We start from the raw sequence: 72,089 nt of genomic DNA, 5'->3' as shown, positions 1-72,089 counted from the left end.
GGAATTGAATTTCGGAGCTGTGAGGTCATGTTGCAACTGTACAAAACTCTGGTGTGGCCGCACTTGGAGTATTGCGTACAGTTCTGGTCACCACATTATAAGAAAGATGTGGAAGCATTGGAAAGGGTGCAGAGGAGATTTACCAGGATGTTGCCTGGTATGGTGGGAAGGTCTTATGAGGAAAGGCTGAGGGACTTGAGGTTATTTTCATTGGAGAGAAGAAGGTTCAAAGGTGACCTAATTGAGGCATACAAGATGATCAGGGGATTAGATAGGGAGGACAGTGAGAGCATTTTTCCTCGGATGGTGATGGCTAACATGAGGGGGAGCTTTAAATTAAGGGGTGATAATTATAAGACGGATGTCAGAGGTAGGTTCTTTACTCAGAGGGTAGTAAGGGCGTGGAATGCCCTGCCTGCAGCAGTTGTGGACTCACCAACTTTAAGGGCGTTCAAATGGTCAGTGGATAGGCATATGGATAACATTGGAATAGTTTAGGTTAGAGGGTCATTAGATTGGTTCCACTGGTCGGCGCAACATCGAGGGCCGAAGGGCCTGTACTGCGCTGTAATGTTCTATGTTCTAATAAATAAAGTTAAAAAAAGATCGCTGACATTTGGTCTATAACAGACTGACAGTAAAAGTCTTCTGTCTTGTAAGATGATGGTTTGCACCGTGAGGGTTGACTCTGTGTTAGGTATGATTCAGGAATCCTAATCTGACCCGACAGTCTCTGTCCCATTTGCTACAGAGGACGTCAGTGGGCCGAGAAGGTGCCCCATTCCCCGGCCTCTGTTTTGTCTGGACCCTCTCTGAGGGCAGCTGAGCTTACCTCTTTCAATGCCCTTCCAAGCAGGCAACTTCCAGTGTTAACAACTGTCAGCAATTATCTCCAAGTTAACAGTGTCAAGTGAAGTTTTCCTCCAAAATTTATAACCATCGTCTGCCTACTCCACGCTAACATGCAAGCCATGGCCCTCATTGCAAGGTCCACTATAAAGACTACCTGAGGCAAAATTGGAGACAGACAAAGCTGTGCGAATGCACCGACCCTCATCATTTTCCACACTGCAACTCACCTCCAGCAAATTAGCCACAAGTGTGGAGATCATCTATAGAATCATAGAACCCTACAGTGCAGGGAGAGGCCCTTCGGCCCATCGAGTCTGCACCAAACACCATCACACCCAGGCCCTACCCCCATATTATACCCACTAATCCCTCTAACCTACACATCTCTGGATACTAAGGGTCAATTAGCATGTCCAATCAACATAACTCACACATCTTTGGACTGTGGGAGGAAACACGGAGTACCCGGGGGAAACCCACACAGACATGAGGAGAATGTGTAAGCTCCACACAGACAGTGACCCGAGCTGGGAATCGAACCCAGGACCCTGGAGCTGTGGAGTGGCAGTGCTAACCACTGTGCTACTGTAGGACAGATGGGGAACTGATCAATCTACACTCTGTTCAACATTAAAGCAGCATCACTCCACCTTCAGAGCTTCAGTAAGTAGATGATATTTAAGAGTGCATCCACTCAGAAACGGAGCTCCAGGATGTTGCCCACTCCCTGTCTGACGCATTTGAGAAAATGACCCTTCGCTAAACACCCAGAAGAACTAAAGACTCCTCCAACCACCTCTTCCTATTAACTGAGGTCAATGGCAAGATCCAGGAAAATCAGGACCACTTTCCATATTTTGGGACCTTCTCCTTGACCAAGGCAGACCATGGAATCATGGAGGGAGTGCAGCGAGGCTGATTCCAGGGATGACGGGACTGATCTATGAGGAGATATTGACAATCAGCCATGACCGTGACGAATGGTGGAGCAGGCACGAAGGACCGAATGGCCTCCTCCTGCTCCTATCTCCTACGTTTCCATGTTTCTATGAATTGTTACAATGCAGAAGAAGGCCATTCAGCCCATTGAGCCTGCACCAACTCACCAACACAGCATCCTATCCAGGCCCTTCCCCACACTATGCAGATGTTCATGTGAGGGAATTAGAATTTTGACCCCCATTTAGATGTATTCTATATTAATGTGTTGTTGGAGTTAACTCTAATTATAAATTTACGATCTGTTAATGTATAGCAGGAATTAACTCTATATTGTGTCAATACTGTGCAATTAAGAAATGCATTTTCTATCATGTTTATGGTGAAAATTGTGTTTAATCCTCTGATTATGGTGCTGATTGTCTATAACTGGCAGCCCACCTGCTGAGACTGCAGGAGGTTAATTGCTCCTAATTATTGGACAGTTTGTCTTAGTCTGGGCTAATGTGTTATTTTAATTCTTAGAGTTGTTGGCTGGAGTTTCAGAGTAGGATTTGATTAGATTGATTGACAAGAGGAGAATCATGTGAGTGGTGGGGCTCGGTTTACAGTGAGAAAAGAGATAGTCACAGTTTAAACTTGAATACAGCAGTGGCTCTCTCTTTCTCTCTTTCTTCCTCCCTCCCTCTCTCTCTCTCTGTGTCTCTATTCTCTTTCTCTCTATTCGCTCTATTCGCTCTCTCCCTCTCTGTTCTCTCTATTCTCTCTCTCCCTCTCTATTCTCTCTATTCTCTCTCTCTCTATTCTCTCTCTCTCTATTCTCTCTCTCTCTCTATTCTCTCTCTCTCTATTCTTTCTCTCTCTCTATTCTCTCTCTCTCTCTATTCTCTATCTCTCTATTCTCTCTCTCTCTCTATTCTCTCTCTCTCTATTCTCTCTCTCCCTCTCTATTCTCTCTCCCCCTCTCTATTCTCTCTATTCTCTCTCTCTATTCTCTCTCTCTCTCTATTCTCTATCTCTCTATTCTCTCTCTCTCTCTATTCTCTCTCTCTCTATTCTCTCTCTCCCTCTCTATTCTCTCTCCCCCTCTCTATTCTCTCTATTCTCTCTCTCTATTCTCTCTCTCTCTCTATTCTCTCTCTCTCTATTCTTTCTCTCTCTCTATTCTCTCTATTCTCTCTCTCTCTATTCTCTCTCTATTCTCTATCTCTATATTCTCTCTCTCTCTATTCTCTCTATTCTCTCTCTTTCTCTATTCTCTCTCTCTCTATTCTCTCTCTTTCTCTATTCTCTCTCTCTCTATTCTCTTTATTCTCTCTCTCTCTATTCTCTCTATTCACTCTTTCTCTCTATTCTCTCTATTCTCTCTCTCCCTCTCTATTCTCTATCTCTACCCTCTCGCTCTCGCTCTCATCTATGGATTGAGTATTTTAACCGGTAAAAGCCATTATCTTTTTATTATATTCTAACTGTTTTGTTATATTTTAACTTTGTTCTTAAATGAAGTTTGTACAACGAATGCTCCCTAGTGGGTCGATAGAATCATACCTGGAGTGAAACACCCTCTGCTCGTACTAATGCCAAAGTGAAAACATGTTGGGGTCTAGGCTAACTTCAATTATACCTTGCAGCTTCTGAACTTGTCAGACAGAATTGATGGGCCAAATGGTCTAACTGTGCTCCTGTATCTTATGGTCTAGTGATCTAACAATATACTATAGATCAACTATGTATTAGTGTTATTTCAAAGCTGTTCCTCTATCTTCAGATGTACTATGTAATGAATTAATGTATTGTAGGAGCTGATCAAGATGCACAAAATTGTGAGGGTCATAGATAGCGTGGATAAAAAGGGAGCTCTCCCCTTAGTAGAGGGTCAATAACTCAGGGGCAGAGATTTAAGATAAGGGGCAGGAGGATTAGAGGGGATTCGAGGAGAAACTTTTTCACCCAGAGGGTGGTGGGAGTCTGAAAGGGTGGTAGAGCCCTCACGATGTTTAAGAAACATTTAGAAGAGCACTTGAAACGCCATAATGTACAATGAGATGGGCCAAGTGCTGGAAAACGGGATTGGAAGAGGTAGGGGCTTGAAAGCTGGTGCAGTGATGATGGACCAAAGAGTCTCTTTTTAAGTGGACAATGCTGACTCTACCTCATGTTCCTTACAGTACAACAGTAATTATACATCATTGAAAAAAGTGTGAATGAACTGGAACGTGTATTGAGACGTCCAGTGACTGTGAGCAGTGCAATATAAATGCAAGTTATTCTTTTATTTTCTTGCTGAATAGCCAACGAAATGCATTTAAAGTCCATTACGTCACTCAGTTTGGATATCAGCTGTTTTGCACAGGAGTAGGCGGAGCTGTAGAACTGATACTTACTGTGTCGAAGTGAAATAGATTGAACCAAGAGCTGTTAAGATAGGAATGGCATTAGGCAGGTCCCCAGTTTGATGTCACACGCTTGGCTACGAGTTCTAATGCTTTTATTACCAGCCAGAGATTAATCGCTTTCTTTTTTCTGAATAGATCAGATTGGCACAGGTTATTTATATCCTGAGACTTAAGCATACAGATTACACGCCAGTTATCCTGGAGATACTGAACCATGCTTAGGCACAGACCCATTGACTCTGACAGTCCCCTATCGACCCTGTCCCACTGCTTCATGTTCAAACCATCTGGCTACCAGGGACCTCATTGCTGGATGTCTACGGAACTTCAGCTTTGACATTTTGGTGGCACTCCCACTTCTATGTTGTGAGACCTCTTACTATCTTTTCTCCCATATTGTCCTAGCTCTTTCCCCCTTTCTTCCTCCTGCTTTCATTTTTCTCCTCTTTCTCTCGGCCCAGCCTAACTCTCTCTCTCTCAATAGTTACTCGTCTCAGTAACGATGACTGCGAGTTCATCACCAAATGTTGTGAAAACCCATCTGGTTCACGTTATGGAAGGAAATCTGCCATCCTAACTTGGTCTGGCCTACATGTAACTCCAGACTCACAACAATATGGTTGACACAGGCAACTGGGGCCAGCTAGAAGGATACCATAGTTGGCATGGGTGGATTGGGCCAAAGGGCCTGATTCTGTGCCGTATTGCTCGATGACTCTTAATTGCCCCTCTGAAATGACCTAGCAAGTCACTCAGTTCAAGGGCAATTAGGGATGGGCAACAAATGCTGGCCTTGCCAGCGACATCCACACCCAATGAAAGAATAAATCATTCTCCTTTCCTTTCTCTTTTGCTCATTTGTCTTTCTATTTATTTTTTGTCCTTCTTCTTACTCTCTTTCTCCTTCTCTCCCTTTTCTCTTTCTTTCTATCTTTCTCGCTCTCTCATTTACTCTTTATTTCTCTTTCACGCTCTTTCTCACTCTTCTCTTTTACTCTTTATTTCTCTCTCTCTGTCTCTTTCTTTCCTCCTCTCTGTTTCTCTCTATTTTTCTTACTCTCCCTCTTTTACTCTTTATTTCAATCTCTCTCTTTTGTTCTTTTTCTCTCTCTCTCTCCTCTCTGTCTCTCTCTGTCTCTCTTTTCTCTCTCTCTACCTCTCTCTTTTCTCTCTCTCTCGGCACACATGTGTTTTTCCAGTAGAGTTAATGAAGTGCAGGAACCCCGTTTGATGATATTTATTTTCACTTCCTCACCTGTGAGCACTAAGCCCAGTTGTATTAACCTTCTAAAATGATGCCTTAGCTGAAATCATCCAGAGAAATCCATGGTAATTAGGCCTCAGGCCTAGGGGGACATTTTAACCAATGCACGACACCAATGAGTTCCTAATTCCAAGTGAACAGATGAGTGGTGAGAGGTTGGAAAGGTAATAGCTGGGTCATTATTGGGCATCCTCTCAAGCTGAAGGAGAATTCATGTCCTTACAGAATAATTTTTTTCATTATTAATATACATAGGAAGATCTCAGTGTCAATATATTGCATCACTGTATTGAAATCAACAAATGTTCTCCCAACAAGCTGTCTTGACTTCATTGGAAATTCCTGACCAAATTTGCAGAGCTGTGTGTGCCCAACTTACACCAACAATTCAACAGAAAGTTCAGACCCCCTAAAATCTTTGGAGCTCCTAGCTACACTTCCAACTCCCTCCAGACGTTTTTATCTTGTGCTTGATGTTTCAAAAAACTTGTTTTTGTAAGGAATAATTCCGGCCTCCTCGATTAGAATGCCTATGCTTCAGCTCTGGAATTCCCTCCTGTAACCTCTCCACCTCTTCAACTTGTCACTTTGACCAAGCTTTGGGTTCTCTTCCCAGCTAACTCCTTCATGGTGACAAATGGTGTTTTATAATGCCTTTTGGAAGCACCTTGGGGGTGTTTTGTTACGTTAAAGGTGCAATATTAACGCGAGTGGTTGTTGGGACAAAGCACCCACGATCCAAATCTTAGGCCCCGAAACCTACGCCACAGAGACAGAGATTCAGTAGTTTGTCCATCGTCATCGATGAGGACTTCAACACCATTTGTCATTTTGAGGGTGGATGCGGGTGTCCGGAGATGACTGATCAGGGCCAATTTGGGCACGGAATGTCCTGGCACATATTGGACAGACTTGTGGAGACACTGTAGTTGTTGCGCTGGTGGCTCTGGACTTGCGCAGCTCACGCTTAAGTTGTGTTTCAGCAACACACCTTGCTTCGTGAGCTTGGCAGCCTTTGTGGATGAGGCAGTGCCAGGTAGGGCGGTTTTGTGCCAGCGTTTCCCAGGTAGTCGGGTCTATGTCAAGCAACTTCAGGGAGGCCTTGAGTGTGTCTTTGAAATGTTTCTTCTGCCCTCCATGCGAGCACCTTCCAGCAGAGAGTTCCCCAAAAAGGAGCTGCTTGGGTATGCGCTCGCCTGGAATACGGATGACATGACCTGCCCACCGGGTCTGTGCTCTCATCAGCAGTGTGTGGACTGATGGTAGACTTGCTCCAGAGAGAACTTCAGTGTCTGGTACTTTGTCTTGCTATCAGGTGCATAATATTCTGCGAAGACAAGTCATGTGGAAATGATTGAGCTGTCTTGCATGCCTTCGATACACAGTCCACGTTTCACAGGCATACAGGAGGGTAGTGAGTACCACGGCGCTGTAGACCTTCAGTTTTGTTGCTGGGCTGATTCCTCGATGTTCCCGTTCAGTGGAGCGCAGTCTACCAAAAGCAGAACTTGCCTTTGCTATTCTGCAGTTAACTTCTGTATCAATAGTCACTGCTTGGGAGAGGGTGCTGCCAAGATAAGTGAACTGGTCCACTGCCCGTAGTTTCTGCCCTTTGATTGTGATTATGGGTTCTGTGTACGGTGCATGAGAAGCAGGCTGGTGCATGACTGCAGTCTTTTTAATGTTGATGGTGAGACAAAGTTGTCACAAGCCGTGGAAAATTTGTCCATACTGACTTGCATCTCTGGCTCTGAGCCAATATACAGGGTGCAGTCATCGGCATAGAGGAAATCTCTCAGAACAGCCTCCTTCACTTTGGTGATAGCTTGAAGTCTCCGCAGGTTGAAAAGCTTCCCATCCACTCTGTACTTGAGGCTGATTCCAGCAACACTGTCCTGGAAGGCATCATTCAGCATGGCAGTAAACATCATGCTGAACAGTGTGGGTGTGAGCACACAGCCCTGTTTGACGCCATTGGTGACTGGGAGTGTTTCAGAGGATTCTCTGCCATCCAGTACTCTGGCCACCATGGAACCGGCGTACCATCTGAATGAATTTGAGGGTGCAGCCGAACTTTGACACGATCCTCCACAGGCCTTGTTGGCTTACAGTGTCGAAGGCTTTCGCGAGGTCAACAAAGGTTGTGTAGAGCTCGTGATTCTGCTCCTGACACTTCTCCTGAAGTTGGCGTGCAGTAAAAATCATGTCAGTAGTCCCACGACCTTGCCACACTGTGACTCTGGAAGCAGACCCAGCTCCAGATGAGTGACCAGATGATTTAGCAGGACTCTTGCGAGGGTTTTTCCTGTGATGGAGAGCAGCGAGATTCCTCGATGGTTGTTGCATACTTGCCGATTGCCCTTCCTCTTGTAGAGGTGTACGATGGAAGCATCTTAAAGTCCCTGAGGAATGGATCCTTGCTTCCAAAAGGACTGGAACAACTCAGTGAGCTTCTCGATAAGTGCAGGACCAGCAGCTTTATAGATCTCTGCGGGTGTGGCATCTGCCCCTGGGGCTTTGCCACTGGATAGCTGGCTGACAGTTTTTGTGACTTCGGCTACTACCGGTGGGTCATCCATGGTGCTGTTGATATCGACCTGGGGAATCCTGTCTATTGCCTCATCATTAATAGATGATGGTTGGCTCAAAGTGGTCAGCCCATCTCTGCAGGAACGGAGAACTCTCTGTAATGAGAGTTGTACCATCTGTACTCAGGAGGGGGGAACTCCCGACAGATTGAGGTCTGTAGAGAGTGTTGAGGGCTTCAAGGAACTCTTTCAAGTCGTTTCTGTCAGCGTATCCCTGTATTTCATCTGCCTTGGCGCTCAGCCAGACATCCTGCATTTTACACAGTTTATTCTGGACTGTCCTGCGAGCACCGGTAAAAGCATTTTTCTTGGTAGCTGATGATGGGTCGTTCTGACAGGCCTGATGAAGACGGTGCTTTTCAACAAGTAGAGCCTGTGTCTCCTCATCATTCTCATCGAACTTGTGGGTGGAGGGCCCGAGCATCTTCAGTGCAGATGTGTGGACAGCATCCCTGAAGCGTTCCCAGTTATCCTCAGCGCTGCCTACGCAGTGTAGGTCAGCAAGCTTGATTTCTACGTCTTCAGCCAGTGCTGAAGCTATGCTGGGGTTCTTTAGCTTGGCCGCATTGATTCTTTTTATAACCTTGCTTCCTTGTGGTCGCCTCTTGGGTCTGACGCGGAGCCTTATTTTGGAGACATTTTCAGCACCACACATGGCCTTGGTCACTCTGACATCCTGCCTGTCCTTTCACCTACAATCCAAAACTTAGGCCCCGAAACCTACGCCACAAAGACAGAGATACCAGGATTAATAAAGGCCTGTTTGACCATGATATTAGTTAATGGCGGCTTTGGAGATCTCCCAATGTTCTCCTTATTCCTTTTGAAAGGTAGAAAACACCATACGGTCAGAACATGAAAGAAAAACTTGGATTTATGTGATGCCTTTTGACAAACTCATGATATTGCAAAGCACTTTCCCACCAATGAGGCACTTTTAATGTGTAACTACTGTTGTATTATAGGGAAATATGGCTGTCCATTTGTGCACTCCATCTCCCATAACAGGAAATTAGATAAAACAACCAAATAATTTGTTTTGTTTTATTTATTTGTGGGACATGGGCATTGCTGGCTGGCCAGCATTTATTGCCCATCCCCAATTGCCCGAGGGCAATTGAGAGTCAACCACATTGCTGTGGCCCTGGAGTCACATGTAGGCCAGACCAGGTAAGGACGGCAGATTTCCTTCCCTAAAGGACATTAGAGAACCAGATGGGTTTTTACGGCAATCGACAATGGTTTCATGGTCATCAGTAGGTTCCAGAACTTTTCTTATCGTGTTCAATTCCACCAGCTGCTGTGTCAGGATTCAAACCTCAGTCCCCAGGACATTAACTGAGTTTCTGGATTAATAGTCCAGTGGGAGTAGGCACTTTCGAGCCTGCTCCACTATTTAACACGGTCATGGCTGATCTTATCCTGATCTCAACTCCACTTTCCTGCCTCCTCCCCTTTGTCCTGCTTTTCAGCGGACACATATCTATCTCTTTCTTGAATCTGTTGGTTGATTCTGCCTCCAGCGCACCCTGGGGCAGTGAGTTCCACAGATCCACAACCCTCTGAGAGAAATAGTTTCTCCTCATCTCAGTTTTGAACCTATGCGCCCTCAGTCTATACCTATGACCTTTCGTTCTGGGCTGTCCCACAAGGGGGAGACGTGGGAGGACGTGCTGACCCCACACAGACAGTGACCCAAGCCGGGAATCGAACCCAGGTCCCTGACACTGTGAGGCAGCAGTGCCAACCACTGTGCCACCCCTCCTGCAGGACTGCACTCGGAGTGTGAGCTTAGATTAGGGGCTCAAGTCTCTGTGGTGGATTTTTGCCTGTCATGGGATATATGGTGCAGGGCAAGGCCATTCAGCCCAACCAGGCCATTCAGCCCCACCAGTCAGTGCCGCTATTTATGTCCCACTGGAACCTCTCTCCACCCTCCTTCAACACTGCTCCATCAGAGATCAGAAGTGAGGCTGAGCCAGGGGCTGACAACTTTGGAGAGCGCCAACTAACTCATAAAGAATCGAAACAGTTTAGCCTCCCTGGTGGAAGATGTCGCTGTCTCTACTGTTCCACTGTGAAGCCGCCCTCGCACCGTTCCTTCCCCTCTCTCAGCTAAACCGCCTGGCAAATCCAAGCAAGGAATGCCTTAAGTGGTATCGAGTCAGAGTCCAAGTCCGCAGACCCATTAATCTGCACTGTTATGACAAACTAACCCTTCCCAGACATAGCCGGTGAAAGCATTTCCTTATGACGTCAACAAAGCCTTGATAAGAGTCGCAGCCACTTTAAATCCGGAGGATTTGTCGAGTGAAAGACTCGTCACTAGATTCTGTCTCTAGGTCACACACCGCAGGCTTTGTGTGTCGACCTATCAATCATCTGGGGGGGTGCCCGTTCAGTGTTATGTAACGGCCTTTTAATGTCAAATGTGGGGAGTGTTGTAGGTGATTCGAGTTAATCAAAAGCCGACGATGTGTGGTACACGGGTGTTAGTCAAATATGTATCATGCTTTTCTGAAGGAAAGTATGGACCAAATGAGACAGGGTCTTGTATCTGTGATAAGGAAATTGTCTCGCAGAAGGTGCTGAAGCCCATCTCCCTTGTCACTGTGAAAGGGAGTGAACTTACGTCCAGCTTTGTTCAGTGTGAAACATTCCATAGTATCTGTTGTACGGGATGTGAGCCAAACTGATCAGAAGTTCAGAATAACCCAATCTTTTGTGTGGCTTCGTATCACAGATATCATAGCACCCTACAATGCAGGAGGAGGCCATTGGGCCCTTCAAGTCTGTACCGACCACAATCCCACCCATCCACATAACACCACGTATCTACCCTAGCTAGTCCCCCTGACACTAAGGGGCAATTTAGCACGGCCAATCCACTTAACCCACACACCTTTGGATTGTGGGGGGAAACCGGAGCACTCGGAGGAAACCCACGCAGACACGGGGAGAATGTGCAAATTTCACGCAGGCAGCGACCCAAGCCAGCAATCAGAGCCGGGTCCCTGGCACTGTGAGGCAGCAGCGCTAACCACTGTGCAACTGTACCGTCCATCTGTACATCTGGATATCTGTTCCATCCCAAATAAGTTTTGACAGTGGCTACACTTCAGAAAGCATTTAATCGGCTGCAAAATGTTGTGGGAAGCCTTGAATTTTTGGGTGGCACAGTGGCACAGTAGTTAGCTCTGCTGCCTCACAGCACCAGGGACCCAGGTTTGATTCCTGTTTTGGATCAATGTCAGTGTGGAGTTTGCATGTTCTCCCCGTGTCTGTGTGGGTTTCCTCCGGGTGCTCCAGTTTCCTCCCACAGTCCAAAGGTGCGCTGATACGTGGCCTTGCTAAACTGTCCCTTAGAGTCAGGGGGCAAGAGTAAATGTGTGGAGTTATAGGGATAGAGTCTGGGTGGGATGCAGCCTTGATGGACTGAATGGCCTCTTTCTGCACTGTATTCATGAGAAACACTTTGAAATGGAAGTCCTTGCTTTCCAATTAGCTTAGAATTTTTGGGTGGCACGGTAGCAGAGTGATTAGCACTGCTGCCTCACAGCGCCAGGGAGCTGGGTTCGATTCCCGGCTTGGGTCACAGTCTGTGAGGGATTTGCACATTCTTCCTGTGTCTGCGTGGGTTTTCTCCGGATGCTCCCGTTTCCTCTCACATTCTGAGAGACATGCTGGTTAGGCGCATTGACCTGAACAGGCGCTGGACTGTAGGGGGATTTCATAGTAACTCCATTGCAGTGTTCATGTTGGCCTTACTTGTGACTAATAAATAAACTTTAACTTAGGTTGGCCTTTTCCCTTGGACACTGTTTTTGTGCACAGCTGCTGGGTTAAGCTGTCAACCGCAGCACTCATCGGACAGGCAGGCAAGCAGGTATCCTGTCACTGATTCTCAACGGCAGCCTGACCCAGAGCACTGAGCTGAGGTGTATTTAGTCTCTGTCCTTTCTGCCTGTGCTCCCTGCCCCAGCCCTGTCACTCGAGGGAGATGAGTGACTTCAATCACACAGAGGAGTTGTAGAAGCTGGGACCAGGGCTTAGACCTATGGAAGTTAAGGGGAGAGTTAACCGAACTACTCAATGTTATGCAGTGTTTTGCGAGAGTTAAACAAAGAGAATCTCTTTCGTCGGGGGGGGTTGGGACAGTAATTGGCGGGACAGTCAGAGTGGGCAGAGAGGGGAAAAATCTCTTCAAGCTGCAAGTCCTTAAGGTCTGCAATGCGTTGTCCCAAAAATATGGTGGGAAAAAGGTTTAATAGTCACTTTCCAAAGGATTTGGAGGGAGTACAGAAAAGGTTTACCAGGATGTTGCCTGTTATGGAGGGTATTAGCTACGAGGAGAGATTGAATAAACTGGGATTGCTCTCCCTGGAAAGGCAGAGGCTGAGGGGCGACCCGATAGGAATTTATAAAATTATGGGGGGTATATACGGGGTGAATAATTGGAAGCTTTTTTCCCAGGGGCAAAAATGACAATTACAAGGGGGCACAAGTTCAAGATTAGGGGGGGAAAGGTTCAGTGGAGATGTGCGGGGGAAGTTTTTTACACAGAGGGTGGTGGGGGCCTGGAATGCACTGCCAAGTGAGGTGGTTGAGGTAGACACGTTAGCGACATTAAGACTTACCTGGACAGATACATGAACAGATGGGGAATAGAGAGATACAGGTCTAGATAGGACAATGCGATCAGTGCAGGCTTGGCTGTTCCTGTGCTGTACTGTTGTTTGGTCTTCAAAATCAGAGAAACACTTGGCAAGGAGAACTGTAAGTTCTCAAGTTTTTGACACAGAGAGTGATGGGGGAGGTAGTGGAAGCAGGTACAGTAGTGAGTTTTAATGGGTGTCTGGACAAATACATGAACGGGATGGGAGTAGAGGGATACGGTCCCCAGAAGGGTAAGGGGTTTTAGTTCAGTCGGTCAGCATGGTCAGTGCAGGATTGGAGGGCTGAAGGGCCTGTTCCTGTGTTGTAATTTTCTTTGTACTTTGCTCTTTGTACAGAGTGCCTGGGGGCGACAGCAGGGAATAACAGCAGGATAAGAGAGGCAACAATGTTCATCCGGCAGTAAAGATACTCCAGTGGCAAACAATAAAAGATCTAAAACAAAAACAGAAAATGTTGGAAACTCTCAGCAGATCTGACGGCACCTGTGGGGAGAGAATAGAGTCATAGCCCAGCATATCACCCACTCAACCATTACCATCAAACTAGGGGATTAGGAGGGTGGAAAAGCATGCCAGGGGCAGCATGAAATGAGGTGCTTGTTGAAGCTACAATGCATGGACTATACTCATGTTCAACAGCAGAAGCAGTATGGTATGGGCAGAGTGAAGCAAATCCAAGATCAACCCAGAAGCAATCCTGCCACCTTCAGTTGTCAACAATTAAACATCAAACAGCAAGAGGAACTTCCTTTACATTCCCACCCTCGAGTATCGCTGAAGCTCACATGTGAGTCTTCCTCCCTAAGGAGAAGGTTGTTAATGTCCCAAAAACATCATCTGTGACTTGTATAAAGGCACCATCCTACATGTTGAAAATTGGCCAATTTAATACAACTAGCACCTGAGTTTCTTGAGTTAAGAATATAAGAACATAAGAACTCGGAGCAGGAGTAGGCCACCTGGCCCCACAAGCCTGCCCCAACATTCAATAAGATCATGGAGTGGATTCAGCTCCACTTACCCACCCGCTCACCATAACCCTTAATTCCTTTACTGTTCAAAAATTTATCTATTCTTGCCTTATAAACATTCAATGAGGTAGCGTCAACTGCTTCACTGGGCAGGGAATTTCGCAGATTCACAACCCTTCGTGTGAAGAAGTTCCTCGTGAACTCTGTCCTAAATCTGCTTCTCCTTATTTTGAGGCCATGCCCCCTAGTTCTAGTTTCACCCGCCAGTGGAAACAACTTCTCTGCTTCTATCTTATCTCTTCCTTTCATAATCTTATATGTTTCTATAAGATCTCTCCTCATTCTTCTGAATTCTGATAAATAAAGCCCCAGTCTACTCAGTCTCTCCTCATAAGCCAACTTTCTCAACTCCAGAATCAACCTAGTGAATCTCCTCTGCACCCCCTCCAGTGCCAGTATATCCTTTCTCAAGTAAGGAGACCAAAACTGTACACAGTACTCCAGATGTGGCCTCACCAGCACCTTATACAGCTGCAACATAACCTCACTGTTTTTAAACTCCATCCCTCTAGCAATGAAGGATAAAATTCCATTTGCCTTCTTAATTACCTCTGAACCTGCAAACCAACTCCTTGAGATTCCTGCACTAGGACACCCAGGTCCCCTTACACAGCAGCATGCTGCAATTTTTTACCCATTTAAGTAATAGTCCATTTTGCTGTCATTTCTACTAAAATGGATGACCTCACATTTATCAACATTGTACTCCATCTGCCAGCCCCTCGCCCACTCAATTAGACTATCTGTATCCCTTTGCAGACTTTCAGTATCCTCTGCACACTTTGCTCTGGCACCCATCATAGTGTCATCTGCGAATTTTGACACACTACACTTGGTCCCCAACTCCAAATGATCTATGTAAATCGTAAACAATTGCGGTCCCAACACTGATTCCTAAGGTACGCCACTAGTCTCTGATCGCCAACCAAAAAAACGCCCATTTACCTCTATTCCTTGCTTTCTGTTAGTTAACCAATCCGTTATCCATGCTAATACATTACCCATAACACTGTGCACCTTTATCTTATGTAGCAGTCTTTGGTGCGGCATTTTGTCAAATGCCTTCTGGAAATCCAGATACACCACATCCACAGATTCTCCATTGTCCTGCACATGTAATGTTCTCAAAGAATTCCACCAAATTAGTCAAACATGATCTGCCCTTTATGAAACATGCAGCATCTTACCAATGGGACAATTTACATCCAGATGTTTTGCTATTTCTTCATTGATGATAGATTCAAGTATTTTCCCTACTACAGAAGTTAAGCTAACCAGCCTACAGTTTCCTGCCTTTTGTCTACCTCCTTTTTTAAACAGTGGTGTCACATTTGCTGCGTTCCAATCTGTGGGAACCACCCCAGAACCCAGCGAATTTTAGTAAATTACCACTAGTGCATTTGCTATTTCCCTTGCCATCACTTTTAGTATCCTAAGATACATTCCATCAGGACCTGGAGACTTGTCTACCTTTAAGAACATAAGAACATAAGAAATAGGAGCAGGAGTAGGCCATCTGGCCCTTCGAGCCTGCCCCGCCATTCAATAAGATCATGGCTGATCTGTCGTGGCTCAGTTCCACTTTCCCGCCCTCTCCCCATAACCCTTAATCCCCTCTCTTATCAAAAACCCATCAACCCGCTTCTTAAAAATATTTAGCGAGGCAGCCTCCACCACTTCAACGGGCAGAGAATTCCAGAGATTCACCACCCTTTGAGTGAAGAAGTTCCTCCTCAACTCCGTTCTGAACTGCCCCCCCTTTATCTTGAGGCTGTGCCCCCTAGTCCTACTGTCTTTTTTGAGCGGGAAGAGTCTTTCCACCTCTATCCTATCCATCCCATTCATCATCTTATACGTCTCAATGAGATCTCCCCTCATTCTTCTAAACTCTAACGAGTACAAGCCTAGTTTATTCAGCCTCTCCTCATAGCTCAACCCCCTCAACTCCGGTATCAGCCTAGTAAACCTCCTCTGCACTCCCTCCAAGGCCAAAATATCCTTGCGCAGGTGCGGCGCCCAAAACTGCACACAGTACTCCAGCTGCGGCCTCACCAATGCCCTATACAGCTGCAGCAAGACCTCCCTACTTTTATATTCAATCCCCCTCGCTATGAAGGCCAGCATCCCATTCGCCTTCCTGACCACCTGCTGCACCTGCAGGCTGGGTTTTTGCGACTCATGCACAAGGACCCCGAGGTCCCTCTGCACCGTCGCCTGCTGCAGTTTTTCGCCACGTAAGTAATAGTCCTTCCTACCATTCTTCCTACCAAAGTGGACCACCTCACACTTGCCAACATTAAATTCCATTTGCCATTTCCTGGCCCATTCGCCCAGCCTATCTAGATCCTTCTGCAGACTCTCCACACCCTCCGCACAATTTGCCTTTCCCCCAATCTTGGTGTCATCAGCAAATTTCGACACCCTACACTCGGTTCCCTCCTCCAGATCATCTATATAAATGGTAAATAGCTGAGGCCCCAGCACCGACCCCTGGGGCACTCCACTAGTCACCAACCGCCAATCCGAATAGCACCCATTGACCCCCACTCTCTGCCTCCTATTTGACAACCAATCCTCTATCCACGCTAACACCCTACCCCCAACTCCATGTCCTCTGACCTTCTGCAGTAACCTCTTGTGAGGTACCTTATCAAACGCCTTCTGAAAATCCAGAAAGACCACATCCACCGGCTCTCCTCTATCCACCGCCCTAGACACATCCTCATAGAACTCCAGTAAATTTGTCAGACACGACTTCCCTTTAATGAAACCGTGTTGCGTCTGCTCTATCAAGCAATTCCCTTCAAGATGCCTCGCAATTTCCTCCTTAATGACGGATTCTAACATTTTACCTACCACAGACGTTAAACTAACCGGCCTGTAATTCCCCGCCTTTTGCCTGGCACCCTTCTTAAACAACGGCGTAACATTAGCCGTTTTCCAATCCTCCGGCACTTCCCCGGAATCCAGCGACGTCTGGAAAATAACCACCAAGGCATCCACTATCACCTCCGCCCCCATTAACTTGCCCAACACTCCCTCTTTCATGATAATGATAGTTTCTAGGTTCTCACCTGCCATAGCCTTCCTGTCATCAATTTTTGGCATGTTATTTGTGTCTTCCACTGTGAAGACCGACACAAGATACCTGTTCAATGCCTCAGCCATTTTCTCATTTCCGGTTATTACACCCCTCTTCTCATTCTCTGAAGGACCAATTTTATTTTACCCACTCTGTTGTTTTATATATTTGTAGAAATTTGAGGAAGTATTCTTTGCCTCTGGAGGCTGTGAATACTCAGGCATCGAGTATCTTCAAAACTGAGATAGATTTTTGAACTCTAAGGGAATCGAGAGATATGGGAATTAGGCAGGAAAGTGAAGTCGGTGTGTCATGATTTTGCTGAATAACAGAGTAAGCTCAAGGGATCATGTCATCTATTCCTGCTCTTATTCATCATTAATCTTATTTCCATTTCCTCATATGTCATTTCATTGAGGACGCATCAAACATTGACTCATTTAAAAGTCTTGTCGATACTAGAACTGTACAAGTGATGTACATCCACGATAATACTGTGACCTCTTAATAACTGACATACAAATTGCATCATCTTTAGGTACATTGCTTCTGTGTATTCTTTTACTTTTAAATAAATCTAACTATTCAATTTAACCTGATTTCCAAAAAAATTTTTTAAAATTCATTTGTGGGCACCACTAGCTGGCCAGCATTTATTGCCATCCCTAGTTGCCCGAGATCAGTTGAGAGTCAACCACATTGCATTCCAGAGTCCCATGTAAGCCAGATCGGGTAAGGATGACAAATTTCCTTCCCTCAAGGACACTCATGAACCAGATGGGTTTTTCCAATAAGTGGCAATGGTTTCATGGTCATCCGTAGATTCTTAATTACAGATTTTTTTTTAATTGAATTCAAATCCACCACCTACTGTGGGCGGGCTTCGAACCCACTTCCCCAGAACTTTAGCTGAGTTTCTGGATTAGTAATCTAGTCTCCCCTTAAATATTATGGTTTGATGCTGTGTTACCACCTTTTAATAACTGGTGAAAGGGAATGAAGACAGAGTTATTGGTGTTGTGGTGTACTCCCCATTCCATAGCCTACAAAAAGGAGAGAATATTGACTCAACAAAGGCTTGGTTTTCCTTTAAAAAATCTTTGTGAGGTCAATAGAATTAGAGCTGTGAACTGTAACAATGAAAATATGAGTGATGGCATAAGTTCCATAATTGGAAACATCTAATACTTCCATGAATGAATCCCATCACATCTTAGCATAATCTTCTTATTTTTCTTCATTTCCCTTAGACCAAACATTCTTTGTTACCAATTTTACTCCTTTGCCAATAATAGACTGGTTCCTGTTTTTGTTACAAGTTAACATTAGAAACTCTTTGCCCGCACTTTGACACTATGAATATATGTGGTTAACAGGTACAGTTTCATGACTCATCAAAGTAGAACAAAATCGTTTAACTCACCAGCCTAAGGGTTGAATTACGATAAGCCATTTTCTGCTTCAGGTAGATAGAGCTTGCGTAACACTCTCAGTAAACAAAAAATATTGTTCAGAAGCACTCCCAATTCTGTCTCAAAAACAATTTTTTTTTTTATTTATCCGTGGGACATGGGCGTTGCTGGCTAGTCAGCTTTTATTGCCCATCCCTAGTTGCTCATGGTGCACAAGTTGAGAGTCAACCAACATTGCTGAGGCTCTGGAGTCATGTGTAGGCCAGACTGGGTAAGGACAGACAAATTTCATTAGTGAACCAGATGGGTTTTTCCCAGCAAGCGACAATGGTTTCATAGTCATCAGTAGATTCTTTATTTAACTTAAATTCCACCATCTGCCATGGCAGGATTTGAACCCGGGTCCCCAGAACATTCGCTAAGTTTCTGGATTAATAGGCCAGCGATAATACCACTGGGCCATCGTCTTCCCTGTATGTTAGGTTGTCAGAATTCAGGAAGGCAGGCTGCTTCACATCAGGCCAGTGGGAGGGGGAGAGAAGGTGAGGTGGAAGACAAGACTTACAAGATACCCCTCCTACTTTCCGAAACACCACCCCAGCCCAAGAAAATTCAGAGTGGTAAATTTTCCAGCCCCACCCGCTGCAGGATTGTTACTGGGGGAGACAGAAAATTTGGCGAACCGCTTAAAGGTCCTTTGACCTTATACAGGAATTTCTGATCTCAGTGCATGTGTGAACATAAAATCCTACCCATTTATTTACCTTCCACACCTCACATTTCCCAGATAGCGAAGTTACTTGAAATGTTACGTGAGAGATTACAATCAGCACTCATATTTGTACACAGAATGATCGCACAAACAATAATGAGGTGATCAGCCACTTACTTTAGAATCATAGAAGCATAGAAACATAAGAACATAAGAAATAGGAGCAGGAGTAGGCCATTTAGCCCCTCGAGCCTGTCCCGCCATTCAATAAGATCATGGTTGATCTGAAGTGGATCAGTTCCACTTTCCCGCTTTCTCCCCATAACCCTTAATTCCCTTGTCTATCAGAAATCTATCTACCCGTGACTTAAATATTTTCAGCGAGGTAGCCTCCACCACTTCAACGGGCAGAGAATTCCAGAGATTCACCACCCTTTGAGTGAAGAAGTTCCTCCTCAACTCCGTTCTAAGCTGCCCTCCCCTGATTTTGAGGCTGTGCCCTCTAGTCCTACTGTCCTTTCTGAGCAGGAAGAATCTCTCTACCTCTGCCCTATACATCCCCTTCATTATCTTGTAAGTCTCTATAAGATCCCCCCTCAGCCTCCTAAACTCTAACGAGTACAGGCCCAGTCTACTCAATCTATCTTCATAGTCCAACCCCCTCATCTCTGGTATCAGCCTAGTGAACCTTCTCTGCACTCCCTCCAGGCCAATATATCCTTTTGCAAATATGGGGCCCAAAACTGCACACAGTACTCCAGCTGCGGCCTCACCAGTGCCCTGTACAGTTGCAGCAAGACCTCCCTGCTTTTATATTCTATCCCCCTCGCTATAAAGGCCAGCATCCCATTCGCCTTCTTGATCACCTGCTGCACCTGCAGGCTGGGTTTTTGCGATTAGAGTGCAGAAGAGACTCTTTGGCCCACCAAGTCTGCAGCAACACTCGAGAAACACCTGAACTCCAACCTAATCCCATCTGCCAGCACTTGGCCCATAGCCCTGAATGTTATGACGTGCCAAGTGTACATCCAGGTACTTTTTAAAGGGTGTGGGGCATCCCGCCTCTACCACCCTCCCAGACAGCACATTCCAGACCGTCATCACCCTCTGTGTAAAAAAGTCTTTCCTCACCTTGGAGTTTAGGAAGTTCATTCCCCAGATATGGACACCCCTGACAAGGCCAAAATTTATTGTCAATCACCAGTTGCCCCTGACAAGACCAAAGATGCGCTGGTTACAGTGATTAGCCATGCTAAATTGCCCTTTAGTGTCAGGGAGATTAGCAGGGTAAATACACAGGGTACGGAGAAGAAATAAACCATCTCAGTGAATCAGTGCTGCTCATTTCCAAAGAATTTCTTGTTGATTGAGTGCAATGAACCTTTGTGAATCCTCAGAGAATCTACCTACGACTGTGGAATTGATTCTGGAACAGATTTCCATTTGGAAATGGTTAGAAATGTATGTTCTATTCCTAATTATTTTGATAGATAGTTCATAGAAAGCATACAATGCAGAAGCAGGCCATTCAGCCCATCAGGTCTGCACTGATTCCCCAATGGAGCATCCCAGACAGACCCTATCCCAGTCACCCCACTTATTTACCCTGCTAATTTCCCAAACCTACAAATCTTTGGACACTAAGGGGCAATTTAGCATAGCCAATCCGCCTAACCTGCACATCTAAAAAGTTAAAATTAAAGTTTATTTATTAGTCACAAGTAAGATTTACATTAACACCGTAATGAAGTTACTGTGAAATTTCCCTAGTCGCCACACTCCAGCACCTGTTCAGGTCAATGCACCCTAACCAGCACATTTTTCAGACTGTGGGAGGAAACTGGGGTACTTGGAGGGAACCCACACAGACACAGGGAGAATGTACAAACTCCATGCCAACAGTGACCCAAACCAGGAATTGAACCCAGGTCCCTGGTGCTGTGAGGCAGCAGTGCTAACCACTGTGCTACCGTGCCAGTCTCCCTCTTTGGCAATTATAGCCTGTAGATAAGGAGACAAAAACTGTGCTCAATATTCCAGAGCTGAGGTCTCACCAAAGCTCCACACATTGGAGCAAGACCTCTTTCCTCCTGTACTCAAATTCCCTCATGATGAAGGCCAACGTGTCATTAGGCTTCCTGCTTGCCTTCTGCACCTGCATGCTAATTTTTAGTGACCCATGAACAAGGACACCCAGATCCCTCTGCACATCAACACTTCCCAATCTTTCATTATTTAAGAAATACTCTGCCTTTCTGTTTTTTTTCTATCAAAGTGGATAACCTCACACTTATTCACATTATTATCCATCTGCCACATTCTAACTCATTTCTTTAGCCTGTCCAAGTCCTCTTATAGCCTCCTTGCATCCTCCTCACAACTCACATCCCCAAATGTGGAAATATTATGGTTGGTCCCCACATCCACGTCACGTGTAGCTTTTGAACAGCCATGGAGCTAGCATGGATCCTTGCGATACCCACGAAAAACAACCTGTTATCCTAAGAATGACCCATTTATTCCGACTCTGAGGATCATTTTTAGCCCTCGCCAGACACTTGCCTGAATAGAAGACTACGCAAGATGTCATCCTACTGACATGGAAGCCTGAATGGAGAGACCTCCCTATTTCTAGGGATTGCTGGTGTTTTCACAGGTAGGGAAAGGGAATAGTTTTGCTGCTAAGGTGGTCTAATGCTACCCATTCCACAAGATTCTGTGCAATTCCAAAAAAAAGAACCATTTCATTGAGGTTCCTATTTCTTATCATGATGATACTTAGAATCATAGAATTTGTACAGTGCAGAAGTAGACCATTTGGCCCATCAAGTCTTCACTGACCACAATCCCACCCAGGCCTTATCCCCCGACCCTATTTACCCTGCTAGTCCCCCTGACACTAAGGGGCAACTTAGCACAGTAAGAAGTCTCATAACACCAGGTTAAAGTCGAACAGGTTTATTTGGAATCACGAGCTTTCGGAGCGCTGCTCCTTCATCAGGTGAGTGTTGGACTTTAAGCTGGTTTGTAAGACTTCTTACTGTGTCCACCTCAATCCAACACCGACATTTCCCCATCAGGGCAATTTAATCATAGAGTTATAGAGTCACAGCATGGAAACAAGTCCTTTGATTCAATTGTCTATACCGCCCTTTTTTTTAAACCCTTAAGCTCGTCCCAATTGTCCACATTTGGCCTATATCCCTCTATATCCATCTTACAAATATAACTGTCTAAATGCTGTTTAAAGGACAAAATTGTTCCTGCCTCTACTATTACCTCTGGCAACTTGTTCCAGACACTCACCACTCACCCTGTGTGTGGAAAAAAATGCCCCTTTGGACAGTTGGAATCTCTTATAAGAACATAAGAACATAAGAAATAGGAGCAGGAGTAGGCCATCTAGCCCTTCGAGCCTGCCCCGCCATTCAATAAGATCATGGCTGATCTGTCGTGGCTCAGTTCCACTTTCCCGCCCTCTCCCCATAACCCTTAATCCCCTCTCTTATCAAGAACCCATCAACCCGCTTCTTAAAAATATTTAGCGAGGCAGCCTCCACCACTTCAACGGGCAGAGAATTCCAGAGATTCACCACCCTTTGAGTGAAGAAGTTCCTCCTCAACTCCGTTCTAAACTGCCTCCCCTTTATCTTGAGGCTGTGCCCCCTAGTCCTACTGTCTTTTTTGAGCGGGAAGAGTCTCTCCACCTCTATCCTATCCATCCCATTCATCATCTTATACGTCTCAATGAGATCTCCCCTCATTCTTCTAAACTCTAACGAGTACAAGCCTAGTTTATTCAGCCTCTCCTCATAGCTCAATCCCCTCAACTCCGGTATCAGCCTAGTAAACCTCCTCTGCACTCCCTCCAGGGCCAAAATATCCTTGCGCAGGTGCGGCGCCCAAAACTGCACACAGTACTCCAGCTGCGGCCTCACCAATGCCCTATACAGCTGCAGCAAGACCTCCCTACTTTTATATTCAATCCTATGCCCTCTAGTTTTCGACTCCCCTACCTTTGGGAAAAGATATTGACTATCTAGCTGATCTGTGTCCCTCATTATTTTATAGACCTTATAAGATCACCTTCTACGTTCCAGAGAAAAAAGTCTCAGTCTATTCAGCCTCTCCTTACAACTCAAACCATCAAGTCCTGATAGCATCCTAGTAAACCTTTTCTATACTTTTTCTAGTTTAATAATATCCTTTCTATAATAGGGTGACCAGAACTATACTCAGTATTCCAAGTGTGGTTTTACCAATGTCTTGTACAACTTCAACAAGGCGTACCAACTCCTGTATTCAATGTTCTGACCAATGAAACCAAGCATGCTGAATGCCTTCTTCACCACTCTGTCGACCTGTGACTCCACTTTCAAGGAGCTATGAACATGTACCCCTAGGTCTCTTCTGTAACTCTCCACAATGTCCTACCATTAACTGAGTAAGTCCTGCCCTGGTTCAATCTACCAAAATGCATCACCTTGCATTTGTCTAAATTAAACTCCATCTGCCATTCATCAGCCCACTGGCCCAATTGATCAAGATCCCTTTACAATCCTAGGTAACTTTCTTCACTATCCACTATGCTACTAATCTTGGTGTCAGCTGCAAACTTACTAACCATGCCTCTTATATTCTCATCCAAATCATTAATATAAATGACAAATTTGACATGGCCAATCAAGCTAACCTGCATATCTTTGGACTGTGGGAGAAAACTGGAGCCCCGGAAGAAACCCACGCAGACACAGGGAGAATGTACAAACTCCACACAGGCAATGACTTGAGCCAGGAATCAAACCCAGGTCCCTGGTAATGTGAGGCAGCAGTGCTAACCACTGTAGCGCCCCAGAAATACTTCAGTTTTAAGGAGCTCTGGGGACAACCTGAGAGAGTGTAAAACTGTATAGAGATGCAAGGTTTTTTCCTAATCACTCACCATTTAACCAGATGTGGAATTTAGAGCCAAAAATGTGACTGAACAGATACTGGTGTAGGTGCTAACTCACTCATGATATAGTCCAAATCACGACGTGTATGTAAGGTCTTGGAAATGTCACTTATCTGCTATGACTCACCATTTCCTTTGTAAACTTTGACTCTGACGATCATTAATGTTTTTTCTTGTGTGATTGTTCCAGGATGTTTTCTCGCAGCCCCGCTGCACTCACTCACTGAGTAGGGTAGCCTTCCTGTTTACCAGCGTCCCATCAATTAGAAGATTTTGTTTCGAATTCCAAGCTAATCTCCTGGGATTTTCACAGTAACTTCATTGCGGTGTTAATGTCAGCCTACTTGTGACACTAATAAATAAACTTTAACGTTAAATTTTAGGAGGATGGGCTGAGGAGGTTGAACCTTTCTTGTTATTGAGTAGGCGTGACATGGTAGCACAGTGGTTAGCACTGCTGCTTCATAGCTCCAGGGTCTTGGGTTCGATTCCCAGCTTGGGTCACTGTCTGTGTGGAGTTTGCACATTCTCCTTGTGTCTGTGTGGGTTCCCTCTAGGTACTCTGGTTTTGTCCCACAGTCCAAAGATGTGTGGTTAGGTTGATTGGCCATGCTAAGAAATTGCCTCTTAGTGCCCAGGGATAAGTAGGTTAGAAGGATTCATGGGTATGATATGGGGGTAGGGCTTGGGTGGGATTATGTTCAGTGCAGACGATGGGCCGAAGGGTCTCTTTCTGCACTGTGGGGTTCTATGATTCTAGGAGGTGACTGGGGAAATCCTGCTATTCAAGATTTTTTAAATTCATTCATGGGACATGGGGGCATCACTGGCTGTCCAGCATTTATTACCCATTCCTTGTTGCCCTTCAGAAGGTGGTACTGAGCTGTTTTCTTGAATTACTGCAGTCCACGTGCTGTAGGGTTGGCCCACAATGCCGTTAGGAAGGGAATTCCAGGATTTTGACCAAGCCACTGAGAAAGAACGGCAAAATATATCCAAGTCAGGTTGGTGAGTGGCTTGGAGAGGAACTTGCAAGTGATGTTCCCATGTATCTGTTGCCCTTGTCACCAGATCGGAGGGGTTATGATTGGTTGATTTCTTTGATGAGATAGTTCAGTTTTATGGTCAATGACATGCTGCTCTAAGTGTAGGCACTATTGCAGCCACTTGCATCCAAATCTCTCCATATCTCACCCCTCCCTGTCTCTGCAATCTCCACCAACCTGCAAGACCTCTACTCGTTTGATTCAGTTTTCTTGAGCATCTCAGATTTTAATCACTCCACCATTGCTGACTGTGGCTTCATAAGAACATAAGAAATAGGAGCAGGAGTAGGCCACCTAGCCCTTCGAGCCTGCCCCGCCATTCAATAAGATCATGGCTGATCTGAAGTGGATCGGTTCCACTTTCCCGCTTTCTCCCCATAACCCTTAATTCCCCTGTCTATCAGAAACCTATCTACCCGTGACTTAAATATATTCAACGGATGCTGTGACTCTGGAATTCCCTCCCTAAACTGCTCCACCTCTTGTTTTCCCTTTTAACCTGCTCTTTACACCTGTCTCTTTGACCAAGTTTCAAGTCTAATATTACCTTGTGTGATTCTCTATCAGAGTTTGTTTTGTAACCCTCCTGAGAAACATCTTGAGATGTTTTGCGACATTAAAAGGTACTATACAATGACAAGTTGTTGTAATATAAGAACTGCAGCAACCAATTTCAGCACAGCAAGATCCCACAGGCAGCAATGTAATAAATGGTGGGTGTCAGTTGATGGAGAATCATTAGCCAGAACACTGGAGAGAACTTCTGTTATCATTCTTTCATAGGATGTGGGCATCGCTGGCAAGACCAGCATTTATTGCCCATCTGTGACTGCCCTTGAACTGAGTGGCTCACTCAATCATTTCAGGGGGGCAGTTACGATTCAACCACATTGATTGTGTCTCTGGAGCCCCATGTAGACCAGACCAGGTAAGGACAGCAGATTTCCTTCCCTAATGACATTAGTGAACCAGAGGGGTTTTTACAACAATCGAGAATGGTTTCGTGGTCATCATTATTGAGACTATGGGCCAGATCTTATAGCATCGTTTGTCCTGAAACTGTAAAATCCCACCCGAGGTCAACAGACTGTTACATGTTCCACCCTTCGCCCGCTCCGATTCCCATGTCGGAGGGTTGAGGGGTGGTAACATTCTGGCCAATCTTTCAATTCCCATTTTGTTAGATTCCACCAGGTTCCATCGTGGGATTTGAATCCGTGTTCCTGGACTATTAGTCTCGGCCTCCTGGATTACGAGCCCAGTGACATTACCATTACGGCACTATCTCTTCCGATCTTTTACATTCCTCTGATAGGGCAATCAGGAGCCTTGATAACATCTCATCCAAAACACCAAATGGTAAGGCTAACTTTGCTGACAGCTCATTTCTGCTCCACAAACAAGGGGGAAAGAAAATCATAGAATCTCTACAGTGCAGGAGAAGGCCATTTGGCCCATTGAGTCCGCACCAATTATGAAGCCAGCAATCAGCGCGGATACAGAATCCCATCAAACGCAGCAGGACGCTGGTAGAATCTTCATGTTCTTCAGGTGGTCACGAGGGCAGGTGAGGACTCAAATCAACATCTCATCAAAAAGGTGGCAGCGCCTACAGTGCAGCACTCCATCGATATGGTTCCGGCATTCAAAACTAGAACCAGAGGGCACAACCTCAGGCTAAAGAGGCGCTCCTCAAAAACAGAGATGAGGGAGGAACTTCTTCAGCCAGAGGGTGGCAAATCTGTGGAACTCTTTGCTGCAAAAAGCCAGGTCATTTGAGTATCTTTAAGACAGAGATAGATAGGTTCTTGATTAATAAGGGGAGCAGGGGTTATGGGGAATAGGCAGGAGAATGGGGATGAGAAAAATATCAGCTACGATTGAACGGCGGAGCAGACTCGATGGGCCGAGTGGCCTAATTCTGCTCCTGTGTCTTATGTCAATTTTAGTTTTTGTGCTCAAGGCTTCAGAGTGGGGCTGGGAGGCACAAGATCTGAGTCAGGTGATAAAGCTACCCAGTACTATCTCACCTGGCAGTATTTTACAAGACTGGCACCTTCCCTACCAGTCATACTGCCAGCCGAGGGGATCCCCTTCATCACCGGCCATGCCATTCATTGTTTATGTTGGAATCTCAACATCTTACTGTTCCTGGAGTACTGTGTGCAGTTTTGGTCGCCGCACTTGCGGAAGGATATATTGGCCTTGGAGGGAGTGCAGAGAAGGTTCACTAGGCTGATACTGGAGATGAGGGGGTTAGCTTATGAAGAGAGATTGAATAGACTGGGTCTGTACTCGTTAGAGTTTAGAAGGATGAGGGGGGATCTTATAGAGACGTATAAGATAATGAAGGGAATGGATAGGGTTGAGATAGAGAGATTCTTCCCACTTAGAAAGGATAGCAGGACTAGAGGGCACAGCCTCAAGATAAGGGGGGGCAGTTTAGATCGGAGTTGAGGAGGAACTTCTTCACTCAAAGGGTGGTGAATCTCTGGAATTCTCTGCCCGTTGAAGTGGTGGAGGCTGCCTCGCTGAGTATATTTAAGTCACGGGTGGATAGGTTTCTGATAGTCAAGGGAATTAAGGGTTATGGGGAGAAAGCGGGAAAGTGGAACAGATCCACTTCAGATCAGCCATGATCTTATTGAATGGCGGGGCAGGCTCCAAGGGCTAGATGGCCTACTCCTGCTCCTATTTTTTAAGTTCTTATGTTCTTGAAAACCACTGTGTGGTCTTGCTCTAGCAAGGTTGTAACAATCGCATTTTAATGACTTCAGCAAGCAGCCGGTACAAAGAACAGAAGCGAGGGCACGGTATTTGGTTTTGCTTTTATTTCTTCATTAAATCACAGTTTAAATAAGGCATTAACCTTTACACTGCTAAATACACAGGAACTTCACAGAAGGCTAGAGATTACAGTTGATGTTATCATGCTTTAACGCTGAGTGTCAGATTACCCTCGCAGCGAGATGGATGTGGAAAAAATAACCTGTTACAAACTAATCACCCACAACCATACCCTGCTGCAAGCCAACCCCATTCTAATCTCGAAGCAACAAGTATTCACCTGACTAAGTCCAAATTAAACACGGTGGTTAGCACTGCTGCCTCACAGCGCCAGGGACCCGGGTTCAATTCCAACCCAGGTCACTGTCTGTGTGGAATTTATGTATTCTCCCTTACATAAGAAATAGGAGCAGGAGTAGGCCATCTAGCCCTTCGAGCCTGCCCCACTACTCAATAAGATCTGAAGTGGATCAGTTCCACTTTCCCGCTTTCTCCCCATAACCCTTAATTCCCTTGTCTATCGGAAATCTATCTACCTGTGACTTAAATATATTCAGCGAGGTAGCCTCCACCACTTCAATGGGCAGAGAATTCCAGAGATTCACCACCCTTTGAGTGAAGAAGTTCCTCCTCAACTCCGTTCTAAACTGCCCCCCTCCCCCTCTTATTTTGAGGCTGTGCCCTCTAGTTCTGGTTTCCTTTCTAAGCGGGAAGAATCTCTCTACCTCTACCCTATCTAGCCCCTTCATTATCTTGTAAGTCTCTATAAATACCCCCTCATCCTTCTAAACTCTAACGTGTACAGGCCCAGTCTATTTAATCTCTCCTCATTGGCTAACCCCCTCATCTCCGGTATCTCCCTTAGTCTGCATGGGTTTCCTCCGGGTGCTCCGGTTTCCTCCCACAGTACGAAAGGTGTATTGGTTAGGTTGATTGGCTATGCTAAATTGCCCCTAATGTCAGAGGGATTAGCGGGGTTATGGGAATAGTGCACACTTGATGGGCCGAATGGCCTCCTTCTGCACTGCAGGGATTCTATTCCATGGATTAGAATGGAGGAATTACTCAGTACACACAGGGCAAAGATCCATCCGGTTCTCCTAGTCTATAGGTAGTCAAGGATCCACCAACATTGCTCTCTGTCTATAACAGATCCAAACACAAGGTGAGGGAATCCTCCAGGTTGGAAATCAAAGTCGTTCTGGTCATCCCAAGCAATGCTATCTCCACTCACCAGTGCTCAAGTCACCATCAGCAACTGTCTTTCAAATGAGTTATATTTAAGTTTGAATCAAGTGGGATTTTGTATTCACTCTCCCAATTGGCCACCAGAATATTTGGCAGCAACCCATACGTCAGCCCTCACTCAACGATAGTGCTCACAGCCTCCGAGCCAGGCGCTTGGAAGGTCCATGCTTCTCAAAGCCCTTCAACAGCTCAGGGTTCCCCTCAGAGTCAGAAGTTCAAGGGTTCAAGTCCAACTTGCATAAACTGAAGCACAAAATCCAGGCTCACACTCACAAAACAGGACTGAGTGGGTGCTGCATTGCCACATCTTGGATGAGACATTAACTGAGGCCACATCTGTCCTTCAAGATGTGTAGAAAAGGTCCCACCCATTCCATCAAAGTAGCTCAAAGGAATTCTGCTGCTCTGTCTAATATTATTTATAGGATTTTCAATGTGATTTGGACAGGCTGAGTGAGTGGGAAAATGCACGGCAGATGCAGTATAACATGGATAAATGTGAGATTATCCACTTTAGTAATAAAAACAAGAAGGCAGATTATTATCTGAAAGGCTATAAATTGAGAGAGGGAGAATATGCAACGAGACCTGGATGTCCTTGTAGACCAGTCAATGGAGATACAACAGGCAGTCAAGAAGGGAAATGGTATGTTAGCCTTCATAACGAGAGGAGCAGGCATAACTTGCTACAATTAAACAAGAACGTTGTGCGGCTACACCTGGAATATTGTGTGCAGTTTTGACCTCCTTATCTGAGGAAAGATGTTCTTGCTATAGATGGAGTACAGAGAAGGTTTACCGGGCTGATTCCTGGGATGACAGGACTGACATACAAGGAAAGGTTGGCTGGAATTCTAGCGGCCTGCCCGCCCTGGGAATGAGGGATGAACCATGGAAAGGTCCATTGACCTCGGGAGGGATTTTACAGTTTCAGAATGAGCGAAGCTGTAAAATCCCACCCATTGAGTCGGTGAGGAACGTGGGAGCATCTTAACGGAACCTATAAGCTTCCAGCAGACCTAAACAGGCTAGATGGAGCAAGGATGTTCCTGATGGTGGGGTAAGTCCAGGACCAGGGGTCACAGTCTGAGGTAAAGCTGAGACGATGAGAAATCTCTTCACCCAGAGAGTGATGAGCCAATGGGATTCATTTCCACAGAAAGCAGTTGAGGCCAAAACATTGTATGTTTGCAGGAGGAGTTAGATATAGCTCTTGGGGTGAAGGGGTTCAAAGGATATTGGGGGACGGGGGAGGGAAATGTGGGATTGGGCTATTGAATTGGACGAGCAGCCATTGTATGATGGGGTAGGCTCAGAGGGACGAAAGGCCTCCTTCTGCTCCTTTTCTCTCTGTTCTTTTCCTCATATTGGTTGAGAAACAAACAGATAACCTAATCATCTACCACAGGCTGCCTGTGGAACTTACTGTGTGCAAATTAGCTGCCATGTTTCGCAAGTCACCCCACTTTTAGAAGGACTTCATTGAATGTTTGAAATGCTTAGGTGTGGCCTATGGTTGTGAATGATTATAGTGCAGGAGGCGGCTCTTTGGCCCATCTCATTCATGCTAGCTACTCACCCCAACCCATTCATCTGTTCCCTATAACCCTACAAAAAGAAATCTAAATATATTCATCTCTCTCACACTCATTTCAGTCTTAGTGGCTTCCTGCTCGCTGTGCGTACCCCTGCAGGTATGATGCGTTACAGTTGTAATAAAGAAACACACAGACACCATGGCATCCGGTCAAGGGTAGTATCGAGACAGGAATTGGTAAAATTATCTTCAGATAAACTCGACATTGTTGCTTGTTTATAGAATACATCGTAAAATATTTCTCATTCAAAACTTAGAAACATTCGCATGATCAAAACACCAGCCTACACAACGCACATCCCATCTTATTTAACATTCAGAATGATGTTGACAAGCTAATTACCAATCTTCCTGTAGCCAGTGCGACATAAGCACATTCACATTATCAACTCACATGATTGGGTACATCTGGATTACACTTGGCAGCTAGCTGGTTTGGGAAGGGGATTGATGGAATGTGGGCAAATGGGTATTGAGGCAAGATGCAACTCAGCTACAATCAAACGGAGGCAAAACAAGCCCGAAGGCTTGAATGGCCTCCTCCCATTCCTATGAATTTATACAAGGGGGAAATACTTATCCTTCTATTGTTTGCTGTTTTCCAAGGTCAAGTTTTAATACCTAATTCTTCTACCTCAGCCGTCTTCAGCACTTGTGAACGATGGTGTTCCCCATCTTTCTCACTCTTACCCTAAACCCAAAGCTGTAAATACGCTAACTGTTACTTTCTTGATTTATCTCCTCTTCATTGCTTCATTTTTCAAGGTGTGGAGATGCCAGCGTTGGACAGGGGTGGGCACAGTAAGGAATCTCACAACATCAGGTTAAATCCAACACTCACCTGATGAAGGAGCAGTGCTCCGAAAGCTCACGGTACCAGATAAACCTGTTGGACTTTAACCTGGTGTTTTGAGACACTTCTTAGTGTTCATTTTTCAATCTCGATCTGATATCTTCCCAGCCCCATTGCTTAAGAATTTTCAGTCAAGGGGTTTCTCCATCGAGATCCGCCCAAATGCTTCTCCGACTCAATTGTCTCACACCCTGTCTGTGTAACCAAATGGAAAAGACGCAGGAACGCAAGCAAGAGGTGACGATAAAACTATATTTATCCTGGCACAAGTTCATCAAGGCATTTTTAAAAAATTTGATTGCAAGCTTTGACAGGACCAGCATTTGATGTCCATCTATAATTACCCTTTAGGGGATGATGGTGAGTCACCTTCTCGGGGCATTTAAGAATTAAACACCATGAGTCTGGAGTCACATGTAGGCCAGACCAGGCCAAGACAGCAGATTTCCTTCTCTAAAGGACATCAGTGAACCACACTGGTTTTTTACAACAATCCACAGCTTCCAAGGTCACCATTACTGAGACTAGTTTTCACTCCATATTTATTTGATTAACTGGATTTAAAACCCCGAGCAGCCATGCTGGGATTTGAACCCTTGCCTCTGGATTCTTGAGTCCAGATTTCTGGATTGCTGGTTCAGCAACACAACCACGTATTTCAGGTGAGACATAATTTGATTCGCTTCACTCGACATTTTTCTTTCTGGAATGTTCTTTGCACTCATGAATGCTGGAGACACTAACAACACCCTCTATATCTCTGGCTTTGTGTCCCTAAGTATCGAATGGGTAGTTAATTTGACTATGAGGTCATTCACAGCTCATTATCTTGCAATAGACACTTCCCAGAAAGGTTCAATTGGTAGCACAGAAACAGGCCCAACAGTTCCATGGTTTACTCCCATACGAGAGTCCCTGCCACTCCAAATCTGCATACTCTATTCCCTCATCATCCTTGGATAATGATTAAAAATGATTTAAAGGATTTTCTTCCCCCCTCAGCCCTGTGGGCAACTGAATCCAAGATGGAGATTGATGAGTTGACCAAAGACTGCATTTTGGGCCCTCTGGTCTTCATGCCTTAGTCCCACATCAGTCACGCTCAGTGGCTCATCACAAACAGAAAAACAATTTTGATTAACACATTTTTAAAACCAGGATGGGTGAAATTGGTTAATGATAAAATGGTCATCATGCCTGTGCCAGCTCTTTGAAAGAGAGTACCAATTAGCTCTACTCTCATACTCTTTCCCCATAGCCTTGTAAACGTTTTTCCTTCATGTATTCATCTAAAAGAATAGAAACCCTACAGTGTAGAAGGAGGCCAATTGGCCGTTGAGTCTGCACTGACAACAATCCCACCCAGGCCCTATCCCCCCATATTTACCCTGTTAATCCCTCTAAGCTATGTATCCCAGGACACTAAGGGACAATTTAGCACGGCCAATCGATCTAACCTGCACATCTTTGGACTGTGGGAGGAAACCAGAGCACCCGGAGGAAACCCACACAGACACGGGGGAGAATGTGCAAACTCCACACAGACAGCAACCCGAGCCGGGAATCGAACCCAGGTCCCTGGAGCTATGAGGCGGCAGTGCTAACCGCTGTGTCACCGTGCTGGATATTTCCCTTTTGAAGATTTCTACTGAACCTGCTAGCTATGTGCCATTGGTCCTGGGGTAGTCCTGAATCTGGGGCAGAGTTGCGATCTTAAAGTGCTCGGCTGGATCCATGTCTAGCCTGGCTCCTACTGTGGGGAATGTAAATCGAGGAACAATGATCTGGGGAACAGTTTAGAGTCGGTTAAAGAGCAACTAAGCTTCTGTCAATTGGTCACTTCTGCAAATCTCTAGTTCTTGAGAAGAAGGTCCAGTTATCAAGGTCAGGAAATTCTGTACAAAATGGCTGGCTATCTTTACAAAACCCACGTGTCGTGATGGCCGTGGGATCTGAACTCGATTATATAAAACATTTGTTCCCCTCGTTCCACTTCATTTAAACACTGACAAGGAAAATAAAGAAGGTCCGTTGCCTAGGCTTTTACATGGTGCAGGAAAATCGCATTGATCTTCTGCCTCCGTGCCATACAACATCCCAGAACTGTGACAATGGCAAAGAAGGCGACAATCATTAATATTAGCAATAACAGACTCCACGTTGTCCAGTCTGGCGAGACCTCTTTGCAGAGGGCAGGCTGAGCACTGAACAGGTGTGTTTGTGACTGGCCATTTTTGGTTGGGTAACGGCACAGGACTGAGCCCTTGTCCACGATGTCGACCCAGGCCAGCCACCCGATCCAGGCGGACTGGCAGCAATCGAAGGGGTTGCCGGAGAGCAGCAAGGTCCGCAGGGTCCCGTTCAGCATCTCCAGGGTGACCTCCTGCAGGACAGTGAAACTGTTGTTACGCAGGTCCACGTTTTCTAAAGGCAAGTTCTTACTGGTGATGAGCAGCTCAGTCAACTGGTTCTCAGACAAGTCTAAGGTTCTGAGGTTGTAAAAGTGCGATAGGTTCACGCTTAGCGGTGAAGGAAGCCCGTTACCCTGCAAAGATAAGTTGGTCAATAGGGGCTCCAGGCCTGACAAGGCCTCCGGATGAACGTGTACCCCAGGATTCATGGAAATGTCCAACTGCACAAGGGGAGTCTGACGAAATGCTTGGGGAGGTAAATACTTAATATTGTTGTTCTGCAGATTTAAATGCCCAAGTGAAACGATTCCAGAGAAAGACACACACCCATCAGTGACTTGCTCACGCTTCCAAGTGCCTGGACAAACGCTGATATCATTGTTACAGAGATTCAGGATTTGGATTTTGCGAAGAGCCCTGAAAACGTTGGAAGGCAAATTCTGTAAGTCGTTGTCTTGGAAGTACAGTTTCTCCACAAGCTGAAGGCTGTTCGTGGCCAGCGAGAGGTTTTGCAATGCGTTAGAGCTCAGGTCGAGTTCCACCAGCGAGTTCAACACATTCATCTCAGCTATAACGAAACTCTGGAGGCAATTCCTGCTCAGGTTGAGGAACCTCAGCGAGTTCATGCTTCGGAAAAAATCCCACGGGATGGAAGTTATCTCGTTGTAGCTCAGATCCAAGTAAACCAATTCGGTCAAGTACTGCGACGCAGAGGACTTGGTCACTTTAGTCAAGTTCTGGTCTGGGGTCCCTCCCAGTAGCGAGGACGGTGGGGAAAAGCCTTGGATTGAATTCCGCGACAGATCGAGGTGCTGGAGGCGGTTCCTCTTGGGAAAAACCGGAAAGTAGAGCAAATTATTATCGCTGAGGTCCAGCCACTGCAGACGGAACTCATCTTCGGATTCAGCCGCGAGGAAGTGCTCGATGCTGTTCTTGCTCAAGTTCAAGACTTGGAGTTGCTGGAGGTCAAAGTCAGAGATGCAGGGTATGGAGTTCATGGCCAGATCCAGCACAGACAGGTTGGAGAGCGACCGAAAGGCCCCCGACTCGATCTCGATGATGACGTTGTGTTGCAGGTTGATGTGCTTCAGAGAGGGAGAGCCTTGGAAGGTGTCATCTGAAAGTTTGGTGATGCTGTTCCTAGCTAAGGAAAGCTCCTCAAGCAAGGGGGCCTCTTTTAAAAAATCCTCAATGGCGCCGTTGTACAAACTGTTGCCTGACAACTCCAGCTTTTTCAGATACGGTAGCTTGCCAAGCCCATGCTTGCTGAGATCTAAGAGGTTGTCTGCGAGGTTAAGCACCTCCAGGTGGGATAGTCTGGCAAAGGTGCCTGGCTGGATAAACGCCAAATGGTTGGACTGCAAATCCAGTTGCTGAATGGAGTTATAGAGAGTCAGGTTCTCCATCATCAGACTCTGGATGCGATTAACAGATAAATCCAGTTTCCATATGTTAAATGGGAGACCCGTAGGGATTATGTTCAGGCCTCTGTTTTGGCACAATGCTTCTGCCTCTATCTATAAAAAAAAAGGAAAAGGGAAAACAGGACAAGTTTAGTTTGCGTTGTACACAATTTGCAAATCCAAACAATGCCAGGAATATTTTGGCCGGTTTCCCTTTCCTCTATCGTCCCCCCGCCCCCGCTTCAGCCCACAGGCTTTTTAGAACAAGTCGTAGTGTCACTCAATGGCTGGTCTCTTGTTCTCTCTAACCTTGCCAATGTAGGGCCTTTCGCCCTTTCGTGCAAGTTTCTTTGCTTTAATTGCAAAGAAAACAAACACTGGCGACAATGCATTTGCGAACGTGAATCCGCTAGCAGCGCGTCTGCCAAGCCAAATATTAGTTTTCTTAACAAATGGGAGCTGTGGCCAAAGGCTCAGATCTAGACCCTGAAGATTAAAGCCTGTTTACGCAAAACAAACCTCGGGCCAGTCTCAACTGCATATTCTAATTTAGTATTTAAATAATTATTAATGGGCCTACCACATGGCTTTCAGTTGCCAGAGGACATCGGAGATGAATTTTCCCAGAGTATTTTATTCCCTTTATTAGCCCTGGGCCTTTTCTCCCCCCCCCTCTCTGTTGTTGCCTCTCCCAGTGGAGGAGGGTGGTGGGTTGAGGGGAGGCCAAGTGTCTAGTCGTGAGCTAACTCGTGTCAACAAGCCACAAATTAAGGGCGCTCCCACACAAAATAGGCCAACTAGTCTTTTCCTGCCTGTTAGCTGTGCACATTCATGTGAAAGTTCTCCTAATTTGTCACCAATTGGCCTTAGGTTGCCAGGCCTCACTCAACACCACAGGATACCTGGCTCAAAAGCAGGAAAAAGGAAATCACAATTTTCTAAGCTTGATGTAAAAACGCGTCTTGCAAACCAACGGTCGTGAGTTCACATTCCACCAGGGCAAGTTGCTGATTGTCGGATAAACCTATCCTATCTGGTTCACTAATGTCCTTCCGGGAAGGAAATCTGCCACCCTTACCTGGTCTGGCCTACATGTGACTCCAGAGCCACAGCAATGTAGTTCTGACCCTCAACTGCCCTCTGAAATGGCCGAGCAAGCCACTTAGTTCAAGGGCAACAAGGGATGGGCAATAAATGCTGGCCAGCCAGTGACACTCATGACCCACAAATGAATTTAAAAAAAGTGGTGAGGTTGGATGTTATAAATTTGGTCCTTTGAGAGGTGGCACCTTTAAAAAGGCCACAAAACCTTCTCAATGTAGTTCTAATAACACAACTTTTTTAAAAAATTCATTTGTGGGGCATGTTCATCACTGGCTGGCCATTATTCATTACCCATCCCTAGCTGCCCTTGTTCTGAGGGCAGTTGAGAGTCAACCACATTGCTGTGGCTCTGGAGTCACATGTAGGTACCTGATAAGGATGGCAGATTTCCTTCCCTGAAGGACATCAGTGAACCAGATGGGTTTTCCCAACAATTGACAATGGTTTCGTGGTCATCAGTAGATTCTTAACTCCAGATTTTTTTTTATTGAATTTAAATTCCACCATCAGCCATGATGGGATTCGAACCTGGGTCCCCAGAACATTCTGGATTAATAGTCTAGTCATGAGACCACTAGGCCATTGCTTCCCCAGTAGACTGGGGTCTTTTATAACCAACTTTAAATCAATCCCACCCTAGCTATGACTGTAACACTACATTCTACACTCTCTTCTTTCCTTCTCTATGAATGGCATGCTTTGTCTATATAGCGTGCAAGAGACAATACTTTTCACTGTATACCAATACATGTGACAATAATAAATCAAATCAAATCCAATCCAAAAGACTTGGAGCAATGCTCCAGTGCAAGACTGAGTTTTTAAGTCTGTGAGTTGGGACTTGGACACACACTTTGCATTATGAAGAACAAAGAACAACACAGCACGGGAAACAGGCCCTTCAGCCCAATAAGCCCGCGCCGCCAGTTTGACATTATGAACTCCCTCTCCACCCATGACCCTTGTCTATTCTTATGGCATTCCACATTGAGGGAAGACTAATTTAGGGACAATTTGTTACACCAATCAGCCTAAAAGCACGTTTTTGGGGTGTGGGAGGAAACCGGAGCACCCGGAGAAAACCCACGCAAGCACGGGGAGAATGCGCAAACTCCCGCAGACACTGGCCCAAATCCATGCATCTGCACAGCAAACAGTGATAGTCACTGAGCTGTCGTGTTGTCCAGCATCTGGTCCAGTTTAAGCGTACACTAACGACGTGAAGCACTAGGCTACTCTCGAAACATCCAAGAGCAGCCCTCGTACGACCCATCGCGTGTGTGCAGACCAAAGCGCCTGTGGATTAAAAGAGAAAAACATCAATACCATGCACATCCTTATACAAACAGGATACAAGAGGAGCAGGAGCAATCTTCCTTTCAACATTTGTCTCTTGAGAAATATGATCAAAGGGGGCTACAGAATCTTGTACAAATACCTGAGCAGAAACAGAAAGCAATTGGAGGGACTTTTGACCCACTGTAAACTCTTTAACACATCTGTGGAATTTGTACTTGTTTGAGGACAAGATTGTATCAATTGTAAAGGGATAACTCCCTTGGATAAAAGAAATATTGGCTCATACGAGGGACTGACCCTCGACCTGGAAACAGTACCGACTGAATGGAAGTTAACACGCAAAAGCCATGTGCCTCGCAGATACACTGGACAGCAAGAGGCAGAAGGTGAACAGCACACACAGAGGCAGGAGTACTTAGACTGTGAGTATTAAGTGAACAGGCCTAAAGGCTGTGTGAATAGCTCAGAGTACTGGGTTTTGCCAGACTGGGTGCTATTGAAAATGAATCCTGGAGAGCTACATCAACAGGACTGTTGTGAACCGAGGGAGAGAGGTCTCGCGGAAGTCTATGGAACTCCGAGGTGAAAGCTGTAGTCAGATAGATGGTGCATAAAAAAGAACATCTTGGAACTGTGAAGCTACAACAGGGCCACACATATTGAAAGGAAATGCTTGTGGTTGTTCAAGACACATCTTTAAAAATGAACTTTGGCTTTTTATTTGATGCATCCTTTGTTAATTCATGTTTAATTTGCATTGGTTCAAATTGGTGTTAAAGAGTAAAAATGACAAAAATTGAAACCACATTGGTAATTTGCTTGAGGGGTGAATCAAGAAAAGTCACCCAAGCAGGTTACTATTACTTTGCTGGTTGTTGGCTGCCAACTTTCCTATATTGCAGTGACTAGAACTCAAAAGGACTTTCTTGACTGCAAAGTGCTTTGGGATGTCTGGTGGTCTGAAGAACACTTTGTCAATGAAAGTGCTTCGTTAACAGGCAACAACAGTCATCAGCACTCATTCCCCTCTCCCAGCCACTCCAGCCCAGAGCTGAGATGGTAAATGCCTGGGAGCGATCACGGTGTAATCCGAGCTTTCTCTACATGTTCAGCTCCTGTTTTACTATGCTGATTGTACGATGAAATGATAACTGCAGCAAAGACTAAAGCCCAGGGGGTGTTCCCGACAACTAGCAGGTATCCCATAATTAAAGAGTTTTACATAATAGTTGAGAATTTTCTCAGGAGATTTATAAAAGTCTGAGGTCACGTACCAACCGACTCAAGAACAGCTTCTTCCCTGCTGCTGTCAAACTGTTGAGTGGACTTTCCTTGCATTAAGCTGATCTTTCCCTACACACCCTAGCTATGACTGTAACACTACATTCTGCACTCTCTGGTTTCCTTCTCAATGAACGAAATATCTTGTCTGTATTGCGCGCAAGAAACAATACTTTCCACTCTATGCTAATATGTGTGACAATAATAAATCAAATTTTAAAAAATTTATTGTCCCCTAAAAGAGGCACAATTGTAGCAAAGTGTCTTAATGAAACCAGAAAGTGGGCATGATAGGTAAATCTAGGCAATCATTGCCTTTTTAAAAAGTATTATTTCACAGTGTGTAGGCATTGCCAGCTAGGCCAGCATCTATTGCCCATCACTAGTTGCTTGAGAAGGTGGTGGTAAGCTACCTTCTTGAATGACTGTAGTCTAGGTGGTGTACATCCACCCACAGTACTGTCCAGGATTTTGACCCAGCGACAGTGAAGCAACAGCAATATATTTCATAGAAACATAGAAGATTGGAGCATGGGGAGACCATTTGGCCCTTCGAGTCTGGCCTAACCTTCGCTGCACTCCCTCGAGAGCAAGAACATCCTTCCTCAAAAAAGGAGACCAAAACTGCACACAATACTCTAGATGTGGCCTCACCAAGGCCCTGTATAACTGCAACAACACATCCCTGCTCCTGAACTCAAAACCTCACACAATGAAGACCAACATACTATTTGCCTTCTTTACCGCCTGCTGCACTTGCATGCTTAGCTTCAGTGACTGGTGCACAAGGACACCCAGGTCCCTCTGCACACTCGTCGCTCTCAATTTACAGCCATTTAGGTCGTAATCTGCCTTCTTCTTTTTTGCTTCCAAAGTGAATAACCTCACACTTATCCAAATTATGCTGCATCTGTCATTGATTAGCCCACTCACCCTGCCTGTCCGGCTCATTCTGAAGAATTTCTGCATCCTCGTAACAGTTCACCCTCCCACCTAACTTGGTATCATCTGCAAACTTTGAGATGTTACATTTTGTTCCCTCATCCAAATCATTAATATATATTGTGAATAGCTGGGGTCCCAGCACCAATCCCTGTGGCACCCCACTAATTACTGCCTGCCAGTTTGAAAAACACCCACCAATTCCTAATCTTTGTTTCCTCTCTGCCAACCAGTTTTCTATCCATAAGGACATAAGAAATAGGAGCAGGAATAGGCCATCTATCCCTTCGAGCCTGCCCCACCATTCAATAAGATCATGGCTGATCTGAAGTGGTTCACTTCCACTTTCCCGCCTACTGCCCATAACCCTTAATTCCCTTGTCTATCAGAAACCTATCTACCCGTGACTTAAATATATTTAGCGAGGTAGCCTCCACCACTTCAACGGGCAGAGAATTCCAAAGATTCACCACTCTTTGAGTGAAGAAGTTCCTCCTCAACTCCGATCTAAACTGCCCCCCTCTTATCTTGAGGCTGTGCCCTCTAGTCCTGCTATCCTTTCTAAGCGGGAAGAATCTCTCTACCTCTACCCTATCCATCCCCTTCATTATCTTATACGTCTCTATAAGATCCCCCTTCAGCCTTCTAAACTCCAACGAGTACAGGCCCAGTCTATTTAGTCTCTCTTCATAGTCTAACCCCCTCATCTCTGTTATCAGCCTTGTGAACCTCCTCTGCACTCCCTCCCAGGCCAATATATCCATCTCAATGTACTTCCTCCAATCCCACGCACTTTGACCTTGCATGATAATCTCCAAGTCGGGATGGTGAGTGGCTTGGAGGGGAACTTGCAGGTGGTGGTGCTCCCAGTTATCAGCTGCCCTTATCCCAGTTTCAGGTCAGTGGAGCTCCCAGAATGTTGATATTGGGGGTTTCAGCAATTGTAATCCCATTGAGTGTCAATGTCTCTGCCTTCAACGTTTAAAGAATAAAAAATTTTCCAAACAATTGCAGTTGAAAGGAAAGGCCTGCATTTTTATGGTACCTTTCTCCACCTCAGAACTGACATCTCCTCTGACGCACAACCCAAGTGTGTGGGATAAATTCAAAGGGCCATATTGTGCTCACCTTGCATGGGAATTTCCAAGTTGCACATTCGAGAAACTATTAGTCAGAAAGTCCCAAAGCACCTTACAATAACAACATAGATTAACACAACAACATCCCGATATCTTTACGGGAGCATCACAATAGCATTTGACATTGAGGCCATAAGGAGATATCTGGGCAAATGACAACTTGGTCAAAGAGATCGATTAGGATTTTATAGAGTGTCTGAGGAGGAAAGAGACAGAGAACATACCCTACCCAAACCCATTTACAGCTGATTAAGCAAGTGCAGTTGTTGTTGCAATGTAGGAAAGTCAGCAGGCAATACATACACAGCAAGATCCCAAAACAGTTACATGATAAATGTTGTTGAGTGGGAGGGTTTGGGGGGAGTCTAAATATCAACCCCAGATAACAGAGAGAAGTCTGCCCTGCAATTCTTCAGAACAGTAGCTGTGGGGGTCTATTTTGTTCACCCAAACATTTACAGTGGGCGGCACTTGTAGCACAGTCGCCTCAGGGACCCAGGATCGATTCCCAGCTTGGGTCACTGTCTGTGTGGAATCTGCACATTCTCCCCGTGTCTGTATGGGTTTCCTGCAGGTGCTCCTGTTTCCTCCCACAGTCTGAAAGATATACTGGTTAGGTGCATTCCTTCAGTACAGAATGAGGACATACGGCCCATCAAATCTTCACCGACAACAATCCCATCTGGGTCCTATCCCCGCAACCTCACATATTTACCCCACTTAATCCCTCTAACCTATGCTTCCTGGGACACTAAAGGGCAGTTTAGCCTGTCCAATGCACCTAACCAGCATGTCTTTCGGGAGGAATCTGGAGCATCCAGAGGAAACACAGGGAGAATGTGCAAACTCCACATAAACAGTGACCTAGGCCGGGAATCAAACCCAGGTCCCTGGAGCTGTGAGGCAGCAGTGCTAACCACTGTGCAACTGTGCTGCTCTATTGGCCATGCTAAATTCTCCCTCAGTGTACCTGAGCAGATGCCAAAGTGTGGCGACCAGGGTATTTTCATAGTAACTTCATTGCACTGTTAATGTAAGCCTATTTGTGACGCTAATAAACAAACTTAAAGCTAGTACAGGGTTGTTGTCACTAGCATCCTGCTCAATCTTCATCCCACTGCCTAAAAGCAAACATTAATCACTCTCACTGTGGGTGGACAGGAGATTGGTACACAAGTTAGCTGCTCCGTTTCCGACACGACAATAGTGACCACACCTCTTTCGTTGACTGATTCTTGCGGTGATGAAAGACAATGTATAAATGCCAGTCTTTCGTTCCAAGTGAAACCTATCCCGGAATCCAGTGACCCTATTTCAAAAGTACCAACATCATGTTTTAATTGTCAACCGGTTCACCGAAGTGAAATGGCATTCTATTACACTCTGGGGTATTCCCCCATTGTTCCACAATGCTGATCCCTGCATTGTGCGTTGCTTCCTCGCGACTCTCTCAATTACATGGGCTGCGTTATTTTATATTAAGCTGCGTCATCTTTGCCTTGGGTTTCAAGCTGCACAAAAGTCTTAGCCATGACCTTCATGCTGTAAATTCTTAGCAATACTGCCAATTTACCGTAAAAGACAGGGCTCACAACCAACTTCCTTATTCAGCTCTCTCAGACACTTTGTTACATAGAAATGCAGCACAGCAGCAGGCCATTCAGCCCATCTGGTCCGTGCTTGTGTTTTACACGGAGTCTTTTCCCACCTAAACTTATCAACATAACCTTTCTTCCAAATGTATTTATCCAGCTTCCCCTGAAACGCATCAATTATATTTGCTACAGGGGAGACAGTGGCATTGTCTCAAGTAATCCAGGGAAATTCTCTAGGGACCTGGGTTCGAATCCCACTATGGCAGATGATGAAATTTGAGTTCAATAAAAATCTGGAATTAAAGGTCTAATGGTAACGATGAAATCATTAACAATTGTAAAAACCCATCTGGTTCACTAATGCTCTTTAGATAAGATAATCTTACCCGGCCTGGCCTACATGCGACTCTAGACCCACAGCAATGTAGCTGATTCTTAAATATCCTCTAAATGTTGGCCCACATCCCATGAATGAATGAAGAAAATGCTCCTTTGGCAATCTAGGGGCCATTCAGCTCCTTGAATGTTCCACCATTCAATCATGCCATAACTGATCTATATTTAATCTCCTTCCACCTTCCCAGGCTCTTTTATATAGTGTACTGGAAAATAGCCTTTGAGTGGCAAACATTAATTTAAGATTTATTATTAAATTACTCTCTGGGAAAATAAGTTTTTCCAAGTTCCCTGTTGGATTGACTAGTGACCACCTTGTATTGCTACAAGTCCATCAGGTTACTTCTCAAGCTTCTCTTTCCTAGAGAAGAGAGTTCCAACTTAGTCACTCTTTCTCGAAAGCTAGAACTTCTTAGGTTAAACATGAAGCTATTGTTGTGGGCTAACCCTGTGAAGAACTGCCAACATCGCAGAGATCCTGAGCAACTGAGGATTGATTCCAGAGATGAGGGGTTTGTGGTATGAAGAGAGATTGAACAGTTTAAGCCTATCCTCTTTATTTAAGAGAGCGAGAGGAGAACAAATTGAGATATGCAAGATGATAAAAGGTATGGATAAAGTAGGCATGGAGCAGATGCTTACTCTTGTGGGGCATTCTAGGATGAGGTCATGGTCTTCGGATAAGGGGCAGCAAATTTAAAACAGAGCTGAGAAGAAACTACTTCCTCCAAAGGATTGTGAATCTGTGGAATTCGCTAGCCCACAGCGTGATGGACGCTGGGACAGTGAGTAAATTTAAGGAGGAGTTAGACAGATTTTTAATTGGTAATGGGTTGAAGGGTTATGGGGAGAAGGCAGGAAAATGGGAACGAGGAGCATATCAGCCATGATGGAATGGCAGAGTGGACTCGCTGGGCCGAATGGTCTAATTCTGCTCCTATATCTTATCAGCTTATGAAGCAATTAGTTCAATAGATCTGGCTTTGGATCATCAATTAGATCTGGTTTTTTGATCCAGTCGCGCATCCACTGCACTAAATGAGCTCATCAGCCAGTGATACCAGGCCTCAACTTAACAGCCACAGATGCAATATTACTCTATGTGATTTGATAGCAGCCATACTAAATGGTGGAGCAGGCCCAATGGGCTGAATGGCCTACCCCTCTTCCTATGTTCCTATCCGGTCCACCTAATACCACAGGGGGAAAGAAAATTCTCCAGGCTGGATCCTGCAGATATTTGTACCTTAACAAAACTAGCTTCAACGAAACCAGTTATGGGACAGTTTCTTGACCTTGCTTTTCCACCCATGTCTCTCTTTCTCTCAAACACTGCCCCCCACCTCTCTCTCTCTCATTTCTCCCATGGCAACCACTCTTATAGACCACGTTCATTGTTAGCACTGATGTTGTTTTGGAACTTTGCTCAGGGGAATGAGGCGGATGGGGGAAAGATTTATAGAAAGGGGGCTTTGGTTTAAGGGATCTTTGGAAATTTTGAGAAACGTTGGTTTGATGTATGTGACTTATGATTTCATTGCCTCCTATAACATATTTTTAAAAATCAGTCAATTTTTGGGATGTAATTTTTACCTTTCATTGTTAAATAATCATTTCTATGTAATTATTAATTGGACAAGCAATATGCCCACAACGAATTTCCGAATAAAAACTTGAATTGAGATCAGCTGAGATGGATCAATAAATAAAGACAGAAGTCTTCATTCAGAAAGGACCCCATGTATACTATAAGGGTCTGGTATTAAAAGAGTTAATGTGGGAATGACTACAGTTACGTCCACACAATGATGTAACTGTGCAATGATGTACAGACCCAGAGCCCAGGTGGTGCTGGCTGGAGACGTGTCCTGTTGCAAATGAGGAGATACTCCTGGCCTGCGCCCCTTACTAGTATAATCTTTTTAGTTACAAGTAGTCAGTGAAGATTTGCTGTTAAAGGGCGGCACGATGGCACAGTGGTTAGTACTGCTCCATCACAGCATCAGGTTCAGTTCCTGGCTTGGGTCACTGTCTGTGTGGAGTTTGCATGTTCTCCCCATTTCTGCGTGGGTTTCCTCAGATGCTCCAGTTTCCTCCCACAGTCAAAAGATGTGCAGGTTAGGCACCTCGGCCATGCTAAATTTCACGAGTTTCCAAAGGTGTGTAGCTTCAATGGGTTGGCCATGGTAGATGTGCAGGTTTATGGGGGCAGTGCAAGGGATGCAGCCTAGAGGATTGGTGCAGAATGGGGGGATGGGCTGAATGGCCTCCTTCAGCACCGTAGAGATTTTATGGTTCTAAAAGAATACAAGACAATTCCTGAACAAACATGTTCTGTAATCAACTCCATTGCAGCACAGTGGTTAGTATTGCTGCCTCACAGGGAGCTGGGTTCGATTCCTGGCTTGGATCACTGTCTGTGTGGAGTCTGCACATTCTCCCCGTGTTTGCGTGGGTATCCTCTGGGTGCTTTGGTTTCCTCCCACAGTCCGAGATATGTACTGGTTAGGTGGATTGGCCATGCTAAATTCTCCCTCAGTGTATCCAGACAGAGTGTGGCGACTAGGGGATTTTCACAGCAACTTCACTGCAGTGTTAATGTAAGCCTACTTGTGACTAATAAATAAACTTTAAAATTTTACGAGGCTGTGTCTCCCTTACTTTTCCACATCAGTGTCCACTGCAAATCAGACTTCTGGGTTCAGGTCCCTTGCCAGAGACTTGAACACAGAATTCTCAGTATGGCACTCCCTCAGTACTGCCAATGGGAGTGCCACACTGTTGGCAATGTGACTTTTGGATGAGATGTTAAGCGGGGCCCTATTTGCCATCTCAGGCAGATGTAAAAGATTCCATGGCATCACTTGGAAGGAAATGGGATTGCCCCAGCACCTTGGCCAATATTAATCCCCCAATCAATATTAAAATGGTCACCACATCACTCATTATTGGAGCTTGCTGTGCACAATTGGGCTGCCGTGTCCCTACATTACGATATTGACTACACTTCAGAAGTACTTTTTCCTGGATTCTAGCCAGCGACACCCACATTTAAGGGATAGGCCAGCATTTATTGCCCAACCCTAATTGCCATTGGCTCTTGTCCCTAGAATCCCTACAGTACAGAAGGAAGTTATTTGGCCCATCGAGTCTGCGCCGACCACAATCCTACACAGGCCCTACCCCTGTAACCCCATACATTTACCCTAACTAGCACCCCTAAGCAATTTAGCATGGCCAATCCACCTAAACCGCACATCTTTGGAGTGTGGGAGGAAACCGGAGCACCCGGAGGAAACCCGTGCAGACACGGGGAGGATGTGCAAACTCCACACAGACAGTGACCCAAGTCGGGAATCTGCTTTGGGAAGCCCCAGGGTGGTGAAAGGCTCTATATGAATGCAAAACCTATTTCCTTAACATGCTCTTGTCTCTGTTACAATGCAGCAATGGTACATTAGGGTTTGTCCCACAGTCTTTTGGTACTAACCGTCTGGCAAGGGGAGAAATCCATTGGTCGGGAAGTTGTTGTCACACTGTGCACAGCGACAGCTATCAGGAGGAGGTGGAAATGCTCCATAGTTTCTGCAAAGAATAACTGGAATTCAGTGACACAGTTATAACAAAATCAGGTATAATTAGAATAGAAACTGAAGCAGAATTTAAACTGCACCGTAATATATTTATAGAGAGAGAGCTGGAATGTTCACAATGCCGTAATATAAACATTAAACAATACCAACGTGTAAAAATAGATACAATCTATAATTAGAAAACAATATCCTTAATTATCAGTGAAAGTAGATTACATTCAACTATAACCAGCATGAAGGCAAAACCAGCCTGGAGCTTTTTGCCTTGAAGAAAACAGAAGGTGAGAGAGGGAAGAGATACAGAAGGGTCCAGAGGGGCAACTTTTTTCACACAGAGGGTGGTGAGTGTCTGGAACAAGCTGCCAGAGATAGTAGTGGAGGTGGGCACAATTCTGAATTTTAAAAAGCATTTAGAAGTTACGTGGGTAAGATGGGTATAGAGGGATAGGGGCCAAATGCTGGCAATTGGGACTAGCTTAATGGTAAAAACTGGGCAGCACGGACAAGTTGGGCTGAATCTCTCATGACGCTATCCACATATTAGAAACAACTATGATATGAACAAAAGGTATATTGCAGAATAAAATGAGTTTAAACTGTACTGCAAACCTGCTGCAATTTAATTCCTTTCTATACTCCTAAAATGTGCAGTGTGATAATGCAAACAGTATTTGGTTATATCTAACACCATACACGTAAATAAAACAAAAATGGTGCAATAAATCAAATGGTGTTATATTAATCACTTCAAACACTGCAATATTCAAACCTCTGCTTGCTATAAACTGAAATAATATGGACTGTACTATAAACAGTGCATAATATGTGCAATTAATGTTAAAAGCACTATAAACAGCGCTACATCATAATAATCTAAACCTTTTACAATATGACAGTATAAACAGTAAAACTTATAATCACAGAATTGTTGTGGTGCAGATGGAGGCCATTTGGCCCATCGTGTCTGCATTGGGTCTCCATTCCCCTGTCTTTTCCCCATATCCCTGCACATTACTTGAAAAGAAACAATCATCCAATAGCATCTTGAATGCCTCGATCACACTTCCAGGCAGCGCATTCCAGATCCCAGCCACTCGCTGGGTGAAAAAGCTTTTCTCACATCATATTTGCTTCTTTTGCAAATAATTTTAAATCTAAGCCCTCTCATTCTTGATCCTTCTAGGAGCAGGAACAGGTTTGCTCTATCCGCTCTGTCCAGCCCCCTAATGGTTTTGAACACCTCTATCAAATCTCCTCTGAGTCTTCTTTCCAAGAAGAACAGTCCCAACCTCTTCTATCTATCCACATAACTGAAGTTTCTCATCCCTGGAACCATTCTTGTAAGACTCTTCTGGACTCTCTCTACAATGTGTTCACATCCTTCCTACAGCAGTGCCTAGAACTGTACACAATATTTCAGCTGAAGTCTAAATAGTGTCTAAATTTGCTATAACATTTATATAAAATTTCTTCCAAGTGTTGAAGGCAGAAGCGATCATCTTCAGTGTCCACTACAAACTTGGCTTCATACCTTGGCCACCATCTCAATTTAAACCAGATGCTTTGCCCTCAGAGATGTTTCCAATCTCACACCATCACTGGGTCTGCCCACACTTTCACTTCTGTAACATTCTCTCTCTCAGCTTACCTGATGCCAGAACCTTGTCTGCGCCTTTATTACCTTCAGATCGACCATTCCAACGCACTTGGGGCTGGCGTCTGACTTTGACCCTGACTTGGGATCATCCAAAACTCTGTTGTCCATGTCTAACTCACACCAAAGTCCAATTCACCCATCAGCCTTGTGCATATTGACCGACATGACTTAACCAGGAGCCCTTGCCTCAATTTTGAAAATAATATCTTCCTTTACTGTCCCATCATGGCTCCGCCCTCCCTATCTCTCTAATCTCCATCAACCCGCAGCAGGTAACTGCATCCAGCTATTAGCTTTTCTAACTCTGGCCTCCTGAGAATCCCCAATTTGCAATCATCATTGGATGATTGTCCAAAGATGTGCGGGTTAGGTTGATTGGCCATGCTTAGAAATTGCCCCTTAGTGTCCAGGGTAGTGGAGGTTAGAGGGATTAGTGGGTATGATATGTAGTCAAATGGGGGTAGGGCCTGAGTAGGATTGTGGTCAGTGCAGACTCAATGGGCTGAATGGCCTCTTTCTGCACTGTAGGGTTCTATGATTCCATGATTAGTACCTGTGCCTTCACTGGGTCAAAATCCTGGAACTCTCCCCCTCTCTTTATGTTAGTGCATAACAGCACTATGGGTGTATCTACATCACATGGACTGCAGCCGCTCAAGGAAGATTTTTTTGATTGGCAGTCAGTGACTGGTGGGGTTCCACAGGTATCTGTGCCAGGACACCAACCATTCACATAATATATGAAAGATTTGAAAGAGGGACCTGAATGTATTATGCAGTATTGCATAATACTGCATTATTATTGCAGAATGTATTATGCAGTATAATGTGGATATATGTGAGGTTATCCATTTTGGTAGCAATAATAGGAAGACAGATTATTACTTAAATGTGTGTAAATTGAGAGAGGTGGATGCTCAGCATGAACTTGGGGTCCTCGTGCATCAGTCACTGAAAGTAAATGTGCAGGTACAGCAGGCAGTAAAGAGGGCAAATGGTATACTGGCCTTCATAGCAAGAGGATTTGAGTATAGTGATAGGGAAGATTTACTGCAATTGTACAGGTTGTAGGTGAGGTCACACCTGGAATATTGTGTGCAGTTTGGGTGTCCTTATCTGAGGAAGGATGTCCTTGCTATAGAGGGAGCGCAGTGAAGGATTACCAGGCTGATCCCTGGGATGGCAGGTCTGTTCTATGAGGATTTCTATAGCACCTTTCATCACCTCCAAAAGCCTGTAACAGTCTCTCCTAAGCTGATTACAATCATATCCATTGGAGTTTAGAAGAGTGAAGGGTTCTCTTGAAACATATAAAACTCCAACAGGGTTAGACAGGGTAGATTTAGAAAGAATGTTCCCAATGGTGGGGGAATCCAGAACTAGGGGTCATAGTTTGAGGATAAGGGGTAAAGCTTTTAGAACTGAAGTGAGGAGACATTTCTTCACCTAGAGGGTGGTGAATGTGTGGAATTCACTACCACAGAAAGTAGTTGAGGCCAAAATATTGTCTGGTTTCAAGAAGAAATTAGATATAGCTCTTGGGACTAAAGGGGTCAAAGGATACGGGGAGGAATCAGAATATTGAATTTGATGATCGGTCATGATCATAATGAATGGAGGAGCAGGCACGAAGGACTGAATGGCCTACTTCTATTCTAATTTCTATGTTTCTAAGAAGGCAGCTCACCACCATCTTCTCAAGGGGCAATTAGAGATGACATTATCCACTGACACACACAAAGTTTACATTTATTTATTAGTGTCACAAGTAGGCTCAAATTCTCATTGCAACAAAGTTACTGTGTAAATCCCCTAGTCGCCACACTCTGGAGCCTGTTCGGGTACGCTGAGGGAGAATTTAGCACGGTCAATGCACCTAACGAGCACATCGTTTGTACTGTGGGAGGAAAACTGAGTAGCCAGAGGAAACCCACTCAGATACGGGGAGAATATGCAGGCTCCGCACAGACAGTGACCCAAGCCAGGAATTGAACCTGGGTCCCTGGCGCTGTGAGGCAGCAGTGCGAACCACTGTGCCGCTCTATCCCATGAACAAATAAATAAGAAAAGCAGCCAGGCTCCAAGCTCTGGAATTCCCTCCCTAAACCTCTTCACCATTCCTCCCTTAAGCCGTTCCATAAAACCTCTGTCTCTGACCAAGTTTTTGGCCATTTGCCGCCTCTCCCCAAACATCTCCTCACTCGACTCGATGGCCAAAGTTTGCTCTGTAACCCTGCTGTAGAAAACCTCTTATTACATTAAAAGGCCCTATACAAATGAAAGATGCTGTTGTAAAATATAAACAGCGCTGCGATATACATAACTGCGCAAGATGAATAAATGAATGCTTGTGCATAAGTAGCAGTGTAACACACACAGCACAATCTGAGCAGTCTATAATATAAACAGCTCCTTCACTTGGACTGTGCCACAGTCTAAACAGTGAGTAACATAAATAATTCTGGAAACAAAGCTGTAATATAAGCACTGCGGCTATTTAAGTGGAGCTCAAACACTGTAGCCTGTGATTGTTCCCTATACTGGTCATGCCCATAGTCTCAGATATAGCCAACAGCTACCCTGTAAAAAATGAAAAGTTAGAGATGTGAGGAATAAAATATAATCATCCACTTGCGCATGACCTGGGAGTATCTGAACCACACTTAACGTGGGTGTGGAAGTTGAGAGGCATTACTTTTGAAAAAGCATTGTTCGCCACAGAACCGAGACGATAAAGGGGAGATTTAACAGACGGGGAAATTTGGGAGTGGTTTTGGCAAGAGCAAAAGTGGAGAGGAACAGTCAGACAAGCAGGAAGGTCAGCAACCAAAGAACGCAGATTTAAAGGTAGTCGGCTAATCTTTCTTTATTAGTGTCACAAGCAGGCTTACATTAACACTGCAGTGAAGTTACTGTGAAAATCTCCTAGTCGCCACACGCCGGTGCTTGTTTGGGTACACCGAGGGAGAATTTAGCACGGTCAATGCATCAAACCAACACGTCTTTCAGTCTGTGGGAGGAACCTGGAGCATCCGGAGGAAACCCATGCTGACATGGGGAGAACTCGCAGACTTCCCATAGAAAGTGACCCAAGACGGGAATCGAACCCGGGTCCCTGGCAGTGTGGGGGGCAGCAGTGCTAACCACCATTCCGGCAACAACTAGGTGGTGGTGGGGGTTGGGGGGGGTGACGAGAGCTGGCCAAAAATCACAGAACAGGGTAAGTCCGTCAAGACATCATACCTCCCACCGCCACCCCCACCCAACACCACCCCCCAAAACCCTGCCACTCCCCCCAGCCCAACACCACCCCACTCCCCCAAACCACCCCCCCCCCACACAACTCCCTTTGCAGAACCAATCTTAGAATTTGATCACCTCTTCAACAGCATTTAAAGAACAAAAGAACAAATAACATTACAGCACAGGAACAGGCCCTTCGGCCCTCCAAGCCTGCACCAACCATGCTGCCCGACTGAACTAAAACCCCCGACCCTTCCGGGGACCATACCACTCTACTCCCATCCTATTCATGTATTTATCCAGATGCCCCTTAAAGGTCACTATTGTATCTGCTTCCACTACCTCCCCCTGCAGCAAGTTCCAGGCATCCACCATTCTCTGTGTAAAAAAACTCGTACATCTCCTTTAAACCTTACCCCTCACACCTTAAACCTGTGCCCCCTAGTAATTGACTCTTCCAGCCTGGGAAAAAGCTTCAGACTATCCATTCTGTCCATGCCCCTCATAATCTTGTAGACTTCTATCAGGTCGCCCCTTAACTTCCATCGTCCCAGTGAGAACACACCAAGTTTGACTTTTGAGAACTTTCTTTGGAACATCCCGAGGACATTCCTGATGGTGGGAGGTGTCCGGAACCTGGGGTCACAGTCTGAGGATACAGGGTAGACCAGTTAGAACAGAGATGAGGAGAAATCTCTTCACCCAGAGAGTGGTCAGCCTGTGGAATTCACTACCACAGAAAGTAACTGAGGCCAAATTGAATATTTTTAGATGTAGCGCACGGGACTTTGTGCAAGCTCACTATCTGTAACATCCCAAAGCAAAACTCATACCCCTAGATCAAGGAGCTGCCATTAGTTTCAGGACGGGATATGGATAGAAATATTTGTTATTTTTAATTCTCCTGATCAACAACCAGAATCTCAGAAGAAATCTGGGATAAGACATGCATTTATGTAGCATTTTTCGTAATATAGAAGCAGGAGTAGGCCATTCGGCCTCTCAAGCCTGCTCTGTCATTCATTATGATCATCCAACTCAATAGCCAGACCCCGCCTTCTTCCCAAATCCTTTGATTCCCTTCACCCCAAGTGCTATATCTGACTCCCTCTTGAAAACATTTAATGTTTTAACTTCAACCGCTTTCTGTGGTAGCAAGTTCCGCAGGGTGGAAGAAATTTCTCTTTATCTCTGTCCCAAACACTCCTTTTGTAGTCACACAAATCTACTAAAGGTTTCAGCCACCAAATCTTCACCTGGTGGTTTCTAGACTCCAAATTCAAAAGCTCCTCTTGGCAGTGCCAACCCAGTGGGTTGGGCAGCACATTGTAGGGGCAATAGCTTGGTACCATCGGGCAGCTTCAACCACCCAGTGATGTCTTGCCAACCCTCTGCAGCTGCAGTGAGCACACGTTGCCTCACAGTGACCTTCCCACCACCACCTTCTAAAAAATCTCAAGAAGCGAGTTTGAATGTTGGGTCAATAATATCATCACTGCACCAACCCCACCCCTAAACATGAAACTCAAACATCCCAGCAAAATGCTTCACCGTGCCAACATTCGATACAATGGGCACCAACAGCAAGAGGGGCAAGGAGCATATTACTCGGATGATGATGGGAAAGACAGAAGTGAGGAGAAGTTATCTGAGCATAGAGTGTCTCCGGAACTTTCTTCCTCAAAAGGCAGTGGAAGCAGAGCCTTTGAATTTTTTTTAAGGCAAACCTAGATAGATTCTTGCTAAGCAGCAGGAGATGAGGGGACGTGCAAAAGGTTATCAGGGATAGGTGGGAATGTGGGATTGAGGTTACAAACAGATCAGCCATGATCTTATTGACTGGCAGAGCAGATTCGAGGAACTGAGTGGCCTACTCTTGCTCCTAGATCATACATGGTCATACGCATGGTCATATGGAGAAACATTAGTTAGGCCACACTTGGAATATTGTGTCCAATTCTGGTCACCACACTACCAGGAGGATGTGATGGCTTTGGAGAGGGTACAGAAAAGATTTACCAGGATGTTGCCTGGCATGGAGGGTATTAGCTCTGAGGACTGATCGAATAAACTGGGATTGTTCTCCTTGGAAAGACGGAGGTTGAGGGGTGACCTGATACAAGTTTATAAAATTATGAGGGGTGGGGGTGAACAGTTGGAAGCTTTTTCCCAGGGCAGAAATGACAATTCCAAAAGGGGCACAAGTTCAAGGTAAGGCGGGGGGGGAGATTCAGTGGAGATGAAGTTTTTTTTACACAGAGGGTAGTGGGGGCCTGGAATGCACTACCAAGTGAGATGTTTGAGGCAGATATGTTAGCAATGTTTAAGAATTATCTGGATAGAAACATGAACAGATAGGGAATAGAGGCATGCAGGTCTAGATAAAGTTTATTCATTAGTCGCAAGTAAGGCTTACATTAACACTGCAATGAAGTTACTGTGAAATTGCCCTAGTCACCACGGTCCAGCGCCTATTCGGGTCAACCACACCTAACTAGCACGTCTTTCAGACTGTGGGAGGAAACCGGATCACCCAGAGAAAACCCATGCAGACATGGGGAGAATATGCAAACTCCACACAGGCAGTGACCCAAGCCGGGAATCGAACCCAGGTCCCTGGAGCTGTGAGGCAGCAGTGCTAACCACTGTGCCACCGTGCTGCCCATGACAGGGCAATATGATCGACGCAGGCTCGGAGGGCTGACGGATCTGTTCCTGTGTTGTACTTCTTTGGCAGCTGGGGTTAACAATGTTCGGGACCAAAAGGGGTCACATGGGAGGTGGGACACTCCTCATCCTGATGTCGGACAGAGTGAACTGGCTTTTGTTTTGCTTTCAGCAACTGGGAAGTGGAAAGTACAGAGTCGGGGAAAACCCAGCTCTCCAGTTCAGGAATTATCAGGTTACTCTGTAGATCAAAGCTGGCTCTTCAGACTTGTTCACAGGCAACAAAAGGAAAAGAGAAAACAAAATCCTGTGGGATGGGAGTGCTGGAGGATCTCTCAGCTTAGTCAATCCTGGAGTTTTCATATGACCCAAGCTAAGTGGAGTTATTTTTAAACTTGTAGTAGAAGGAGCAGGTTGGAGTAAAGAGTTAGTCATTTACACAGTCAGACCAATAGTTGACACCCGACATCAGGATGAGGAGAGTCCCATCTCCCATGTGACCCCTTTTGGCCCCGAACTTCAGAACAGTTTTAAAGTTTATCTATTAGTGTCACAGTTAGGTTTACATTAACACGGCAATGAAGTTATCATGAAAATCCCTTGGTCGGTACACTCTGGTGCCTGATCAGGTACACTGAGGGAGAATCTAGCACGGCCAATGGCGCCTTACCAGCACAGCTTTCGAACTGCAGGAGGAAACGGGAGCACCCGAAGGAAACCCTCGCAGAGATGGGGGGAACATGCAGATTCTGCACATTCAGCGACCCAAGCCGGGAATTGAACCCGGATCCCCGGTGCTGTGAGGCAGCAGTGCTAATCACTGTGCCACCCCAGAAGGAAAGACTTGCATTTATCCAGCATTTAACCTCAGCAAGTCCCAAAGCACTTTACAACCAATGAAGCACTTCTCAAGCATATTCCCTGCTGCAACAGAGGAAAGGCAGCACTGTATTAGTGCACAGCAAGCTCCCACAAGGTGCAATGCGACAATGACCTGATTCTCGGTTTCATTTTATTTATTTAGCGAACACAATGCCAAGCGTATTCCTTCAATCCTGCTGTGTTGAAGGCAGATAGGCTTCTGCTGAGTCTGTGAATTGAACACTCTTTGATGATGTGGTGCAGTTTACTCTCTCTCATTGGGGGCTGGCACTCATGCCCTATCTGTCAAGGTTAGGGAGCTGTGGTTGGTCCTGAACCTGTTGAGGGTGGACTACTCTATCCTTGGGAGATTGAAAGCAGGCAGCTGTTGGGTTGGGTTTGAGACTAGAAACTTGTCTGTTATCTCCAGTGATTCTCTTAGATTTGTCCGGATGGAATGTGTGTTGAAATCCTGTGTGGGAGGAATTATCCAGATCTCTCTGAATCTGTTTTATTAATACAGGTTGAGGGATAACTATTGGCTAGCCATGCCTGGGAGGACTCCCCTGCCCTTCTTTGATTGGTATCAAGTATCTGCATCTACCTTAGAGTGCAAACTTTTAGCATGGATTCCTTACAGTGCAGGAGGCTCTTTGGCCCATCAGGTTGGCACCAACTGTCCAACAGACCCATTTTCAGGCCCACCCTAAGCCCATAATCCTATACGTTTACCCCCCTAATCGCCTTAACCTACACATCCTGGGTCACTAAGGAGCAATTTAGTATGGCCAATCCACTGATCCTGCACATCTTTGGACTATGGGTGCAAATCAGTGCACCCCAATGAAACCCACAAAGACATGGGGAGAACATGCACACTCCTCACAGACAGTGACCCGAGGCCGGAATTGAACCCGGGTCCCTGGCATGGTGAGGCAGCAGTGCTAACCACTGTGCCACCATACTGCCCATTCATTTTGATCTTGGCTGATCATAGAACCCTACAGTGCAGAAAGAGGCCCTTCGGCCCATCAAATCTGCACTGACCGCAATCCCATCCAGGCCCTACCCCCATTTCCCTACATATTTTATCCGCTATGCCCTCTAATCTACGCATCTCAGGACACTAAGGGGAAATTTTAGCGTGGTCAATCAACCTAACCCGCACATCTTTGCACTGTGGGAGGAAACCGGAGCACCCGGAGGAAACCCATGCAGACACGAGGAGAACGTGCAAACTCCACACAGACAGTGACCCGAGCTGGGAATCGAACCCAGGACCCTGGAGCTGTGAAGCAGCAGTGCTAACCACTGTGCTACAGTGCCACCCATGATCGTTGAATTCAATATCCTGACCCTTCCCCCATATCCCTTTTGTAAATCCATGTTGACTTTGTCTGATTATCCCACTGCCTTCCAAATGCTGAGTTACAAAATCCTTGATAATGGACTCTAGCAACTCCCCCAGTACTGATGTAAGGCTCACTGGCCTGTAGTTCCCTGTTTTTTCCCTACCTCCCTTTTTGAATAGTGGGCTTACATTAGCTTCCCTTCAATCCGTAGGAACCAGTCCAGAGTCCAAAGAATTTTGGAAAATATCCATCAATGGATCTTTTATTCCAAGGGCCACTTCCATAAGTACTCTGGGATGAAGATTATCAGGACCTGGAGGTTTATCCACCTTCGATCCCATTAACTACTCCCAAACCATTTCTCTGCTAATGCTGATTTCCTCTATTCACCTATTTGTTCTGCAAACACCATCCTGGAGTCTTGTTTGTGGCCACAGAAACATTTGTTTATTCCCCTTACAATTGAATCCCCTATAACTGTTGCATTTATACTCCCCCCTCTGCAGCAGAACCAACTATGGTGCAATGGTTTTGGTTGTCGCTGTTTTCCTCTGAGAGGTCATTGCCCTCAACAGTTTTGCACGGAAATGGCCACAGAGATTGCCTATCTCTCTCACTCTGCCTGGTGGTCACCCATTCTCTTCCTGCCTGCGGAGTCTGTGCCTGCGGTGTGACCACCTCTCTATGCATGCCATCCACGATACTCTCTGCCTCGCGGATGCTCCACAGTGTCCCCAGCTGTCACTCCAGTTCTGGAACGCAGGCTTCCAAAAGCTGCAGCTCCACTCGCAGGTGGAGGATGTGGTCAAGAAGGCGTACGGTGTACTGGCCTTCATTAATCGAGGGATTGAGTTTAGGAGTCGGGAGGTAATGCTGCAACTTTATAAGACCCTTGTCAGACCCCACTTGGAGTACTGTGCGCAGTTCTGGTCGCCTCAGTACAAGAAGGATGTCGAAGCTATTGAGAGGGTGCAGAGGAGATTTACAAGGATGTTGCCAGGATTGGGTGGCATGCCTTATGAAGATAGGTTGAGGGAGCTAGGTCTTTTCTCCCTGGGGAGATGAAGGTTGAGAGGCCACCTGATAGAGGTTTATAAGATGTTGAGAGGTATAGATAGAGTGGATTCTCGGAGGCTATTTCCCAGGGCTGGAATGGTCACCATGAGAGGACACAGGTTTAAGGTGCTGGGGAGTAGGTACAGAGGAGATGTTAGGGGTAAGTTTTTCACTCAGAGGGTGGTGAGTGAGTGGAATCGGCTGCCATTGGTGGTGGTAGAGGCGAACTTGCTGGGGTCTTTTAAGAGACTTCTGGATGAGTACATGGGACTTAATGGGATTGAGGGTTATAGATAGGACTGGTAGGTATGGATATGATCGGCGCAACTTGTGGGCTGAAGGGCCTGTTTGTGCTGTAGTGTTCTATGATATGGGGGAGGAGGAGGGATCAGGATATTGAATTTGATGATCAGCCATGAACATAATAAATAGCAGCGAAGGCTTGAAGGGCCAAATGGCCTCCTCTTGTTCCTAGTTTCTATGAAATTCCACGCAGACAGACAGTCACCCAAGGCTAGAATCGAACCCAGGTCCCTGGTGCTGTGAGGCAGCGGTGCTAACCACCATGCTACCCTAACCTTGTTAACATCTAATCCAAAACATGGCACTTCTGGTAGAACTGATGTTAGAAAGGTCACCCAGCCCTAAGTCCATGGTCCTAAGTCCCCACTTATTTTTTGGTCAATAACATTTAGTGTCAAAAACCTATCCTTTCCTTAATGTCTCCAGATTGTTACCTGTGTCCCTGGCAGCTGTCCCAATGGCTTGGCACGGTGTCAAACTTTAGCAACCGTCCTCTGAAAAATATCTTGAGATATTTTTACTTCCTTAAAAAGATGCTATACAAACGCAAGTCACTGTAGCGTTGAAGGGAGGTTCCGCATTAAATACTCACCCGAAAGCTAAATTTAATTAAAGGAAACATTTCAATCCAGCTTTTAATCGTTGGCTCATCCTTTTTATATCATTTTATTGATATCCTCAGGCCATTTCTAAGTGCTTCAGAGACAATGAATAACTATCGAGCTATTATAACGAGGGAAACACCACAGCCAATTTGCAAGCACCACAATTACTTGGGTGAATTTTAGTCTGGATAGTGGGAGTGGCCTTGTCTCTTCCATGAGCTGGATCTTCATGGTCATATAATCCTGTGACTAAAGCTTGTAAATGAGCCTTGTGGAAAAAAACAGCAGTTATCGAATATTAACCTGGATTATGTGTTTATATCTTGAACCTCACTTGTATCCACAACCCTGAACTCTACCAACTGAGCCAAGTTCAACCAACAAAATTGTTTTGTTTTAAATAAAAGGAATGCAATATCCACCTACTCACTGAGCTCCTCCACAGTTGGCAGGGTTTATGCAGACACAGGGGCAATTTTTTCCACACAGAGGGTGGTGAGTGTCTGGAATGAGCTGCCAGAGATAGTACTAGAGATGGGTGCAATATTGTCTTTTAAAAAGCATTTAGACAGTTACATGGGTAAGATTGGTATAGAGTTTATGGGCCAAATGCAGGCAATTGGGACCAGCTTAATGGTAAAAACTGGGTGACATGGATAAGTTGAGCTGAAAGGCATGTTTTTATGCTGTAAACCTCTATAACTATGACCGGAAAACCCGTGCAGTCAATAATCTTTAAGAGTCGACTACATTGCTGTGGCACTGGAGGCACATGTAGTCCAGACTGGGTAAGGACGCCAGATTTCTTTCCCTAAAGAACATTAGTGAACCAGATGGGTTTTTCCAACAATCGACAATGGTTCCATGGTCATTTGTAGATTCCTAATTCCAGATATTTTTTATTGCATTTGAGTTCCACCATCTGCCGTGGTGGGATCCGAACCCTGTTCCCAAGAGCATTATCTGAGTTTCTGGATTAATAGTCTAGCGATAATACCACTAAACCATCGCCTCCCCTCAAATGGCCTCTTTCTGCACTTTGGGATTTTATGATTTCAAAGAGGGGGGGAGGTGTTTTCCCAGTATCCTGGTTTTCTCTCAACTGACATCACTAAAGGTACTTGGGTTATCTGATGATCCCATTACTGTTTGTGGGATCTTGCTGTGTGTAAATTGGCTGCCACATGTCCTACATCACAACAATGACTACTTTTCAAAAGCACTTCATTGACAGCAACAGCCAAAACCATTGCACCATGGTTGGTTCTGCCACAGAGGGAAGAGAATAAAAACATTAGTTATAGGGGGTTCAATTCAAGGGGAATAGGCAAATGTTTCTGTGGTCGCAAACAAGACTCCAGGATGGTACTTAAAGAACAAATAGATGAATAGAGGAAATCAGCATTGGCAGAGAAATTATGAGGGAGAAATTGATGGGATTGAAAGTGGATAAACCTCCAGGTCCTGATAATTGTTTAGTAGTTAAGTATAGCAACCCATTTACACACAGAGGTTATTACTGTAAAAAGAGACACACTGCTGAAGCTTTTCATCTTATACTCATCAGGACAAACACAAGAATGCCAAATTTCAAACTATTGCAACAATTTACACTATTGGAGAAAAGGGTGCTGATTGGTTGACAAATCGACCCGGATTGTGGGATCTTCAATGCTTTGGCCAAACAACAATAGGATAAGCTACCAAACTGCTTCAGTCAAGGGACTGTTAATCAGGCTGAGTGAAAAGACTTGCATTTATATTCCTGGGAAATTGATGGGACAACGATAATGTCACCAGACTAATAGTCCAGGGGCATGGGCTCTGAGGGAAAGGGGACAATCCCTCCACGGCAAGAATTTAAATTCAACTAATAAATCTGGAATCGAAAACTAGTCTCATTAATGGCCACCGTGAAATTATTGTCGATTGTTGGAAAAACCTATCTGGTACACAAGCATACTTTAGGGAAGGAAATCTGCTGTCCTTACCGGGTCTGGCTTACATGTGACTCCAGACCCACACCAATGTGGATGACCCTTTCATTGCCTTCTGAAATGGCCACTCAGTTCAAGGGCAATAAGGGACAAGCAGTAGATGTTGGTCTTGCCAGCAAAGAAAGAATGAAGAAAATATAATTCTCATCACCACTGGATGTCCCAGCAATGCTTTACAGCTAATGAAACAGTTTTTGAAACGTAACCACAGTTATAATGTAGGAGATAGAGACAGCATTGTACTCCATCCGCACCGCGCTGGAGAATTATAGAATCGAACAGTGCAGAGGAGGCCCTTCAGCCCATCAAATCCTCACTGGCACATTAGAAACACCTAGGGTCCCACCTGCTAGCGCTTGACCCATAGCCCCGAATGTTATGATGTGCGAAGTGCTCATCTAGATACTTTTAAAAGGTAACCTGCCTCTCCCACCTTCCCTGGCAGCACGTTCAACATGTCAAGTAGCCAAATCTGATCCATTCTCCTAGCCCTTGCCGACAATTTCTGTCATCAGCCACAAACCCCTCTCCCATAAAAAAACATCAGCCTTCAGAGCAAAAATAAGCACAGGCAAAAAAAGTACTGGAAATCCTCAGCAGGTCTGGCAGCATCGGACTTTTGAGTGGACAGACCTTATGTTAAGCTGACTTTTCTCTACACCCTAGCTGTGACTGTAACACTACATTCTGCACTCTCTCCTTTCCTTCTCCTCTATGTACTCGATGAACAGTAAGAAGTCTCACAACACCAGGTTAAAGTCCAACAGGTTTATTTGGAATCACGAACTTTCGCAGAGGGCGAGTCACCTGATGAAGGAGCGACGCTCCCAAAGCTCGTGATTCCAAATAAACCTGTTGGGCTTTAACCTTGTGAGACTTTTTACCGTGCCCACCCCAGCATCTCTACATCGTGGCTACTCAGTGAACGGTCTGCTTTGCTTGTATGGCACTCAAGAAGCAATATTTTTCACAGTATACTAATACACGTGGCAATAATAAATCAAATTAAAATGTTTCAGCTGGAGGAAAGCAATTTTGGAGAAGCCACATCGGAGCTGCTGAGATTTTCCGTAGCATTTTCTATTTTTATTTCAAGGCATTTTAACCTGGCAGTACTTTAATTGCTAAAGCAGGTTGCTTACAGAACTCCCGTGGTACATAAGAACGGCCCCGCTCCTCTAAATGCTTTTTAAACAAAAAGTCAATAAAAGTTGCAATCATTTAATCGCTTGCTGGCAAATGTCTCCCTCCTCAGAACGCGAGGAGTTAAGGAGAAGTGTCTGAGTGTAATAAACACTCAGCTAAGTGCTGAAATGTAGGCAATTCTCTCCCCTCCGAGCTTTTGACCTTATCCAAGCTCTCTGCGGCACCTTGAGATTGTCCACGCCGTTAGGTGATGTTCCCATCTGGACAGAGTCGTATCATTTATTAAACAATGTGGGTTGTACAGTGATTAGCACTGCTGCCTCACATGTGCCAGGAACCCAGGTTCAATTCCCGCTTGGATCACCGTCTGTGTGGAGCTTGCACATTCTCCCCATGTCTGCGTGGGTTTCCTCCGGTTTCCCACCCCACCCCACCCCACCCCACATGTGCTGGGTTGGGTGCATTGACCCAAACAGGCACTGGACAGGGTGGCCACTAGGGGAATTTCAAAGTAACTTCATTGCAGTGTTAATGTAAGCCTTACTTGTGACACTAATAAATAAACTTAACATTCGAATAGAAACTACCTGTCAAATAAAATTGTGGGGGGGAAGGGGGGAAGGGGGGGGAAGAGAGAGAGAGAGAGAAAAGTTTGACCAAGAATCCACATATTGGTTGTAAGAATACAACTCCACTAAGCAAAAATGTTACAGCCCCTGTATCTCATTCATCAATAAGAAAGTTACACATTTGTCAATTTATCGGCATTTTCTTCACCCCCCCAAAAAAAAAGATCCCGAGGGCAGCAGCAACAATAACCCCAGAAAGTCAACAAACAATTTCAAATGATTTTGTTAGAGACAATTACAACATTCAGTAATAGCCGGATATAAACAGGAGGGGGAAAAAATCGGCATTATGAAACAGCACAGGTCAGAAATACAACGAAGTTCTTTTGTTTTTTTTTAAAAGAAAAACACATACACACACATTTTAAATGTTCAGTTATTACCTGGCTGGAGGCAGAGACGGTGAAGAAAAACAAGCCTCCGTCCCTCCACACTCCTTTCACATTGCTGAACGCTGGCTGCCTAAACTCACTCGCCGGGACCCATTGAAAGCGGGAGAGGGCTCTTCCCTGCTACTCCTGATCCGTTTGTGCATTCCCATCCCTCTGGCCGGGGAGTAGTTGGGAAGTTGGGAACATATTCCTTCTGGCCACTGCGGAATCTCAACCATATTAGGAGGATGGTTATCTAGGAAGTTCAGTCATAGTTAGTCATTGGTTAAACGCTGGGTCGCGCTGCCTCCTGCGCTCAAGTCCACAAATTGTACCATACAAGACAGATCTCTATTGGTGTGTATGCTTCACCCGAGCTTCCTTCCACCCTCCTTACTAACTCACCTCTCTTATTCCTTTCTCCCTCATGTGTTTATCCAGCTCCCACTTAAATACACCTATACCATTCACCTCAGCCACTCCCTGTGGTGAGCAGTTCCACTCTCTCACCACTTCCTGGGGAGAAATGTTTCTCGAGTTCATAGAATCCCTACAGTGCAGAAGGAGGCTATTCGACCCATGGAGTTTGCACTGGCCACAATCCCACCCAGGCTGCTACGACAACGGATGAATGAACACTGCTCGACAATCACCAGGCAAGACTGTTCTCTTCCCGTTGGCCAACACTTCAGTGGTCACGGGCATTCGGCCTCTGACCTTCGGGTAAACATTCTCCAAGGCGGCCTTCACGACACACGACAGCACAGAGTCGCTGAGCAGAGACTGATAGCCAAGTTCCGCACACACAAGGACGGTCTCAACAGGGATCTTGGATTCATGTCGCACTATCTGTAACCCAGACTATCTGGGTTTGCAAAATCTCACTTACTGTACTGTCTGGAGACAATCCACATCTCTTTAACCTGTGCCTAATGCTCTTTCCACTCACATTGTCGGCATCTTTAAGACTTGAATAGCAGATTAGTTGTAAAGACTCGCATTCTAATCAGTAATCCGTAAACTGTCCGTGCTGTTATATGCTCTGTCTGAGGCCAGAACTCTCCATTCACCTGACGAAGGGGCAAACCTCGAAAGCTTGTGAGTTTACTATCAAATAAATTGGTTGGACTTTAACCTGGTGTTGTGAGACTTCTTACGGAGGAAACCCACACAGACACAGGGAGAACATGCAAACTCCACACAGTCAGTGACCCAAGCCGGGAATCGAATCCGGGTCCTTGGCACTGTGAGGCAGCAGTGCTAACCACTGTGCCACTATGCCGTTCCTACAGGATTTATTAGTGACTATCTTATAAGAACATAAGAAATAGGAGCAGGAGTAGGCCATCTAGCCCTTCAAGCCTGCCCCGCCATTCAATAAGATCATGGCTGATCTGAAGTGGATCAGTTCCACTTTCCCGCTCTCTCCCCATAACCCTTAATTCCCTTGACTACCAAAAACCTATCTACCCGTGACTTAAATATATTTAGCGAGGCAGCCTCCACCACTTCAACGGGCAGAGAATTCCAGAGATTCACCACCCTTTGAGTGAAGAAGTTCCTCCTCAACTCCGTTCTAAACTACCCCCCCTTAACTTGAGGCTGTGCCCTCTAGTCCTGCTGTCCTTTCTGAGCGGGAAGAATCTCTCTACCTCTACCCTATCCATCCCTTTCATTATCTTATACATCTCTATAAGATCCCCCCTCATCCTTCTAAACTCCAACGAGTACAGACCCAGTCTATTTAATCTCTCTTCATAGTCTAACCCCCTCATCTCCAGTATCAGCCTAGTGAATATATTGATGCCCCCAGTTTTCCCTTACCTGCAAATGGAAACATCTTCCCCATATTTAACCTATCAAAATATGCCCAGAATGTTGAAGACTTTTTTCAATTATTGATTTGTAGGACATGGGCATCGCTGGCTGGCCAGCATTTATTGCCCATCCCTAATCACCCTTGTTCAGAGGGCAGTTGAAAGTTAACCACATTGTTGTGGCTCTGGAGTGATGTGTAAATCAGACTAGGTAAAGACAGCAGATTTCCTTCCCTACAGGACATTAGTGAAGCAGATGGGTTTTTTCCCATAATCAACAATGATTTCATGGTCATCAGTAGATTCTTAATTCCAGGCTATTTTTATTGAATTCAAATTCCACCATCTGCCGTGGTGGGATTTGAAACCAGGTCCCCAAAATGTTAGCTGAGTTTCTGGATTATTCATCTCGCAAAAATACCACTAAGCCATCACCTCTCCTATTAGGTCACCTTTAATCTTTTCTTCCTCAAAAGGCAGTGGAAGCAGAGTCTTTTGATATTTTTAAGGCAGAGGTGGTAGATTCATAGAACATTACAGCACAGTACAGGCCCTTCGGTCCTCGATGTTGCGCTGACTAGTGGAACCAATCTAATGACCCTCTAACCTAAACTATTCCGATGTTATCTATATGTCTATCCAATAACCATTTGAATGCCTTTAAAATTGGCGAGTCCACAACTGCTGCAGGCAGGGCATTCCACGCCCTTACTACCCTCTGAGTAAAGAACCTACCTCTGCCATCTGTTCTATATTTATCACCCCTCAATTTAAAGCTCTGTCCCCTCGTGTTGACCATCACCATCTGAGGAAAAAGGATCTCACTATCCACCCTATCTAACCCTCTGATCATCTTGTTTGCCTCAATTAAGTCACTTCGTAACCTTCTTCTCTCTAACGAAAATAACCTCAAGTCCCTCAGCCTTTCCTCATAAGACCTTCCCACCATACCAGGCAACATCCTGGTAAATCTCCTCTGCACCCTTTCCAATGCTTCCACATCTTTCTTATAATGTGGCGACCAGAACTGTAAATAATTCTTGATTAACGAGGTGAAAGGTTGTTTGGCAGTAGACAGGAATGTGGGGTTGATGATATCATCAGATCAGCCAAGACTTTTTAGGTGGATTTGTTGGATTGGCCGTGCTAAATTACCCCTTAATGTCAGGGCGATTAGCTAGGATAAATGCGTGCGGTTGTGGGGATAGGGCCTGGGTGGGATTGTGGTCAGTGCAGACCTGATGAGCTGAATAACCCCTTCTGCACTGTAGGAATTCTATAATTATATGACTTTATTGAATAGCGGAGCAAGCTCGAGAACCCCTATTTGTATGTTCATGTGAGTTCCAGTCTGTTCAATATTTTCTATAAGCTCCCAGTTCGATATACCAGGATCAAGATTAGAGCTTCCTCAGAATCTGTTGGTTATGATGGTTAATTTTGACATGATAGCCTTGGGAGTGTCTCATTAACACGAGCACTCATCCCCGTTTCATTTCAATAGGTTTAGTGCCTCTACCTAAATGGCAGAGGCAAAGAATTCTTCAGTCTGGAATAAATGAATATAAAAACACACAAAAGTTAAAGTTAAGTTAGAATTGTTTTTCTGATGTAATAATAATTTGTCACAGTAGGGGACCAGCAGAAGTACCATTAGAAACAAAATCTACACAAGAGTGTTGACTGCCAGCATTCACACATTAACATCGGTTGTGGTGTCCAATAGGAATTCCTCTGATCTTCCGTCTCTCTATCCAGACTGATTCCTGGGATGGCCGGAACGCATTCAAGGAGAGATTGAGTCAGTTAGGATTCTGTTCACTGGAGCTCAGAAGAATGAGAAGGGATCTCACAGAGGCTTAGAAAATTTTAACAGGAATAGACAAGGTAGAATTATAGAATCCCTACAGTGCAGAAGGAGGCCATTCAGCCCATCAAATCTGCACCAACCACAATCCCACTCTTGCCCTATTCTCGTAACCCCACACATTTACCCTAATCCCTCTGGGATCAATTTATCAACCTAATCTGCACATCTTTGGAGTGTGGGAGGACACTGGAATACCCAGAGGAAACCCACGCAGACACAGGGATAATGTGCAGACTCCACACAGACAGTGACCCGAGGGCGGAATTAAACCCGAGTCTCTGATGCTCTGAGGCAGCAGTGCTAACCACTGTGCTACCCTGCTGCCCAGGGAACTCTGTCCCCGGCAGCACTGTGGGTGTACCTACACCTCATAGACTGAAGCGGTTCGAGAAGGCAGCGACCCACCACCTTCTCAAGGTGCAATTATGGATGGGTAACAAATGCTGGCCTAGCCAGGGAGCCCATATCCTTTGAATTGAATAAAAATACATCTTATCGGCTGCTGCTGAATTATCTTTGAGTGTAGTGTTTGATGATATGCTTCAGGAACTGATTAGGAGCTTAGCAGTTGCGAGACAGAAATGCTTTAACCTTCATCTGTTTACCAATGTTTACCATGTCTGGGTTTGAGGTGGTTACCCACTGTTTGAGAGGAGCATTTGACCCTCCAGGTTGTACTGTCTGGTTCTCAATAAAGAATTCCTATGTCTTATCACAGAGCTTTCAAGTATTAGCATTGAAGAATGGTTGAAGACTCTGTGTCTGTACTCATTGGAGTTTAGAAGGATGAGGGGGGGATCTTATTGAAACTTACAGGATACTGCGGGGCCTGGATAGAGTGGACGTGGAGAGGATGTTTCCACTAATAGGAAAAACTAGAACCAGAGGGTACAACCTCAGGCTAAATGGACGATCCTTTAAAACAGAAATGAGGAGGAATTTCTTGAGCCGGAGAGTGGGGAATCTGTGGAACTCATTGCCGCAGAAGGCTGTGGAGGCCAGGTCATTGAGTGTCTTTAAGACAGAGATAGATAGGTTCTTGATTAATAAGGAGATCAGGGATTATGGGGAAAAGGCAGGAGAATGGGGATGAGAAAAATATCAGCCATGATTGAATGGCGGAGCAGACTCGATGGGCCGAGTGGCCTAATTCTGCTGCTATGTCTTATGGTCTTATAGTCTTATTGCTGACTTACAGTGCCAGGGACCCGGGTTCGATTCCCGGCTTGGGTCACAGTCGGTGCGGAGCTTACAATAGAGGGATATGATTCCCAGAAGGGTAGGGGGTTTTAGTTAAGTCGAGGCAGCATGGTCAGCGCAGGCTTGGAGGGCCGAAGGGCCTGTTCCTGTGCTGTAATTTTCTTTGTCCTTTGTCCTCCCCGTGTCGGTGTGGGTTTCCTCCGGGTGCTCCAATTTCCTCCCACATCTTTGGAGTGTGGGAGGAAACCGGAATACCCAGAGGAAACCCACGCAGACAAGGGGATAATGTGCAGACTCCACACAGACAGTGACCCGAGGGCGGAATTGAATCTGGGTCCCTGGAGCTGTGAGGCAGCAGTGCTAACCACTGTGCCACCGTGCCGGTTTCCTCCCACAGTCTGAAATACACCTGGTTCGGTGCATTGGCCATGCTAAATTCCCCCTCAGTGTACGCGAGCGTGGCAAGTAGAGGATTTTCACAGTAACTTCTTCGCAGTGTTAACGTAAGTCTACTTGTGACACTGATAAATACATTTAAAATTGGTCATCAAGACCGAATGATTTTAGATTTGCTCAATTACCTTGAGTTCCTGCTACAGATCTCCCTATCCATCAATATTGTTGCATTGTGAGCTCTTTTCTCTGCCGCAATCTATACCAGGGGGACGATGACAAAGGCAGAGATTTTGTAGGAGTCTCATCATTTCTCCTTCAAATCACAAAGTACCCTCACATGCAACAAGTATACTGCCATTCCTTCACTGGGTCATTTTCCTAGAAACCCCTTTGTAACACAACTGGGGATCCTGTGGACTGACCTGATTTGATTTGATTTATTATTGTAATATGTGTTAGTATACAGTGAAAAGTATTGTTTCTTGCGCACTATACAAAGCATACCGTACATAGAGAAGGAGAGGAGAGAGAGCAGAACGCAGTGTTACAGTCATAGCTAGGGTGTAAAGAAAGATCAGCTTAATGCAAATTAGATCCATTCAAAAGTCTGACAGCAGCAGGGAAGAAGCTGTTCTTGAGTCAGTTGGTACGTGACCTCAGAGTTTTGCATCTTTTTCCCGACAGAAGAAGTTAAAGTTTATTTATTAATCACAAGTAAGGCTTACATTAACAATGCAATGAAGTTACTGTGAAATTCCCTGAGTCGCCATAGCCCAGCACCTGTTCAGGTACACAGAGAGAGAATTTAGCTTGGCCAATGCACCTAAACAGCGCGTCTTTCAGACTGTGGGAGGAAACCCACATAGACAACGTGCAAACTCCACACAGACAGTGACCCAAGCCAGGAATCAAACCCGGGACCCTGGCACTGTGAGGCAGTGGTGCTAACCACTGTGCCGTCTGTGATGTTGGAAGGGAGAATGACCGGGGTGCTTGGGGTCCATGACTGCTTTTAGCTGAAGGTTAAACATCGCACACAACTGCTAAGCTCCTAGTCAGTCCCCAAAGCAAACATTGCACTCAGAGATAATTCAGAAGCAGCCGACAAGATCCTGTCGTGAATTCAAGGCAAAATTCCAACGACCACCTTCTCCAAGAAACTGGAAATGAGGAATAAAATGTTCACCCGCCGACAGCACTCGTAAATATCTTTTGAAAGGAAGAGATTGTGGCAATTTGGATTCTCCGCATAAAACTTGTAAACACTCGGGGGAGATGGGTGGAATTGAACAGAATAAATCATCCCAAAAGCTTTTAGGATGTTGCAATAACCAGAGGAATCTGTACCTTTCCCCACCTTGTTAAATTTCAACAAAAAGAACAAACACTTCACTATAACCAGACATCACTGATCATACACTGGGTGATATGTCAGTCTCTAAGTGAATTCTGACATTCCCAGCAGTGAGTACACTTCAGTAAAGTACTTCACTGGCTGCTTTACGAAATCCTGCAGTCATGAAAAGCCACTTTATAAAAGCAGGTTCTTTTCATTTAGTGGCAGAACACATAATTTCAATAACACTGTTCCACTTGATTATACAATGTCAATATCCGTTAAGATCAAATCTGGCAATCGTCACTTTTCTTGTAACCACTGAATGCACTGACGCCTGATCATTTGTAATCATGAGAATAAATTTAGACTGTGAAAACAGTTTTGACAGATATTTTAAAGACTTTAAGGCGAAAGGGTCCTTATTGCTCAAGTATTTTGCAGGTTCACCATGTTTTGCAATCACTTCTGCTACAAATGCTTGCGACGCCGAATCTCGAATGTGGTCCATCACTCCTGCCTCTTTTAAACACATCTTTTCACATTCTGATTGAGGCCACACCTAATACAATTGCAGACGCGGCGGCACAGTGGTTAGCACTGCTGCTTCACAGCGCCAGAGAACCGGGTTCGATTCACGGCTTGAGTGACTGTGCGGAGTTTGCATGGGTGGTGGGTGAGTGGAATCGGTTGCCGTCGGTGGTGGTAGAGGCAAACTCGTTGGGGTCTTTTAAGAGACTTCTGGATGAATACATAGGATTTAATGGGATTGAGGGTTATAGATAGGCCTGGTAGGTAGGGATATGATCGGCACAACTTGAGGGCTGAAGGGCCTGTTTGTGCTGTAGTGTTCTATGTTCTATGTTCTCCTGATGTCTGTGTGGGTTTCCTTCAAGTGCTCCGGTTTCCTCCCATGGTCCAAAGACATGCTGGCTAAGTGCATTGACCATGCTAAATTCTCCCTCAGTTTGGCAACTAGGGGATTTTCAGAATAACTTAATTGCAGTGTTAATGTAAGCCTACCTGTGACACTAATAAATAAATTTTAACTTTGTAAGCATGTAACGATAGCAGGGAGAGATTTAGATAAGCTACCTTGTGACAAGGAGAGATATTGGCTGTGGCATAGCCCAAAGCCTTTCCCTTCTGCATAGTGGCTGTCAATGCACTAAATTTCCAATCCAACTGGCCTGATGTTGGACTATTCGACCAAGGGAGGGTAACATCGCAGTTGAGTCTGACCCTGTCTTGTGTTCTTGCAGGACATGCGGGGATATGAGGAGTAGGCGGTGGAAAACCCACACTCCTATTTCCAATGTGATTGTGTCTTTACATGATGTGGAGATGCCGGCGTTGGACTGGGGTAAACACAGTAAGAAGTCTCACAGCACCAGTTTAAAGTCCAACAGGTTTATTTGATAGTAAACACCACAAGCTTTCCCACTCACCTGATGAAGGAACAGCATTCCGAAAGCTGGTGGCGTTTACTATCAAATAAACCTGTTGGACTTTCACCTGGTGCTGTGAGACTTCTTACTGTGTCTTGACAAGCAGAGACTGCCTCAGCTTTGGGGCAGTAGATGGCACTCTGGAGCTGTGAACGTCTTATTACAGCTTTCCCAGTATCTTCCAGCTCCAAAAAGCAAACTCCAGTCACATCCTTTTTGAATATCAAAGGCAGGCTGTGGTATCACTTCAAATGGAAGTTCTGTATGTCATGTACATTATCTGTAGTTTGATATTATCTTCATATTCACGAAAATAAAATGAGAGGTATCACATTAAGTGTAGATCCTCATCTGTATAGAAATCATTACATTAAACATTGATTTAAGAACAAGGTATGGTTTAAAGCTTTTCTCTGTATCTGAATTTCAATTTTGTCCTTACACATTTTTCTCTTTATCTTTCCCTCTTCCTTTGCCTCTTTCTCTCCTCCCCTCTCTTTTTGCTTTATTTCCCTCTCTTACTTTCACTCCATCCTCTCCTTTTCATTCTCCGACCCCTTCAGTTCAGCCACCTCCAATCCTTTGTCCCTCCTTCCCCTTCGCTATTTATCCTGATCTTTACCAGCTGTTGCTGCGTTCAGTTCTTCAATGCATCGTTGGAACTGGGGTGGGGACACAGCCTCAGAATAAGGGGGAGGCCATTTAGGACTGAGATGGGGAGGAATTTCTTCACTCGGAGGGCGCTGAACCTTTGGAATCCTCTGTGCCAGAGGACTGTAGAGATTCAGGCAGCACGATGGCGCAATGGTTAGCAGCGCTGCTTCACAATGCCCGGCGGATTCAATTCCCAGCTTGGGTCACTGTCTGTGCACAGTTTGCACATTCTCCCCGTGTCGGCATGGGTTTCCTCCAGGTGCTCCGGTTTTCTCCCAAAGTCTGTGAAATCTGCTAGTTAGGTACATTGGCCGTGCTGAATTCTCCCTCAGTGAACCCAAACAGGCGCCAGAGTGTGGCGACTACGGGATTTTCACAGTAACTTCATTGCAGTGTTAATGTAAGCCTACTTGTGACACTATTAAACTAGACTGAGAATGATAGGTTTCTGCATATTAAAAATATTATGAGAGAACAACTCATTACATAGAAAGAATTCACCTCTTCTTCTGTCTGTTTCTTTCGCCAATTAACATAAATCCACATCCTCTTGCTACTGACCCTGTGACCCCGCTGCCAAGCCTCTCCTTCAAACCCCTCATAAAATTGAACACCCTCTATTATATTTCTAACTTATTTGCTACTGGTCAACAATATAACTGTCCAAATGACTAAGATTAAACTGCATCAAGGCCATTTTGAAGTTATCTGGATAACAATAACTGAGAATCATAGAATCCCTACAGTGCATTCGGCCCATCGAGTCTGCAACAACCACATTCACACCCAAGCCCTATTCCCGCAACGCCACGTATTAACCCTACTAATCCCCCTGACACTAAGGGGCAATTTAGCATGGTCAATCTACCTAACCTTCACAT

At 45.2% G+C, this 72,089-nt stretch overlaps 1 protein-coding gene across 1 annotated transcript; it reads right to left on the bottom strand.

Annotated features, from left to right (window-relative positions):
* Positions 1-32,596: 32,596 nt before the first annotated feature.
* On the bottom strand, positions 32,597-62,750 carry lrrc32 (leucine rich repeat containing 32). The gene is made up of 3 exons (XM_080197686.1): positions 62,500-62,750; positions 46,498-46,592; positions 32,597-35,365 (listed from the first exon to the last, which is right to left on the bottom strand). The coding sequence occupies exons 2-3, from the start codon at positions 46,585-46,587 to the stop codon at positions 33,473-33,475; spliced, it is 1,983 nt and encodes a 660-aa protein (XP_080053812.1). The 5' UTR covers positions 46,588-46,592; positions 62,500-62,750; the 3' UTR covers positions 32,597-33,472.
* Positions 62,751-72,089: the final 9,339 nt, after the last annotated feature.

The sequence above is a fragment of the Carcharhinus amblyrhynchos genome, chromosome 10 (assembly GCF_965287045.1).
Source record: "Carcharhinus amblyrhynchos chromosome 10, sCarAmb.v2.hapA, whole genome shotgun sequence".
Taxonomy (NCBI): domain Eukaryota; kingdom Metazoa; phylum Chordata; class Chondrichthyes; order Carcharhiniformes; family Carcharhinidae; genus Carcharhinus; species Carcharhinus amblyrhynchos.
This window is presented reverse-complemented; position numbering and strand designations above follow the sequence as displayed.

Bases quoted from the DNA above. Each gene is read 5' to 3' on its own strand.
- lrrc32 (XM_080197686.1), bottom strand. From the start codon at position 46,587: ATGGAGCATTTCCACCTCCTCCTGATAGCTGTCGCTGTGCACAGTGTG. The intron at 35,366-46,497 runs GTTAGTACCAAA...TTTTTTTTATAG, and splicing joins ATTTCTCCCCTTGCCAGACG to ATAGAGGCAGAAGCATTGTG.